The 60,948-nt window shown below is 33.2% G+C and overlaps 6 protein-coding genes across 8 annotated transcripts; 2 read left to right on the top strand and 4 right to left on the bottom strand.

Moving 5' to 3' along the window:
* Nucleotides 1–398: 398 nt before the first annotated feature.
* On the bottom strand, nucleotides 399–3,119 carry LOC110824625 (protein RICE SALT SENSITIVE 3-like). 2 transcript variants are annotated; one of them, XM_088218991.1, is made up of 7 exons: nucleotides 2,846–3,119; nucleotides 2,693–2,743; nucleotides 2,170–2,298; nucleotides 1,868–1,973; nucleotides 1,574–1,615; nucleotides 1,419–1,475; nucleotides 399–1,273 (listed from the first exon to the last, which is right to left on the bottom strand). In XM_088218991.1, the coding sequence occupies exons 1-7, from the start codon at nucleotides 2,974–2,976 to the stop codon at nucleotides 563–565; spliced, it is 1,227 nt and encodes a 408-aa protein (XP_088075117.1). In that variant the 5' UTR covers nucleotides 2,977–3,119; the 3' UTR covers nucleotides 399–562. The 2 variants fall into 2 exon arrangements, with proteins under 2 accessions (XP_088075117.1, XP_088075118.1); XM_088218992.1 differs by having other exon boundaries at nucleotides 2,159–2,298; nucleotides 2,846–3,036.
* Nucleotides 3,120–18,347: 15,228 nt separating this feature from the next.
* LOC110819287 (Protein kinase superfamily protein) lies at nucleotides 18,348–39,847 on the top strand. Of its 2 annotated transcripts, XM_088218987.1 has the most exons (21): nucleotides 18,348–18,555; nucleotides 19,015–19,300; nucleotides 22,201–22,257; nucleotides 24,101–24,128; nucleotides 24,245–24,367; nucleotides 26,021–26,132; nucleotides 26,363–26,400; nucleotides 26,510–26,563; nucleotides 31,737–31,805; nucleotides 31,988–32,104; nucleotides 32,205–32,273; nucleotides 32,434–32,513; nucleotides 32,762–32,890; nucleotides 32,966–33,233; nucleotides 35,541–35,633; nucleotides 35,728–35,895; nucleotides 36,654–36,784; nucleotides 36,889–36,991; nucleotides 39,013–39,137; nucleotides 39,230–39,412; nucleotides 39,537–39,847. In XM_088218987.1, exons 2-21 carry the CDS (start codon nucleotides 19,206–19,208, stop codon nucleotides 39,574–39,576), a joined length of 2,082 nt encoding a protein of 693 aa, XP_088075113.1. In that variant the 5' UTR covers nucleotides 18,348–18,555; nucleotides 19,015–19,205; the 3' UTR covers nucleotides 39,577–39,847. The 2 variants fall into 2 exon arrangements, with proteins under 2 accessions (XP_088075113.1, XP_088075115.1); XM_088218989.1 differs by lacking the exons at nucleotides 18,348–18,555; nucleotides 19,015–19,300; nucleotides 22,201–22,257; nucleotides 24,101–24,128; nucleotides 24,245–24,367 and adding an exon at nucleotides 25,623–25,641.
* Nucleotides 39,848–40,120: 273 nt separating this feature from the next.
* On the bottom strand, nucleotides 40,121–42,970 carry PRA1.H (prenylated RAB acceptor 1.H). The gene is made up of 4 exons (XM_022048398.2): nucleotides 42,460–42,970; nucleotides 41,950–42,086; nucleotides 40,675–40,746; nucleotides 40,121–40,527 (listed from the first exon to the last, which is right to left on the bottom strand). The coding sequence occupies exons 1-4, from the start codon at nucleotides 42,876–42,878 to the stop codon at nucleotides 40,463–40,465; spliced, it is 693 nt and encodes a 230-aa protein (XP_021904090.1). The 5' UTR covers nucleotides 42,879–42,970; the 3' UTR covers nucleotides 40,121–40,462.
* A 6-nt stretch (nucleotides 42,971–42,976) lies between these two features.
* LOC110819258 (ribosomal protein L11 methyltransferase-like protein) lies at nucleotides 42,977–47,210 on the top strand. The gene is made up of 7 exons (XM_022048385.2): nucleotides 42,977–43,405; nucleotides 43,596–43,691; nucleotides 44,000–44,140; nucleotides 44,605–44,670; nucleotides 45,035–45,202; nucleotides 45,947–46,276; nucleotides 46,757–47,210. The coding sequence occupies exons 1-7, from the start codon at nucleotides 43,124–43,126 to the stop codon at nucleotides 46,880–46,882; spliced, it is 1,209 nt and encodes a 402-aa protein (XP_021904077.2). The 5' UTR covers nucleotides 42,977–43,123; the 3' UTR covers nucleotides 46,883–47,210.
* Nucleotides 47,211–48,425: 1,215 nt separating this feature from the next.
* On the bottom strand, nucleotides 48,426–51,356 carry LOC110824508 (transcriptional regulator ATRX-like protein). The gene is made up of 4 exons (XM_088218990.1): nucleotides 51,207–51,356; nucleotides 50,962–51,068; nucleotides 48,935–50,575; nucleotides 48,426–48,800 (listed from the first exon to the last, which is right to left on the bottom strand). Exons 2-4 carry the CDS (start codon nucleotides 51,013–51,015, stop codon nucleotides 48,735–48,737), a joined length of 1,761 nt encoding a protein of 586 aa, XP_088075116.1. The 5' UTR covers nucleotides 51,016–51,068; nucleotides 51,207–51,356; the 3' UTR covers nucleotides 48,426–48,734.
* A 573-nt stretch (nucleotides 51,357–51,929) lies between these two features.
* On the bottom strand, nucleotides 51,930–57,289 carry LOC110824670 (Yippee family putative zinc-binding protein). The gene is made up of 5 exons (XM_088218986.1): nucleotides 57,078–57,289; nucleotides 55,057–55,100; nucleotides 52,595–52,703; nucleotides 52,404–52,459; nucleotides 51,930–52,285 (listed from the first exon to the last, which is right to left on the bottom strand). The coding sequence occupies exons 1-5, from the start codon at nucleotides 57,171–57,173 to the stop codon at nucleotides 52,198–52,200; spliced, it is 393 nt and encodes a 130-aa protein (XP_088075112.1). The 5' UTR covers nucleotides 57,174–57,289; the 3' UTR covers nucleotides 51,930–52,197.
* Nucleotides 57,290–60,948: the final 3,659 nt, after the last annotated feature.

The raw sequence follows: 60,948 nt of genomic DNA, 5'->3' as shown, positions 1-60,948 counted from the left end.
TTCTGTTCAGTCTGAAAAATGAAAACATTCCAATTTCCAACTCAAAACTTCTCAAATTCGTTTACACCACATGGCTCTAGCTGCCGACACTTGACCTTTAATTTTTCTGTTCAATATTTAAACTAAATAATGTTTTACTCTTACCTTTGAAGCAAAGCAGACTTGAAGGGTATCTCTGTTTTCCTTCTTTTTTGCCTTTATGTTCTTATATCTCACATTGTTTTTTAACCCGCAAAAGAATGGTTCGTACTCAACTTACACCGAGCTACCATCTATTCGAGATTTAGCTCAAGATACCAGCATAAATTTGGTATTAGTGCGTGTTCTATAGTTTCAACATAATATGAGTCTTCGAAAGATACACGAGGAGAAATGTGTGTTAGCATAAACTACAGAAATGATTAGAATGAAGTTCCATTAAGAAGAGATAAAAGAAACACTAGATGCACTAACATTGAAGCAAGAACAGGAATTTAAGCGACAAAGAGGCAACCAAAGGCTTCTATAGATACAACTTTTCAACCAGATTGTCCCTCCTACAACAGCCACAAACCTTCTAAATTCACTCCAAGAAAGTTTCCATCACATCATGATACATCCCGGGTTCTGAATTCCGGTACTCCATAGCTTGATGCTGATGATGTTCAACCGAGGTTGAAGATGATGACGATGTCATCCTTGCAGGCAATGTAAAGCTCCTCTTGAACTTGTTTTCCATATTCTTCCTCACATTCTCTGGATGAGTACTGTCAAGGCTCAAGAATTCATTTGGGTTTGCTCCATTGTCTGAATTTTGATTAGGGTCTAAGGGATGGTGACTTTGATCTTGCTTGTTTCCTAAGCTCTCCGGGTTAAACAGCAGCTTCGCATCATCAGTCCTGCTGGTAAGAGCATTGAAGAAAGACAATCCATTTGGCCATTTGATGTCGTTTTCGTGCTCGCCCATCATGTCCTCCATCCGGGTTTCGGATCCGTGAGGGAGAAGAAACATGTGAGTCTCATCTTTCCCTTGTGAGAATCCAAGTCTAGCAGCCGGGTTTTGAAAATTGGGTGAGGATAACATTGAAGTCATGCCTGGAAGTGGCCTTTGACCCCAGTTAAAGAGTGGAGGAGGCGGCCGGATTGGCATACCAGATTGCTTTGAAGGAATCGAGGACGACGACGAAGTGTTCCTGGTTGAAGAAAAGAGCTGGGATAGATAAAACCCAGATTGGTAACCAAGGGACTCAAACGTATGCCTCATTCTTAGCACAAAGTGAAGGTCTTCAGGTATCTGGAAAATGCAAATAGTGCATCTAACTGTTCAATTCACTGATAAAAATTCTAAACCAAACCACACAAAAAAAAAAAAAGAAAAAAGTCCAAACCCAAACACAGGATTCACTAATAACAAGAACAAAATTACAACAGTAACTCACAATCTTGCAGGAACCCAGCTGTAAAAGGCCATGTCCAGCTTGAATGACAGCAATGGTCTGGTAAACGGATAGAACATTGTTTAAGAACAAGAAAGAAGGAATGACTTGAAGATTAACAAGAATGTTCAGTAAGAAGAAAGTAATACGGTGCTAACCTGAATGCCCGATTCAAATTGATCAGTCCATTCAGGAGGAAGCTGCAATTAGTACCAACAAAAAATTATAAGTAAAAGTTACAGCCAATAATTATAAGGTTATACCATCTACCAAATAGTAATGCATATAATACCCAGGTACAAATTTGTTTTTACAAGAGAACTTTTTTTTTTTTCCTTTTGGAATCTGGTAGATTGATTTGTGGGCTCTACTCTGTAAGTCTCTACTTTGTATGAAAAGATAACTTAAGGATTTTTAGAAAAAATATAATAATAATAATAATAATCACATACAGCATCAAAAGAACTCTGCCAGTAATTTGAGATATTTGGTTCACATTCTGTTGGTTCTTTGAACACCCATTTATGACACTTATCAGAAGCAACCTTTCCCATTAACCTGCAAGAAAAAAGAACCCCAAAAAAGAAAGAAGAAGAGAAACCTAATCCAATCAATCAAACCTTTTTTGTCAGTTTAATTTTAAGACGATCTTCTTTTTTCCCTACCAAGTTTTTATACAGAGAGAGAAGAGGGAGACAGGATTGAAAACTGAAGAAAAAAATAAATAAAACAAAAGCACCTACCCAGTACCCACCCTTCTCCATAATTATATAACTGAATGGACATTTTGCTGAAAGCTTTCCTGACAGGATCTTCTCCATCCATCTCTTCCAAACACTCTGCAACTCTCCCACGGCAGAACCCATCTTCCCACATCAACATCCTGCACCCACAACAGTTTTTCACACATTTATTTAAACAAATACATTAAATCCAGTAGTAAGAAGAAAACAAAAACACCCAAATCAAAAATTATGAGATACCCCATATGAAGTAATCGGCAGTGAGTCACTGGAAAAGCTCAACTCTTATTTAATAAAAAAAAAATCCTCTCTGTTTTACTCTTTTTGTTTTCTTTTCTGAAGGGGAAAACAGGCCACTGAGAAAGGGTAGACTGAGTTGAGCTCAATTGTAAAGAAGAAAAAAAAACAAAAGTTACAAGACCCAAGTTGTTTCTCCATTTTCTCATGTTTTCTCAGCAACCAAACAGAGAAGGACAAACAAGAGAGAGAGAGAGAGAGAGAGAAGAGAGAGGGAGAGAAGAAAACCACACTCACAAGCTACCGTTGTCGTCTCCAACCTTGCAACCATTACCACCTCTCACTCTCCTGCAGAAACAGCAAGGAAGAAACAAATTAAGGAAACTAGAGAGAGAAAATCAAAGAGCAGTCACAAATCAGAGAGAGAAACAAAAGGAAACAGAAGTATACGGGCGAGGACGGATGGTCCAGAAGACAGAGTAAGTCCAGTCTGAGTTGAGACAGACGCTTCTGAGGGCCTCATGAAGGGCCATCATCCCAACAGCTTCTTTGCTCCTATCTGCTGCTCCTGAGCCCACCATCTCTCTCTACTTTCCCTCTCTAGAAACCCACAAACTCCCTCTCCTCTCTCTCTCTCTCTCTCTCTCTCTCTCTCTCTATATATATATATATATATAGCAGTCTCAGTGTATATATATATATATACAGACACCCCTCTCTCTCTCTCTCTCTCTCTCTCTCTCTCTCTCTCTCTCTCTCTCTCTCCCTCTATATGTATCTTTTAACTCGAAAATTCACCCAGATAAAGTTTGGTTAAGTTTCATCTCTATCCATCCATCCATCCATCAGTCTTTGCTCTTCTTTCTCAACCTTTGAAAGACTAGGCTTCTAGCTGCTGAGTGTTTTGAGTTTTTGTAACTTTTGTTTCTTCTGCCTTTTTTTGCTTTACCCACATAGACTCATATGTTTATAAACCACAAAGGAGACTCTTTTCTTCTCCCTCCCTCCCTCTCTCTCTCTGCACTTTTTTGCCATTCTCTCTGTTTGTCTCCTAGTAAATATATTATTTCTCATATTTTATTTCTATACATTTGTACCAAAGGCTTTGAGAACTCTAGAAACATATTTCTCCACATTCATCTATGGTGCTAAGAATTTTCTGAAATGCTAATTCCAATAAGTAAACTCAATATAGAAAGTATCTACTCTACTAAAATCCCAAGTTATGAATGAAAAATTTCATTAATTATGTAATTCATAATATAATTTTCTAAACTGAAATTTAATTATTTTAAGTTGGGATTTTCAAAAATTTTTTTTTTCTTTATTAGACATAAATATTTTATCATTGACTAGAGGAAAAAAGAAATTTAATTTTGATACACAAAAACTTATAATTAAATTATGATATTTATCGATTTCATTAATTAAAATTGTCGTACAGACGTTCGTACCCACTAACGTTGAAGTTTCGTAAATATTACTTTAGAGTAACTAAATTACATTTCTCTAAAAAAACACAAAATTTAAATTTTAATTTAAATTTTTTAATGGGTTATAGAATTTTTACTAAATTTATAGTTAAATTATAATATTTATCGATTTTATTAATTCAAATAATCGTACAAATATTCGCACCCACTAACATTGAAGTTTCGGGTTGTTACTCTAAATATTATTTAGAGTAAATAAATTATATTTAAAAAAAATAAATTTTTAATTTTTAATGAGTTATAAGATTTTTATTGAATTTTATAATTAAATTATGATATTTATCGATTTCATTAATTAAAATTGTCGTACAGACGTTCGTACCCACTAACGTTGAAGTTTCGTAAATATTATTTTAGAGTAACTAAATTATATTTCTCTAAAAAAACACAAAATTTAAATTTAAATTTAAATTTTTTAATGGGTTATAGAATTTTTACTAAATTTATAGTTAAATTATAATATTTATCGATTTTATTAATTCAAATAATCGTACAAATATTCGCACCCACTAACATTGAAGTTTCGGGTTGTTACTCTAAATATTATTTAGAGTAAATAAATTATATTTAAAAAAAAATAAATTTTAAATTTTTAATGGGTTATAAGATTTTTATTGAATTTTATAATTAAATTATGATATTTATCGATTTCATTAATTAAAATTGTCGTACAGACGTTCGTACCCACTAACGTTGAAGTTTCGTAAATATTATTTTAGAATAACTAAATTACATTTCTCTAAAAAAACACAAAATTTAAATTTAAATTTAAATTTTTTAATGGGTTATAGAATTTTTACTAAATTTATAGTTAAATTATAATATTTATCGATTTTATTAATTCAAATAATCGTACAAATATTCGCACCCACTAACATTGAAGTTTCGGGTTGTTACGTAAATATTATTTAGAGTAAATAAATTATATTTTTAAAAAAATAAATAAATTTTAAATTTTTGATGGGTTATAGGATTTTTATTAAATTTTATTGTTAAATTATGATATTTATTGATTCTATTAATTAAAATTATCGTACAGACGTTCGTACTCACTAACGTTGAAGTTTCGGGCACTTATATAAATATTATTTTAAAATAAATAAATTATATTTAAAAAAAATAAAATAAAAGTGGGGACAAATTCTATCTTCTCTCTCTTTTTTGCTATGAGCAGAAACAGTGACAGTGAGGGAACAGAGATAAAAATAAAAATTTTTGGGATGTTAAAAGACAATAATGCCCTTCATGTATATTTTTTTTGAGGTAATTATTGTGTGTATGTGTGTGTAGGTACTTTGGGGTTTGGTAAGTTTGACCTGGTTTTGGGTGAAGAGGTCAAACTATTCTCCTACTCTCTAACAAACCCAACTTCTCTCACTCTCTGAGTTTTCAAAGCCTACTTTTTTTATTAAAAAAAAAATTAATCAAAAAATTAAAATAAAAACAAGCATTTTAATTATACAAAATTAATTTAATTTATATTTTATTATAATATTAATTTCATCCGTAGTTTATTAACTATATAAATATTAATATCAGTAATTAAGTAGATGACTCACTAACTTCTAACTGAAATGACGTATGAAATAATATATAATAAAATAAATAATATTAAAATAAATTATAAAATTATTATATTTTATGAGAATTAAAGTATGATAAATAGAAACAGTTATCAGCATGTTCAATTATCACGAATGTATTTTGGTATCTTATCTCGTATATAAAACAAACACAAATTCTTCATTCATAATAATTTTGTATCGACTAAAGTTTCAAAATTTTTGTGCATAATGGTTAAATAGAGAGAAAAAGTAAGTCGAAAAATTAAAAATTTTATCAACGTGTATTTCAATAACATTATTTCTACCGATACTATTATATAAGATTATTATATGTCAGACTTGACTACGTTGCGTACCCACAAATACACAAGACTTATTTATTTATTGACTATAAATTATAATTAAGTCTTTAAAAAAATTAGGACTTGTTACTGAAAATTAGCATATAAAATCCCATGTTTTTATAGTGTGTATATATATATATATATATGTATGTATGTGTCATGCATCCTTGAAAGCTTCCCAAAGATCAATAGGAGAAAATTTTAGGGAATTTATTGAAATAATAAATAATTATAATGGAATTCAATACTTTATTATAAAATATAATATATATATATATATTGATAATTAACACTTATAAAAATTTACTCTACCTATATCATTATGTATACTTTTAATTCCTTCTTAATTTATTTAAAGTACCATATGCTTTTGCAGAAGTCACGTGACCTTAAAAAGATAAATGTTCTACATATATATATATATATAAATATTAACTTTACTAGGATCCAAGTGTTTTTTCATGTTACCATTTATTATTATTTAATTATTGTACTTTACTATATATTAATTAAGTAATTAGTATCATATAATAATTAATTAATCTCCCAAATGTTATGATGGCATCAAATTTTTTTTTTTTTTTTAGAAAAGTGAAAATAATGGTGGGTGATTAATTCCTATAATTAAAGTAACAATTGTAGTGGTGGCATCAATCATTGATTTTGCTCGTTGTTATTATTACTCGTAACCCATTTAGGGTAAAAATAAACCAAGAGATTACTGATCGAGTTAAATGATTTTCTACTTTAATATATGTTCCCTCTCTTTTTTTTCTTAATTTTTAAGTTTAATTTGCTTTATTCAAATATATTAAAAAAAATCATTTGTTTAGTCTGGTACAGGATATAGAGATAACTGGTGAACCTGGTTATTGATTTAACTACTTGAGATTAAAATCGAGTTTAATTTTAACAATTCTCTCGTTTTAAATATATTCTTTACCGTAGCCACTGGAAATGAATTATGGATCCACTTTTAATATGAATGTCTTTATGAGATATGTTACGATTTCTTAAGACGTTCAAGTCATGGAAAAAATGAATGCTACATCCCCTAATTCTCAAAATGCACGGGTTGAGTGAGCTACCTTTTAAGAAACCTTCCTTACTTCCTCCTACACGGTAGCTCATGAGCTCTTTCATGTGATCCTTACCACATATGCTTAACTCAACCCTATTGTCTACCCTTTATATTTTATTTATTCATCTTTTTTTGCCTTTTTTCATGTCATCTCATAATTATTATACACATTTCTTCACATCCCATAACCTTCTTCACTGCCTTTTCACTCTTTTTCCCTTATTGTAACGTATCGACCCCATATTAGAATACCTACACAACCCACTATATTTAGCCTACCATTAACTTCAACCCTTATATTCTTATCTTTCCAATCATCATTTCTCTCTCATCAAATCTTTCACCCTCAACCTATTCGTTTTATGCCACCTCGACCTTTTCCACACTCATCTTACCTCAACTCGACCCAGTAGCAACCTATCCTCTTTCCTTATTAAAAGCCTAAAACGATGTGTCATACTTTTAAATAATATTTTTATAAATAAGCCTGACTTAACACTCAAAAAATCATCCCTTTACATAGTAGCCTATATACACATTTTCTGCACTTATCATCACTATTAGCCCCTATCTCCAATTAAATGACCGCCCCATCCTTCGTTGATAATCCATCAATCCTCTTCTACTCAAGAGCCTGATCTTGCATTCCTTACGCCTCTACCCATTTGTCTATTACCCCTATCTCTAGTTGTATGGCCTCGAAGGTAAGTCAATCACCCCTATCTCTTAAATAAACCTATTGGTTGGTTTAAGTCAAGCATCAAAAGTTTTTCTATTATAGGCCCTTGTATATAACTCATATTATGTTACTTTATTCATTTTAGAAAATAAGCTATCTAATTTTTAAACATAATTTTTGTCTACCGATCTATAACTGCCTCATTGTGTGTGCTCACCTTTTTAAATGGAGCTTGTAGAGGACTTTATATAGCATATGATTATTCCCTAACCTGTAAGGTATTAAATATTTCTTCTTTCTTAATTACTGCCAATATAATATATCATGTGATTTCAAACAACCTACCTTTACTTATCATAAGTGATTTTAATGTTATCATTACACTAATAGAAAAAAGTAATTTCAAATAACTTCTTAGTTCCTCTAATGCATAGCTTCTAGAATTAATAAGAAAAGTAGCACTTATTAACCTTGGTTGTAAAGGCATTATACTTGGTCTAATAAAAGTCTAGGCCTAGCCAATGTTAAAGTTAGACTTGATAGTGCTCTAGTTTACTCATAATGACAACTTCTAAATCCTAATTCTACATTCAAGAACACTACCTTGAAACTTCTCAAATCACAATCCTCTAACAATTCACTTGAATGACTCATCTAGTTTACCCACTAAACGTCCATTTAATTTGAGAACGTCTAATTGTAAGATCCTATTGTATCATATTCCTTCACAAAGCACAATAGATATTCTTGATTGGGTCAAAAGTCACCAGATTTATCAAAAATATAATTTTTCCATTCATCATTTAAACAGTGGTCATGCAACTATCATAAATTAAAAGAATCTTTAACTAAAATCAAATAAAAAATTAAATAAATTCAACAACTTCCACCCACAACTCCTAGTTATGTTAAAGAACTATTACTTTAAATTTAATTACTAAAGTTGCTCAAGCCTCAGGAAACCTGTTGGAGACAACGTCTCAAAGATTGTAGGGTAAATATAGGCAATCAAAATGCCTTGTATTTTCACCTCAAAGCAACAATCCAAAAATATTATTAATGCCATTCAAACCGACCAATGTATTTGGCTAAAAAACCCTTAAGAGATAAAGTCGTATTTGAACGAACAATATCATTAAATTTACATAACTTCTTCACCTCCTCACAACGACATACTCTCTTCTCTATGTTCACCTTCTATCACACGAATTAAAAAAAAAAAAAAATCTTAGTATTATTCCTCAAAAAATTAGAAATCTACAAAAACACTTTAAAGCAAAGTATCTAATAAAGGCATAGGGTCATATGACATGTCTTTTCCTTTCTATAAAACATCTTAAAAATTATTTTACCTAAAATTATTGTGCATGTCATATCATTATTCTACTCAGGACATATATCAAAAGAACTTAATCAGACTAATATCATTCTCATCCCTAAACTCACTTCACATCGGAAAGTCTAACACATATAACCATACCACTTTGCAATATGAGCTATAGAATCATAGCCAAAATTATGGCTTTATCTACTTAACCCTTTAATAGATGACTTTATTTCACTATATCAATCTACATTTATTTTATATATAAAAAAAAAATACAAACACATTCAAAATAAATCTCTAGTTTCACATGAACTACTTCATTCAAAAAAGGTTAATAAAGGAAGAAAAAAAGTATTGGTTTTTTATTAAACATGATATAAATTGAGTCGGCTTCCTTACTCGAGTTCTATATTCTATTGATTTTTCCCTCAAAATAATAAAAATACTCTCTCACCGGATTTCAAGACCTCTGAGTATGTTATGCTGCTGAGTCATCATTGCACTTGTCAAATTTTATTATTCATACGTGTACAATTTTATTGTTTTTTTTTATTTATATACCAAGAAGTAATGATTTATAATTTAATATAATGTTTTAAATTTTAAGATATCATAACGTATTTATATATTTTTATTTTATAAAAAAATGTTCCTATAAAAACCCAAATTTCCAATCTCCCCTCATAAATATGTGAATGAAAATTTTGTCGTATTAATATAAAATAAATAAATAAACCGACTCCAACTCAAATTTTATTCCATTGTTATTTACTTAAATTCTTTTGTTTGGATTGTGTCTAACATTTATCCTTGTTCCGAATAGGATTAACCAAACGCCGTGTATGATATTCTGCCGAGGAGCTATATTTATTTAATCTAATTTTATTTTATTTTTTCCTACTCTTGAGTTTATATAAATTGATTTTTTTTTTTCAAAAATAAATAAACGGCAAGCAGAATCTTTACTGGTCAAAAGTGATCAGAGGGCATTCTGAGGATTAGATTTGGATTAATATTTTAAGATGATTTGATTAAGACATAATTATTATTATATATATATATAAATATATTTATATATATAATATATAATATTTCGTTTTTTATATTTTTTTACCCAAAGCCAATTTTGTGAAAATTTATAAATTATTTAATTTTTTCGGTCCTCTTAAATCTTAAATCTTATATAGTATTTAATTTATTAATTATGTACTTAGTACTGGTATTAAGAGATTAATTAATTTAATAATTACAGAAGATAGTTCAGTTTCAGATTAGGAGTCACGTGCGCACGTGCCGCGGGCAGCGAGTCGGTGCATCGTTTCTGATGAAGAAGGTGAAGCGCACGAATTGCGGGGCGATGCGTCCCTTACTCGCGACATCAACCGCTCTCTTCCCCACGCGTGGCTCCGCGCGTTCCTCGAATTCGATGACGTGGTCCCTCCTAGACTCCAACGTGATTGGACCGTGATACCGTGCGCGTGGGGGTTCGGGAAACTGAAAAATAACAAATGTACGCATCAATCTAAGATGTCCCTCGTGGCTCCGCATTGACCGCTCTAACTCCACGACCGTATCTTTTGTGGGACCCACTTATAAATCTTTTTTCCTCCTTGATAAACAAAACCAAAAAAAAAAACAAATACGTTAAATATTTTATTTTTAAAATTCAAATTAAATTAAATTAATTAAGCTGTAAACCTAACCCAAAAAACACTAATTATGGTCTTAATCCTATAATTATGTGATTAAAGATGGGCCTAAGTTTTATAATCATTATCCAAATTCAAAAGTCATTTACTTTGTAAATGTTGATTAAAATAAAAAATTAATTAATAGAAGATTAGGGGTAAAATAGTATTAGGATAATCTCTAAATTATTAGTTATGCTAATTTTAGTGTAAAATATTTTTTTAATTATAATTTGAATTATAAACTTTTTTTAAAAAAAAATTTAGTAGAAAATGATAATTTTTTTTTTAATTTGCTTAATTGTTTTTTTAATTTTTCTATGGAATGTAAGAAATTTTGATAATTAAAATGTGATAAAAATAATTAATTTATTTTACCTAAATTATATAAATGATTACACATTAAAAAAAAGAAAAATATATGCAATAAATATATTTTAAAATTTTCCAATTTACTAATCACATTGTAGAGGGATTTAATTTATTCTAAAATTAATAAATATTATTTACTTAATTGGAGATAAATACTTGAATTAAGACTCCTAAACATATTATTTCAATCCCTTAACTTGTCATTCAATATTTAATTAATTAACAAAATACTATTCACGCTAATTACTATTAGCAATGTAAAGATTTGTTGATATTAAAATAATAATTTATTATAAAATTAATACCATATGTTTATTTTATGTTAGAATTGAGTCGTACCGTTTTTTTCATCTGTTATGATTTGACTCGTTTACTATATATATATATATCAGTGTATTCTTGATTTACTCATTAGTCAATTTAGTTGGTTCTTTACGTCTAATTTTAAGAATTTATATTTATTCGAAGAGAAAATGAAAGATATTTTTCTTCACGATAAGTTATTTTTAGTTCTCGTACACGTTCAAAAAAAATATATATATTTATACGAAATTATAATTATAAGGCGATACTTATACGAGATTCTTTGATTTCCATAATCACTAAGTTATCAAATTAAAATACAAAACAAGATAGGTGGTACCATTTTCCATATCTTTGAACCAATATTGACCCACAAAATCTCCTAATACCCCACCCCAAATTTCAAAATTCAAAGCCAATAATCAAAAAAAGGGTGGCAATTTTCAAACAAATATTGATCATAGTCATATTTTACTCATGTGTATATATACATATATATATATATGTATATATACACCCACCCTAAAAATCAACCCAAAAAATCAAATTCAAAATAGGGATTTTGTTTCTTCATTCAAAGCATGTGATCATAGAATTACACCATTGTTTTGTATTACCATGCATTAAATTCAAAGTTGTGTACAACCTTCCTCCATCGGGGCAAAAAAAAAAAAAAATTATGAAGAGAAAATTCAATAATAATAATAATTTAATAGAATAATTAAATTAACAAATGTATTTTAAATTTATTAAAACGATTTAAGAAAAATATTTAATATTATTTAACGTATAATAATAGCTACCACTTTTCTATATCATATTTAATAATTAAATCACTATGTTTCAAGTAAATTTTAATAAATATTATATTATTTTCATAGTTTATCTTAATTTTTTTATTATTAAAATTATTATTTTTATCTATATTTTAATATTCGAATAATTGGTTTTAGAGATATATATATATATATATATATACATACATATATCTCACAGACATAAATTAAATCTTCACTCTGCCAAAATTTATACTTCGTTTTTGACTACTTTAACACGTGGGTTGATGAAAAAAAATGCTTTTCACTATTTACGTGAAGTACATTTTCTCATTCAATGCATGAAAAATGTCATGCGAAAATATGAAACTTGCAGAAAGAAAAATAAATTATTGGTGCATTTTTAATTATATAAGAAATTACTAGTTAGATTATATATATATATACATATATATTTATTTAAAAATTATTTATATAATATTAAAATTAATATCAGTATATAATACAGTGATCTAAATGTCTGTATATAATTATATCTTGTCCAGTTCCGATAAATGTACCCATTATCATATAAATTATCTAGGGTTGCAGAGAGAGAGAGAGATATATATATATATGTACATAATGCACTGTATGCTCCATTGAATTTAAGAAACTGAAGCTGACATGTTAAAGATTTTGGGCAACTTTTGGAGCTGACCAATAATTATTTCGAAGCTAGCGTGTATATGTATGTATATATATATATATATATAATGAGGATATACTGTTAATACAGTGACTATATACTGTTGTATACACCTTCTTAGCACAATAAATGATAAAATAGTGAGATAAATAAGTCAAAAATGAAATATCAGTCAAACGCACCCACAGCCAGGACTTGTATTTGATAAGATCAACACACACACACACACACATATATATATGTATACGTATATAATATTATATTGTAGTTTCCAAAAAGGGAAAAGGGAGAAGGTGTGCTGATATATTATAGAAGAAACTAAGAGAAGGATTGAAAAATCAACGTTGTATAGTTTTCTCATGCAATAAAACAGAGAATTGGGTATAAGGTGAGGTGAATGTAGACATTGTTTTAGGTTTCTTCTTAGACAAGAGTTTGGCCTTCGGTTAAGTAGGAATTTCATTGACAAACATTCACAGTATGATTGATTTTGTCAGACTTTTTTATAAATTTATATTACAGTGATATACCGTGAAATACTTCAATATCGTTTTCGATCCTGATCTATAATGATCTGTAAAAAAAATATATATAATAAATATAAAAAATTTAAAAAAAGATTAGAGGGTTCGGTGCCAAAAATTCTAATAGAATTTTCAATATTTTATTATAGATGCTTTAAATAAAAAAATAGAGATATTTATATTTCGGGTAAGTAGGGATTCTATTGACAAACATTTATAGTATGATTGATTTTGTAAATTTCTTTACAAATTTGTATTACAGTGAAATACCGTGAAGTACTTTAATATCGTTTCTGATCCTGATCTGCAATGATCTGTAAAAAATATATATATAATAAATATAAAAAAATCAAAAAAATATTAGAGGGTTCGATGCGAGAAATTATAATAGAATTTTTAATATTTCATTATAGATGTTTCAAATAAAAAAATAGAGTTATTTATATTTCGGATAAGTAGAGATTTTATTGACAAACATTCATAGTATGATTGATTTTGTAAACTTCTTTACAAATTTATATTACAATGATATATCGTGAAGTATTTTAATATCGTTTCTGATACTAATCTATAATGATCTGTAAAAAAAATATATAATAAATATAAGAAATTCAAAAAAAAGATTAGAAGGTTCGGTGGTGCGAGAAATTCTAATATAGAATTTTTAATATTTCATTATAGTTGCTTCAAATAAAAAAAATAGAGATATTTATATTTTGGATAAATGAAGTGGACATTATACTTTTTATACGATATATCAAAATATGTTTTACATATATACTTTTCGTTCGATTTCAGGTTTGGTCAGTCAAATATCTTTAATAGATACGTATTAATAATTTTATACTTTTTGAAGAAACAAAATTATAATTCTAACTCTTTATACTTTTTATAAGTATACATATATTGGGAAATTGAATGCCTTACACATGAATTTTCAGCTATACATATATATATAAATATATATCATTATGTAAAACAATTTAATATCTTAATACATATTGCATTATGGGCCATTATTTTACTCTTTAATTATAACTACCATTGGGTTAATGAATTTTTAATGTTTGAGGGATTATATAATAAAAAAAAATTTGCACCTTTCTTTGTTTTTTTTTTAATTTTATTTTCAACACACATGTATATATATGTATGTGTGTGTGTATATATATATGTATAGTTTAAAATTTAGCACAGAAACTCGTGATCACGTGTGAAGATACTACCATAAAATCATAAGTACTAATTAAAATATATATTTTTTGAAAATTAAAATATATTTATAAATATATAACATTAAATATGTATCATTTAGCACTTAATTAATTTGAGTAGAGTTGAATATAAAAAAATAATATTTTATTAAATTTATAATGGCTGAAGATTTATAACTATCCATCTACACTAATTTTATATTATATTAATTATGAATTTTTATTCGTTTGGAGTAATCCGCTCCTATATCCGATTTTTAGTCCGAACGCAGATTTACACATTCGATGATAAAAATAAAAATATTAATTATTTAACTAAAAAAAATATGTTGAGAAAGTTGGGTTTGAGGATATTATAAGTGAGAATAATATTTCAAGGTTAAAAAAAAAAATTTCTAAACAGGCCCATACAAAAGCCCAATTCTAAATAGGCCCATAGAAAGCCCAATTCTAAATAGGCCCAAACAAAGCCCAATTCTGAATAGGCCCATAGAAAGCCCAAATCTAAACAAGCCCATACAAAGCCCAATTCTAAATATGCCTTCATATTTGCCATATATATATATATATATATATATATATATATGTTCAAAGTAAGTTGATTGTATACATAATTTTTAAGATAAAACATAGTTTCACTAATTCCTCCATGCATGTTATCAAATCATCCTATGAAAGTTTCATCCATTTTGGACATGTTTCGAGAACCTTAGGTGTACAACCTTAAGTGTAAGCTAACAATGGCAAACTACATTTGCCTTTTGATAATGTTTCGAGATGACTTAAAAAAAAGGTGGAAGAAAAGTTATATGATATAATACATCGAGGTACGAAATTTATCACAATTGTCACTAAACGCGAAAATAAGACATTTTAGAGGTTTTGTCTCTGTCTAATACCGACTTCATTAATTGTGTTGTTTATAGAAATTGAAAGAATAACTATAGTAACAAAAAAAGAACTCATGTACTACGATTGTAATCCGCTCCTATATCCCATTTTTAGTCCGAACGCAAATTTACACGTTCGATGATAAAAATAAAAATATTAATTATTTAACTAAAAAATAATATGTTGAGAAAGTTGGGTTTGAGGATATTATAAGTGAGAATAATATTTCAAGGTTCAAAAAAGAAAAAGAAAATTCTAAACAGGCCCATCGAAAGCCCAATTCTAAATAGGCCCATCGAAAGCCCAATTCTAAATAGGCCCATACAAAGCCCAATTCTAAATAGGCCCATACAAAGCCCAAATCTAAACAAGCCCATATAGCCTAATTCTAAATTGGCCTTCATATTTGCCATATATATATATATATATGGCAATTACACACACACACACACATATATATATGTTCAAAGTAAGTTGATTGTATACATAATTTTTAAGATAAAACATAGTTTCACTAATTCCTCCATGCATGTTATCAAATCATCCTATGAAAGTTTCATCCATTTTGGACATGTTTCGAGAACCTTAGGTGTACAACCTTAAGTGTAAGCTAACAATGGCAAACTACATTTGCCTTTTGATAATGTTTCGAGATGACTTAAAAAAAAGGTGGAAGAAAAGTTATATGATATAATACATCGAGGTACGAAATTTATCACAATTGTCACTAAACGCGAAAATAAGACATTTTAGAGGTTTTGTCTCTGTCTAATACCGACTTCATTAATTGTGTTGTTTATAGAAATTGAAAGAATAACTATAGTAACAAAAAAAGAACTCATGTACTACGAATCATTAAAAAAAAAAACCCAATGATGGAAGGTGAATTGTTGGTCAATTACGAAGTGGTCATACGAGAGAAGTGTATGCATACTTTGCTAAGGTTATGGAGGAAGACCTTTATATAGGCAAAGTATCATAATTTTTCTTAAAATATTTTCAAAATATTCTCTAAGATATACATAAATATTTATATAATCAAGTCACATCAATAGATAGATATATTAGGAAAGAAAATATATATAGAAACTTAACATTTCCTCATCAAATTATGTCCAAAATTCAAAAAAGGTATGTAGTAAATAAGATACATGCATATAGTAGACCATACATATATGTACTTACATGTACTTTAAAATTCATGTACTTATTTAAGCATATATGTACCTTAATATAAATGTGTAGTGAGAAAATTTTTCATATATTAACAATTCCAAGAAAAGCTTGAGGAGAGAGAAAGTGGATGAGCACTGAGAGAATCATTATAGAAGTAAATTGGGTTGAAGAGAGAGAGAGACACTTGTCGAGGAGAGAGCTCGATAAAGAGAAAGCTTTAAAAGTTGGTTGATAGACCTTTAATGAGAGAGATGCTTTAGGTGGAGAGATGCACGTTGAAGTTGAAAAAGCTCGATGAGAGAAAGTTGATGAAGTTGGGGGTGCTATTGGCGTGAGAAATAAAGAGAGACACGAGTGAAGAACCATCTGGAGGCACATGACGCACATTTAACCATCTACAGGTAAAAAGTGATTTGAATTTTTTTTTGCAATTTTTTAAGTATGGAGTAAGTTGAAAAAAAATTTATAAGAGTGATGAAAATTTGAACTAACCATGTAATAAGCTAGAAAATAGTTTCAAAGCCATTTGTATCATGATTTCAAATCTTTTATTGTAAGGCTAGTAATAGATTTTGGATTGATAAAGGTGTAAGGCGTGTGTGAGGACAAGATAACCTATAGAATGCAAGGAGCTGAGTTCGACGAAGGTTATGAGTGTCAACTGAGGGGGAAACTATCTCCCAAAACTGGTCAAACTGATAAGGAAGAAATTTTTATTTTCCTGTCATCAACAATCAATTAACAGAAATTAGTTAACTAACAGGTAACTAATACGATAAAACCTCTTTATAGTTTTCAAAAGTTTTAATCAAGTCTATTCAATTTCTTAAAAAATATCATATAAAAAATCTACTTATGATAATAGATTTCTCAATTCAAATTCTTCACTCATATCATATTTTGCGACACACCTAAGACTAACTAAATTTTATTATTGTGAGTTATATCCAGAGATAACTTTTTGCTGAGCTCAACTCACTTAATCTAACCTGTCTAAACTCAACTAATATATATATATATATATATATATATATATACATATTTTGTTAAAGTGTAGATTTGAGTTTGATCGAGTTCGAGTTTATAATAGGAACGAGTTCAAATTTGATCATTTAAAACTCGTCCAAATCTGACCATATATATATATACATGTAAGTTTTGATTTTTTGTTATCATAAATATATTTATATTTACATAAATAAATAAAATATATTATATTAATAAATATAATTCTATTTATATTGATAATATAATTAACATTTATAATAATATCTATTAAAAAATATATTTAATTTTTATTAATAGAAATATAGTTATATTTATATTAATATGATAAAATGATCGATTAGTTCTGAATCAAATAATCCGTAAATTTGTTACGGTCTAAATAAATTATTTTAAAAAAATTCAAATTCTCTTTGAATTTGGAATGTAATCGAGTTTATTTTGTATAGTACATACTATTATCATTTCTAGTTATATTCGACAAAATTTATGTACTAGTAAGAAAATCTTTGCTCTACCAAATATGTTCTAAAGTTGCATAATATACTATATAGTATACATATATGTACATATTTATATATGTACATATATATATATATATACATAGATATATATTATTTTTCCTTGGAGTTATTGCCTTTTTATTTGTTTTGTGAGAGCATGCAAGGGGTTACGGGAAAGGCTTTTTTTTGGGAGAGGAGTGTGGGGCCCTTCAGTCAACTACGAAAGGAAGGCGGGTTGTATTCAAGAGGCGGGTTGATACTGAACCCGGAAGATGAATCGGGTCATGCCCGAAATTCGTTTTCACTGAAAACACTGATCAATGAAGAGACAATGGATTGAAAAACAGACAAAACTCCATTAACAACACTCGTCTCTTTCTCTCTCGATCCCTTGTTGCGCTCGAAGCCCTCTATGCAACACTGTCCCTCTAAGAGAGAGGGAGAGAGAGAGACACGGAGAGAAATTTCTGGAGAGAGAAAATTTAGAGAGAGAAAACAAAAGATCTACGCCTTGCTCCGTCGAATTAAGAGGTAAAGGGGGGGAAAAAAGAGACGAAAAACGATTTAAATCTCTCAAATCTCTGTAAAAATCAAGAAACTTTTAGTTTTGAAACTAAATGGCAAAAAACTCAGGTTCCAGGTCACGTTTTCGTTGTTGTTTCGCTATCATTTAATAGGCGATATCGGGGGTGGGGGGGAGTCCTAAGAATTAAATTTCTGCTGCGCTGTCACTTCAGCAAATCTCACTCCTTCACCTAACAGGAATTCTGTTTTTTTTTTCTTTTTAATTTTCGGAATTTATTTTTAACATTGCGGTTGCTTTGCTTCGAGTGTAACTATGAGCATTGTGATTTATATGTCCTTCATTTTGATTTTCAGATCTTGAATTGTCGTTGGCTTTTTGGGTTGGTGTTGATTGCTTGGTTTATGGTTGTCGTATAGGTGTATTTATATGTTGTGTAATGTAATGTGTTGACAATGGTGTTTCAGGATTGTTATTGAGGCCAATTTTGGAGTGTATAGATACCCATTCTAGTGAAATTGGTTTTGGGTGTCGAAGAATGAGGGAAATTTGTTGATATTTGGCTTGAATTTGCGCATGGCTTTCTTCATATTTCTTGCATTTTGATTTCTGTCAAGCGTGTCTAGAGAGAGAGAGGAAGATCCTCTTGTATTAAGACATGGATGATATTGCGGGTTTAGCTGAAGCAGCAGGGTCAAGATTTAGCCAGTTGGAGTTGATTGGTAGAGGATCATTTGGCGACGTCTACAAAGCGTAAGTCATTTTCCTTAGTTACAATTTCACATTTTTTTAGCACAGGAAGGCTATAAGTGAAGCTGACTTACTGTTTTCTTTAATGCTTTCCTTTGGCTAATTCTACATGAGCATTGCTATGGTGGAATAATTGGAAAGAATTTGTTAATAGCAAATTTGAGCGCCTTTGAGTTCTAGGATGTGTCTCTTACGCACATAATAATCAGGGTCTTTGAGGAAGCATGTTTTGGGACATAATGTATAATCTCACTGTGCACATGGTCTTTCAGAAAAAAATTTAGGATAACTATAAACAGAGGAAGGTATGAAATGGGTGGCTGGTTGGTTCGGTGCTCGCTTTTGGTATAGAAGTGCCTAGGATTGAATTTTCTTCACACTAGTAATCAGGGTTCAAGAGAAACAAGATCATTGTCTTCCCGTTCTTTGGTCTATCAGCTGTTGTTGGCCTTTTATGAATCAAATTAAAATATATATATACTAAAAGAATAAGGTAAAATGTTTTAACTGCTCAATAGTGATTTTCATCAACAAAAGTTTATGATGCAGAAACATGTAATTGCTTACATTTTTAATCTTGGCAAACAATTGATTGTGGGATGTAATACTCAAAATTTTAATTTTATTTGATTAGTGAATCTACTTATGTTATGATTGAGTTAGCTGGACCTTGGACTGTTGGACATATATTGAAAAACTACATAATTGATATGCATTATTATTTTCTTTTTGTAAAAAAGCATTATCACACCTGGATCTTTCTTCTTGGGTTAGTTTGATGTGATTGATTTAGTCATAGTCATCTTTATTATGCAAGCATTATTTAGCTCTTAAATGCATCTTTTAGCACTTATATTTGCTACTTAATGACCATTAAAAAAATTTGCTATCATAATGTGACACAGAATGACTGCTAATACAGAATCATCTCGGTCTAGTGAAGGAAGTAATTTTCTTCGATATATATAAGAAGGATCTAGCTGTTGCACCTAATACTCAGAAATTCCTTCTAGAGAAAAGTATCTGCTACAAACATTTTCCTCATAGAGAATTTGTTATCATTACCATGTTTAAAATGAATTGGGAGTGAACTTATGTAGCTTATTAGGATAGTAATTGGAGGGCCAAATGGTTGTATTTTCTTTGTGAAACATTGTAATCGAGAATGCATTTGACGAATGTTTATGAGCTAGGGAAGGACAGGGAAAAAGTCATTTGAGTTATCCTATGAAATGAAGCCCCCAAAAAAGGAGAAAGAAAAGCCTAGAAAACGATTAGTGAACCAACCTATAGACTTCAAAGCTGCTAGTCTGCTACTGGGCGACAATTCACTTTACAGTTTATGGATGATTAATGCTGGTACTTAATTCAGATGGCAACATATGCCATTTTCTTCACCTGTCTAAAAATATTTTAATTAAGGAAAAAAAAAGTGAAAGGTGCCCTAGCTCTCCAGTTGTGCCACGATAATCGAAGAATGACTTCGATTGATGATGTCTTGAGGAAATTGACTTTTTCTCAGTTGGTTGTAGAAAAAGTGTTAAAGAGAAAAGTTTTGACTCGTAGGTCCTATGAATTAATGGATCTATATCCTGAGCAGCAGTTTCTTTTTGAGAAGAGAAAAGAAGCTCGCATAAATAGGGCACCATGGAGGTGCAACCTGTGTACATCTTACAATGTAGAATCAAAAGACAAAAGGTCAATGTGATCAACAAATTAGCATCATCTTGAGTACGGAAGTCCTTGTATAAAATACTAGCTCGAAACCAAGTGATCTAAAATACACTCAGAAAGGAGGTGGAGTCATCAAAGGCTTTTCTGTTTCTCTCTATATAGGTGACTCAAAAGGTAGCACTGGGAATGAGAGCAAAAAACTTTCCCTTCAATTTGGCAGCCAGCTGACCCCTACCAGCCCATAAGTCACCCTTAACCAGTCAATGTACCACCCAACTGAGGTTCATTAACTTGAGAAAAAAATGTCACTGTCTATTTCAAGGCACCAAAGAAGAAGGTTCACTAATGGTCCAAACAGCATTATTTATCTGCATATTTTGTGTTTATTGCGGAATGGATTGGTCGTTTGTGCTCCTTTTGTCTTATATTGCTGTTTTTGTTGTCCTAGGCAATCATGAACTCTTTTGCCTATGCTTCCTAGGTGTAAGTTTACTGGAGACATTGAAAATATCACATTTATTTGTTTCTTCATAAATGTTTATTGTAGCTTAGCTCTTGACTTATGTCCTGTAAATCCCATAATTGTTTCCATTTTGGATATTATGCAACTGTGTCTTCAGTGACCTTATTGATATTTTGATAGATCTGTGAAGATTTTTGTATATGGTTGCACCTTCTTGGTGCCGTATGCTATTTTTTTTTTTGTTTGGAATAACAAATATAACATGTATCATTAAGTATAGGCACCAAAGGGATGCAAACCCATGTACATAATTATTTTCAAGTCAGTAAGGATATCAATTAGTTTCCTAAATCTTCCATGTAATACAATGGCTGAACCATAACCAAAAAAGCAAGGGTCTGAAACAATTTCTCTTGACTTCTCTCAATACCGTCTTCTATCATATCAATAACTCTTTTGTTTCTTTCTTTCCACAAAACCCAAGTTATTGTAAGTGGAATAAGCCCCAAATATTTTTTCCACTCGACCAATCCCTTCCATACCTATAATTCATCCCTTTCAGTGCCGGCCATTGCCCAATTAAATTCAAGAAACCCATATGGTAGAGACCACAAACTATGAGTTTTTATGAAATTAAGTATGGCTTGCAAAATGATATCTTGAATTTTTATTCCTTGTTCAAGAAAACATTATTATTGAATGTATACATTTATCACATTGAAGACTGTTTTGCACTGATCTGTTTACCCCCATTCCTGATTTTCAGATTTGACAAGGAGCTTAACAAAGAAGTCGCAATTAAAGTCATTGATTTGGAAGAATCGTGAGTATACGGGGTTGTTTATACCTTTCAATTTCTATTATCCGTTATTATAGTCTTTGGAGCCAGAACCTGATGGATTGTTACTGGTGACATATACTTCCATATGATTATTTTCTTTTCTTCTCTTGGGTGGATTTTGTTGAATTCTTCACTTATAACTAAGTTTTTATAGATTGGTTGCACCCCCTCGGTACTCATTAGATTAGTGTTTTTTTTTCCTGACTAGCCAGCATGAGGGGTTGGTTTGGCATAACCGTAACAGTGATTCTACGGTGAACTAATAGCAATTCCATCATCTAGTAAAGAGAAGTATGGTGATAAACTTTTGTCATATCCCATGTTGCATGGCACTTAAAGATGGTTAATTACTTCTATCAAATATGACTGAAGTATTGGAAGAAGATATCTTCATACCCAACTGGGATTTAGTTGTTGTCAAAATGTTTAAAGATTCTACCTAGTCAGAGTTATCAATCCAAGTGGTGTTGGTGAAAATCTATCTTGACGTCTGTGCTCTTCTTGTCTATAATAGGGAAAATGGATAGGCTAAAAGCAAAACTTAGTTCACCATGACACAGAAGAAAAAAGGATTATAATGAACTAAGGTAGTGGCTATTTGCAATGTCATGCCATTTTTGTACGGTAGAAGTTAACATAGGAACATCTAGTAACATGTTTGGTATTTCAAAATATGTTACTAGACAGATTTTTGCACTATTAATTTGGTACAAAATTTTTACTGTGTAAATTCTAGGACAACAACTTTACCTTGCTGCAAGACAAAAAGAAGAGCCAATGATCTCCAGGAACTCAGGATAACTCAGGAGCACTCCCGAGACTTTGGTGCTCTCTCAGGAGTCTGGACCATTCTCGAACCCCAGTGCTGTCCTGAGACCCGGGAGTGTTCCCGGACCCTATTGCTGTTCTAGGACTTAATGTATCTCCAGGCCCCGACATAATGTGGGACCCTGGCACCTCTCTTGGACTCAGCAACTTTATTGGAATTGTAAAACATTCACATGAGTAGGTGCTACCCTAAGGCCCGGGAAACGCCCTTGGGACTCTTGGTGCAGTCCCAGAACTTGGGCACTATGCATTAGTCATCTGAGAAATATAATACATGATTGGATTCATTGCTTGTCTCTTCTGTGGTGCACCAAGAAAAGGACAGCATGCAATTTCTTTTATACTACCTAATGTTATGTTGTTCATTTGTCTAGTATTCTAGTCTAACACTATCAAATGTTATCTAAAGACATGTATTGATGCAATTATACTGGAAAATCTAGGTTTCACTATTTGATCTGCAACTCATCTGTAGGAGGTTACAGACATTGTAGGGATCTTTTCTTTTTCGAGAATTAGAAAACTGTAGAAGAAGAAAGGTTTTCAATAATGCATTTGCTACAACAGTGTTTATATCATGCATCTTGTACAACCCATATCAATATATTTCATTCAATTGATTATCACATGTTTTGGTTGCTTGTATAGATAGTCTTTTTAGGCCTATGTTGCAGCTGCTGGATGAAGTACTATTCCGATGGTTGCTTGTTTTGGATGTATTCCTCTGGTGCAGAAAAAAAAAAGAGCCAAGTTTGTGTAAAATGATGCATTTGTCAGTGTCCAAACACACCACGATGCTCTTATCTTTTGTTGAACTTTGCAGTTAAATGCAATTTTTTTTCTGTTTCCTTTTATGGTTGCACATTAGATTTAATTTACCGTCAGCAGCTTAGACTTTCTTCTTCTAATGCTTTGGAGCATGTAATGTGCTTCAGTTGTTGATCTAGTATTCCTGCTTCGCAAGGTATGTCTAAATTTTCTTTTTCTTCATGTTCAGGGAGGATGAAATTGAGGACATTCAGAAGGTATAAACTCAGCAGATTCTTTTGAAGTTTCATAAATAGTTTACAGCAATTTAATTATTCTTTATTTTTTAGAGAACAGTGTAATGAAAATATTGCTCATGTCATTTTTATGACAGGAAATTTCGGTTTTGTCACAATGTCGTTCTCCATATATCACTGAATATTATGGTTCCTATCTCAACCAAACTAAACTATGGATAATTATGGAATACATGGCTGGTGGCTCTGTTGCTGACTTAGTGAGTTACTTGCTTCTAAACTTCTATGTGTGCATTGCCTAAAATTCAAGTTCCCATTTTCTGAAGAGGATTTCATAATCTAATACAAGCTTTTTGTTGTGGCATTTTTTTTTTGTTTTTTTTTTATTTTTTTTATTTTGTGTAATCAAATGTTTCCTGCAGAGACATGACTGCTCAATTTCAGAACTAAGTTATCATCTTTAGTAAAAAAAGTTGCTCTATATGACATTTTCTGTATGTTCGAGATATATTTTGCTTTCACCTAGTTTTTTTTTTGTTGGGTTCCAGGTCCCTCCTTTTCTGAATGCATGCTATGACTTATCAAATGGATTTTGATGTTACTGTTTCTAGTGTTCCTTAAGTTGAGGGAAATTTATTTAATAGTTTCCTTCTGTTGTTTTGATAGTGATATTTAGTATTATGTGAGTGGAAACTCTTCAATTTAGAGCCTACCCTTGTTATAGGATTTTATTTCATTTTCCAATAATTTTTTTCTAAAACAAATTTTCCAATATGAAATTTGGCTTTGCTTTTTTTTTTTTTTTTTTGTTTTGTGTGTGTGTATGTGTGTGGGAGAGGAGCTGAGCCTTCAATGGTGTTTCTTGCCTGACCACCAAAGGGGAGCTTCCATGCTCTCTTGCAGGCTGCATTGTGATAATGGGTGGTGTGAGAGAAGGATGAGGGCCTAACCTGCCATAACAATGCCACAAAGCAAGTAAATTCAGGAATAAAATAAAACTGGTTTTCATATAGTTGGAGCAAGTATGGGCAAGGATTCCTCAGTCTCCCCAGAATCTGGGGTAAAGGCAGTTTTAATCAGTTCTTCTTGGTGCAATTATTGCTCCTCCAATTCGTGATAACTGATCAGTAGTACCTCTTAGTCCTTTTTTTTAACCAATCTCACTCACAGTTCTACTGATCAGGATGTGGTATTCACCTATTATTTTTTGGAGGTAAACGTCTATGCTTAAGGTTTTTGTCTGAAAAATTGTTTTTGGGTCAAAACAAATCATTGCTTCAAGTGGCGTAGGCGCTACTCTACTCTTTCCCCATTTGTATGTGTTACATCTCACTGTTATTTTGCGTTGTGGTTTGGCCTGGAGTATTTGGACTACTGTTTGATACTTTCAGTAGGGTTTGTCACCATTCTCTTGAGTGCTTTATCTCTTTTCCCCTCTAGGAGTTAAGGAAGGAGATGTTGCTCTGGAGAGGTGTTTTGTTTGCCGGCTTGTGGATGCTGTGGTTGGAGCAATAGGGAGCATTTGAAAAATAAGGTTTATCTTATTTTGTTTGTCTGTGATTGAATGACTTTCTGGGGATCTCTCTGTTAAGGCTCATCACGCGCATTTTAGGGATGTCCCTTTTTTACTTGAAAGACAATAAATGTCTTGTCACTTGCGATCACTTTCTTTTTTTTTTTCTATAAACAAAACGAAAATTGCAATCATGCAGTGTAAACTGCTGGCAGGATCCAAGGCAAGATTATAGTGAGAGTTGTAGATTGAGTTGCTTTTGCTAAATTATGTACTTATATGTGTGCTTTGACCATGTGCTAAACCTGAGAACTTATGTTCTGGGTAATGTTTCTTCCTGTTTCAATCAATATGGTCCATTGTTTCTCTTTAAAGCTAACACAAATGTTTACTTCTGCAGCTCCAATCAGGTCCTCCACTGGATGAGATGTCAATTGCTTGCATTTCACGTGATTTGCTGCATGCAATTGAGTACTTGCATAATGAAGGGAAAATTCACAGAGATATCAAAGGTTTTTTTTTTCTCCTTAACATATTTAAGAATCATTGACATAAAGATTGGGAATTCTTCAGCATTTTTGGCTCTAGAAAATTGTTTTAAAATTATAAGCTGTTCTTGGAAATTTTGTTTCTTATTTCATATACACTGTTCCTCATTTGAGGCTTCAGATTTCGGAAAGTGTAGTTTGCTTTACTGAGTTCAAGTAACTGTGGAATAACAATCTTCTACTAATTTTGGCAGCGGCAAACATTTTGCTAACGGAGAATGGTGATGTTAAGGTATGGTTGGTCAAAGAGGATTCTAAGTGCCTTCATAATTTGTATAAGTGAGTGGAGTTGCTTGCATTTACTTCTGGTGGTGTAATTTCAATTATTGACTTCATAACAGGTTGCAGATTTTGGGGTTTCTGCACAATTAACAAGGACAATATCAAGGAGGAAGGTACTATGTTTTTCATGTTAACCATTTGTTACTAGTCTTAGCTATCTTTTTCTCATTCCACCTTTGCTTATGAGAGTCATTTATTCAATGAGTGTGGTAAAAACTTCTATTGGAAGCCGTGGGCATTCACTTTTTGATGGTGAGAGATGATGACCTTTTCCATTTGAAAGAATGAACTCAGATTTTTACCACTATATATTCCTGCTTCCATATCTTCAAACTATCAGTCAACTTGATATTTGATTATGAAATAGCTTTGTTCTGATATGTTGCAGTGTTTGTTTGTAGTTTATGGTAAATGTTCATATGCTCTTTTTCTTCCCCCATCACCCTTCTCTCTTTTTCATGCAGTGGAAGAATCAAATAATGTGTTTATTATTGAATAACGGGATCTTATTTACACAGCTTTAAGTATAAGAAAGTATACCCTAAATTAATTACATAGGTGTACTTTAGTATTATACCTTTATACATAAAATTACGCATGTACAATTTTCAATAATCTCCCTCAAGCTGGTGAATACACATTATCCACTCCTAGCTTGGTAATGATTACTGGGAACAATGCAAAGTTCAAGCCTTTAGTAAATACATTTGCGACTTGAATATTTGGTAGACATGTAGGATGCACATATCAAACCATTATCTATTTTATCCTTGATAAAATGTCCGTCACCTTCAATATGTTTATTATGTTATACTGTATTGGATTGTGGGCGATGCTGATTGCTTATTTATTGTCAAAACAAAGTCTTATCGGATCATCCCAGTTGATCCTTAGGTGTTCCAGGATCATTTTTAAGCATAACAGTTCACAGACCCCGTGATTCATTGCTCAAATTCATTTTCTATGCTAGACCTACACTAGCTCTTACCACCATATTCTGTTTTTTGCTCCTCCAAGATATGTGCAATAATCTGTAGTAGATCTTCTATCATTATTCATTCAACATAGTCAGTGTTATTATAGGTTTAAAAGAGTAACATGTTATTCTTTCTGAACATGAAATCCTTTTTTGGTGTTTCGTTTAGGTAATATGGCACTCTCGATGCTACCTGTAAATGCATTGATTGTGCATAATTGACTTATAATTCTTATTACATAAGTAATGTCTGGTTTTGTGTGTAACAGATAGATAATTCTTTCAATTAGTTTCTAATAAATTTCCTTGTTGAATTGTTATGTCTTCCTTTGTTAATCCCAGTTTATGGTTGGGATCAATTTGTGTGTTAAAAGGTTTGCATGCTAAATTATTAATATACTTTTGCTGTGAGATGAAAATTATGACTTTTAAATAAGTCCTTCAATTCTAAGGAAGTATTTTAGTCTTCTAGGTCTTTAATTTCAAATTCTTTGACCAATCATGGTTTGAGCATTAATTTCTCTTTTTCATCATCATGTGTCACAATTATGTCATTGACATAGACAAGGAAAGCTGTAATTCCCCCTGAATTTGAGTGCTTGATGAACATAGTGTGGTCTCCTTGACTTGTAATGTATGCCGTTGTCAACATCATCTTTGTAAGTCGTCCAAATTATGTTCTTGGAGACTATTTGAGTCCATAAATAGTATTTTTTTATTTACAAACTTTGTTTGCTCTTACAATTTTTGTGAACTCTGGTGAGATTCATATAAATTTCCTCTTGGAGATCTCCATACAAAAAGATATTATTCACATTAAATTGTTACAATTGCTAATCAAAGTTGGCAATTATGGACAATATGACTTGGACTATGTTCACCTTGACAATAGGTGGAAAATTTTCTTGATAGCCTATCCATGTTTGGGTATATTCATTGGCCATATTCTTGCTTTGTATCTCTCTATAGTACCTTCAACTTTGTAATTTATGATGAACATCCATTTGCATCCCACAAGTTTGTTTCCCTTAGGTAGATCCACCACCTCTCATATTTGATTTTTTTTTTTTCAATATCTGCATTCAATATGAATTATTGCATTTCTCACAAGACAATGCTTTAGACAATGTGTTAGGGATAAATATTGTATTTAAACTCATAAAAAGCTTTTTGTGCAATAGAAATACCTGTCAAATGGCACAAATTTTGAAATTAAATTGAGGGAATGTTTTGTACATTCCATAGTCCTTTTTGGAATTGTAATAGGTCTATTAACATCAAAGGGTAAAGGATTTTTAGAAGTTAGCTCATTCCCAGGACATTCAGATACTTGAACTTGGTTCATTTCATTATTTAGATTCTTCCTTATTGAGTACACCTGAGAGAATCTTAGGTCATGTACTGTAACTGGTGTGGGTTCTCATTTTTTGGGTTTTGGGTAACCGAGGAGAGGTAGTTGTTGTGGTGTAAAAGGCGGAGATTGTGGTGTAAGATGCAATGGAATATAAAAAAAGAACAAATTCTTATATTCTGATACAAGCTCTCCCAAAAGATAAGGTTGATTGCAGCAAGACTAAGGTTTTCAACAAATGGTACATCCACAAATACATGAAAAAAATTTTGATGGGAGAATGGTGACATTTATAGCTCTTTTGTCTGGAAAAGTATTCCACAAACACACACTTTATGGTTCTAGTTTCGCTTTGATATTGATATATGTGAAAAAAAAATATATTTAAATATTCCAGGGATAAGATGATTTGTGACACTGATATCTAGAAAAAAAAGTAGAAAAGACTTCCATGGAACTCTGAAAATCCAACACTCTAGAAGGTAGGCGGCAGTGAAAGAACTTGCTGCAAATACTGTTTAGGCACATTGTTTTAGAACAAGAAGGCTTAAGTAGTGGCAAGTAAGTGCATGTTTATTCTTTCTGTCACTCAATTTTGTTGTGGAGTGTGGACACTAGAAGACTCTTAACAACTCCTTCTAGATGGAAAACTGAGGATGGTGTTTGATTGAAAAAATCTTTAGCGACTTCAACAGATAGCAGCCATTTACCTTAATCGTTTCTCTTCCCATCAATTTGTTAATGGTCAAAATGCACCCTCTAACGGCTTCCTATCCAAAGAAATCAACTTTGAAAGAGATTTTAACCTTCCGTATTTCTCTTAAAAGAAACCTGGTACCAACGTTGTCATGCTTAGCCAGATACTTGTTGAAAGATCTAACCGAAAAGGATCCTGTAGTAGTGAGACTCTACACCGGTACCATCCAATAACACGATGGATAGAGAGCTTAGGAGATTTTCATACTCATTACCCAATCATTAAGGTTTCTCAGTATATTTACATATTCTTCCCTTTCCCCCTTTCCCTAACTCTCTGAATGATTCACTAACCACAATACTCTTCTATTTTACAAGGCAAAAATCTGAGGCTACTGCTATCTAAGGGCTCCATGTTCCAGTCATGGATCTTGCCAAAATCTGATTCTGTCTCCCTTGCCAACCCACCATCTAATGCAAACCTGGAACTTGTTCATGCCCATGCAAATTTTTGTCCATATTTCTTTCCCATGCAATCTTGCCAAGGCCCTAGTATACCATCCTCTCTCATCTGTTCCGAACTTCGCTTCTATCACTTTCTTCATAGTGTACCTTCTTCTTTCATAAATCTCCAAAGCCATTTATCCTGAAAAGTTATGCTAATTTCCACAAAAGATCTTAACTCCAAACCTCTCTGAGGTATTAGCTTCTTAATCTCATCCCAGGCTACCAAATGGTATTTTCTTCTTTCCTCCCAATCGCCTCATAGGAATCTGCATTGAATGGCTCTCAATCTTTTGGCAACACTCACCGAAATAGTCAAGGACATATAATAAATGGGTAGCTTAACCAGTGTGTTTTTTATGAGTGAGTCTCCCCCTTTTGGAGAGAAGAGTTCTCTTCCATCTTTCTAAGGTCTTCTCAAACCTGGCCATCACAGGATTCCACATCCCCACCTCTTTGTAATTGGCTTCGAGTGGTAATCCCAAATATTTAATTGGTAATTTTACTACTTTACAACCCATAACTTTCTCCTGTCTATCAATATCTTTCTCATCACCCAGTCTAACTAGCTCAAACTTGGTTAGATTAATGCTGAGTCCCGATTGAATTCTCATCAAAATACACCTGAGATTGAGCATTGCCCGCTCGTCCAGCTGACAGATAAACATATTATCATCTGCAAAAAATAAATGAGTTACCTCTTCAGCGTGTTTCTCTGCTCCCACTTTAGGATCTCTGAATAATTTTAACTCCCTGGTTCTTATTAACATCTTATTTAAAGCTTCCATTACCATAATAAAAAGTAATGGAGACAATAGATCCCCTGTCTGAGACCTTTGGAAGTCTTGAAAATAGAAGATGGACCTCATTGACCATAACCACAGAAGATGTGGTGGATATGTGGGACTTGGTCTATCCGCACCATTTTTCCTCAAATTCCATTCTCATTAGTAGATAATCTAAAAAGCTCCAATTTATATTATCATACTCTTTCTTCATGTCAAGTTTACATGTGACCCCTTTGTCTTCCTGTATAACAATTCGTCCACCATGTCATTAGCAACAAGTGCAGCATCAAGAATTCACCTGTCTCCCACAAAAAGTATGTTGGCACTCAGGTACCACCTTATCCATTACATTAGACATTCTTTTGGTGATTTGCTATGAGCTTGTAATGCTTCTAACTTAGCTTATTTGGGCTAAAATCCTTAACATTGCGTGGCCCTCCCTCCTTAGTAATGAGTACCAAAAAGGATGAGTTTAGAGATCTAACAAAGGACCCAAATTCGTGTAGTTCTTTAAGGAGTTCTAGAATGTCCTTCATAATGTGCCTACATTCCTAAAGAAAGCCCATGTTAAAGTAATCTGGGTCAGGAATGTTGTCCCTTTTGCACTACACTGTGTTGGACCTTGTCCCTTTTATTGGCCAAATCTTTTTTTTCTCTTTTGAAATAATAAAATCTGGCAAAGGCTTTTTCTAATAATGTATGTATATTTACATTTCCTCATCAAAGCGTCTCATTAACTGCCTTGTGCAGTTATGTAACCGAATTGGACACTACTAGATGTGTACTGTCAATTTGGCCACAGGCATGATGAATAACTTGTGTAAAGGCTGACTGATAAATATTGAATTATTATAATGCCATTTTGAGGACATTAATCATCAATTGTATTCTTAATGACAACCAACAAGTACAATCAAGTTTTGCAATTATGTCTTTCTTCAGTGATGCACTAATGTGGTTAACAATTCCAGACATTTGTAGGAACACCATTCTGGATGGCACCAGAAGTGATTCAAAATTCAGAAGGTTATGATCAAAAGGTATAGCTGCTTGTGACGTCTCATTGAAGCTTCTTTAATTATATGCATATATATTCTTGCTGCTGAACTTCTCATCTTCTTACTGTCCCTCTCTCTCGCATATTTGTCTATCTACCTGGCACATGCATACACACAAATTGATATGTCTTGTTATAAATATTTTCTTAATTTGTCTGGTGCAGGCAGATATTTGGTCTTTAGGAATAACTGTGATTGAGATGGCAAAAGGAGAACCGCCACTAGCAGACCTTCACCCTATGAGGGTGCTCTTTATCATTCCTCGAGAAAATCCACCACAGGTTTCCGCAGCAAAATGCTTGCTAAAAAGTGACACATTGCAGATGGAAATATCAATTTTTTATACTTAAAAGTAATTATGATTCTGGCTTTATTTTCCAGTTGGATGAACATTTTTCTCGCCCTATGAAAGAATTTGTTTCATTGTGTTTGAAGAAAGCACCTGCTGAGGTGAGTATTTCTTCTGTCCATCAAATTTTACTCTTTCTGTTCTGTCATTTTTCTTTTCTAGAAAATCTTCTGTTGAGCTTTTCAGGAAGAAAATATTCTTGATGATTCTTTTTCTTTATTCTCTGTGTCTTCCCACACCCCTCCAATGGTTTTATTTCAGAGACCAAATGCCAAGGAACTTCTGAGGCATCGTTTTATTAGGAACGCCAGGAAGAGTCCAAGGCTTCAAGAGAGAATAAGGTTTGATTCATAGCCATATGGTTCTCACCCTCTTAGTGTCTAACGACTCTTGTTGTTTCTGGTTTCCATGTATCTGTTTGGTTATATATGAGATGTTGACATAAATTTTACATAACGCAGCTTCAGCTTGCTGAACATAAGGCATATGTTCAACAAAAAATGATATGTTTGTTGCAATGTAAACAAACTACTTAATAGGTAATGGTGCTTAACATCTTGTTGATATACTGCCTCCTTTGACTTGATAGAGAACGGCCAAAATACCAACTGAAGGAAGATGCAGGAACTCCTAGAAATGGTCCAAAAGCTCTTGGAGAGGCATCGGGTACTGTGAAGGTCACAAGAGATGTGAGAGGGGAAGAACTTACTGGAACTAGGTTGGTTTATTCTGTTGATTGCTAGTGGATTCTTTTTTTGCAACTGAATTCTGAATGAGTTGTAATCTGCAATAGTCAGGGGAAATCTTTTAAAAATGCTGGCTGGGACTTTAGCCTTGGTGGCTCAGGGAGTACCGGAACTAGTCAAAGTGCTTCAAGACCTCCTCAAATCAGGGAAAAGAAACTGGAAGTTTCTTCTGCTCAGGTTACGCAAAGAAGATCTCAAGAATATGGTAACCAACTGTCACCTTCATCTGGAAATGCAATTAATGAGTTCTCTGAGGTTTCTTCTGCAAAAGGAGATTCCTATCTTGATCAACATCAGGATGGTTTATATGAAGATGTAAGGGGTCTCTCTCTCTCTCTTTCTCTCTCTCTGTGTATAGTGTGCATGTGAATTTTGGATGTTGCATATTGATGGATGAAAAACCAAATAGTTTTTTATATGGACCCAGCATTTAGGCTAATTTGGGTATATTTTGGCTCTTGTTCATGATATGTTTGTGCTTGTTTTCTATGAAAATTTTTTAAAAACTTATCGAACATGATATTGCTTATGTTCTTTTTCAGAAAAAATAAATAAATAAATGTTATTAGCTAGGCCCTGAGGGACTTCTGCTAAATGCAAGGGATTACAAATCATCAGAAGACAAAAGGTTTATAAGGTTCACGGATTCATTTCCATCTTTTTTTATATTACCCAAAATTAGAGATAGGAATAAGGTTGTGGAACTTCTTCTTCCATTTACAAACTCTCAAGCCCTAACATCCCATACTTGTCTGCCATTAAACCTAAATTATTGATGACAAGTTGAAAAGGCTAACCATAGAATCTCACAATCTTTTAGCCTGAACACAAAAGAAGGAGATGATGATTTAGTGAATTGTACTCCCAAGGACACAAAGGCAGCTCATTGACAATAAGTTTAGCCCTATTCCCTGAGTATATATCATAAAACATCCCCCAGTACAACCTAGGGGATGCCTTACTCTTCAGAGTTTGCTTCCACATGAATCTGAAGGTCATTTCATTGTGAGATCAAAGATTATTTTTGTACAAGGATTTCATTGGAAATTCGGAATCTTTAGAAAGGGACCACACAGGAATATCATTGATGGAAGGGATCCCCCTGCACTTGGCTAGAAGGGCCATCAATTCTAGGAGATCAGCGACTCCTAGTCAATAAGGTCCCTTGACAATTGAATAGTCCAAATGTCCCTATTGGTCAAACTGTGTTAAATCACTACCGGCCACCTCATTGGCATTTGGCCAAATCAAAATAGTTGGGAAGACACTGTCTGAGGGATATTTTCCCGCTATCAGGCAGCAGTCCTCCTAAAAACTCATTGCCTTACCATTGTAACCTTAAACAAGATCTGCCTATGCCTATAGATAAGTTAAATCTATCTGTTTTTTCCTTACTGTCTCAATGCATGAACTACTTATTTGGCCCCTAAAATACTTGATGAGGCTTGACCGGTCATTAGTGAATCAACACGAGTTGGTTCACAAGCCAATCTGCCTTTTTTAGTCCTCTAACCTTGCACTTCAGTTCCTTACTTGGCCTGGATCACCTTGCATAGAGATACCCTTGCGTGTCATGAATCTCCACAACTATTTGGCTAGTAGTGATTTATTTAGGTCAGTCAAGGATTTAATGGCAAATTCTTAACTAGGTTCCAAGAGACCAATTCGTTGGGACACTGTTCTTCTAGGTCACCCCGTTAGAAACGAGATTGGAGAGACTCCAACAAAATAGCCACCTTGGAAAGAACAGGGAAGATAAATAACAAGTATTTGCTAAATTGGATAGTTCTTGATGAGAGTAAACCTTCCACCTTTGGAAAGATATCTCCCTTTACTTACCGATCTCTTCTCAATCTTCCTAGTCCGTTCCTAATGCTACAATCTTTTATTTTCCCAATGCAGAACATAGGTAATCCAAAGGGAGCTAACTAATTTTAAATCTGAGAACTGTATGCTACAACCCTCCATGTCAACACTTTCCCCAAAAGATACCACCTCAGGTCATATTGCTAATGTTATGCAAGCCATCATTAAAATTTGAGAGACTGGACTTTCGACCATAAGCTAGGGATTCTTCTGTTATTTAGATAATTTGGGGATTTCTCATCATGATATTGTTTGAGTTTTTTGTTATAACATGATGTTACATTATTACTTGTGTTAGGCACTACTAATACTAATATGCTTAAAGTATAAGGTAAAGGATTCTCTGTAATTCTCCACACTGTTAAGAAGCTAAGCAATTCCGTCCAATTTTCCACTCTTAAAACTGATATTCCGTCTGTTAAATGTGACTGGTAGTGCGGTAATCATCACTTGGATCAGATAGAGCTAATTAAATTTGGATGACCTAAGGCATCTCAAAAATCTCCACTTTCTATAAGAATTGGCAAATATCGGTAATACCTGAGCTGATCAATGTATAATTACTAACATTATGTAATTTTCTGTCTACCATGCAACTCTTAGGTCCAATTTCTGTTGACTAAAAAAAGGAGTTATGGTAGCTCAGTAGCTTGCCCTTGCAATGCAATTAGTGTTGAACTATCTGTATGATTATTTATTCAATATTACATATGATATAAGGGATTTGTGCTTGATCTTTGGAATACTCAATTCCAGGATGAGTTGTCTGTGAGTGGATCAGGAACTGTTGTTGTAAGATCTCCTAGAGGATCTCAGTCATTTGCTCCATTTCGTGATCAAAGCTCTTCGGTATGGTGTCATTTAGTCATTTTAAAATGTGAACTTGTTATTTCCTTTTTGTCTGCCAGTTTTTTATTTGATCAGATTCCAATATTCTCTGTAGTCTGGCTGCCTGTATGCTTCTTTTGAAGATACTTCTACTAGTGGGACTGTTGTTTTCCGTGGTCAACATGATGATTCTGATTCACCTCGGACTCCAAAATCCAGACTAGGAAAACAAGAGAGAACTTCAGATGCTTCACTTGAAGACAGTGCAGCAAACCTTGCAGAGGTGTATATCCTATTTTTAATGGATAATCTGTTTTTGGTTGTTTGCTAATGTTGTGAGTAATTATTTGAGTTAGATAAGCGGACAACAACCTTCCTTTATGTATAGTAAAATCTCTACCAAGTATATACCAACTCAGTTATGAAAATTCAAAATTCTAATTGTAGGGTTGTAAATTTTCGGAGTTAAAATCATAGAATACATTTTTAAAGGCTAATCCCGTATCCTGTATCTTTGTAGTTCTACTTTCCTTGTCTGCTCTCTCTTGCCTCTTTCTATATCTTCCTCTTTTCTTTTGAAATAATTTTATATCTTCCTCTTTGTTTGACTGTCTTCAATCTTTTCTCTCAACTTGGAACAGTTTTCTTTTCTAAGACTTCGCTTTGAATTTTGTCAATATTGTTTTTAATTATGTCATGTCAAAGTGGTCCTAAGTTCACACTTCAGGTGTCTGCTGCAGGTTGGCATCTTATTGAGCCAATCGCATGTCAACAATTGCTAAATGCTATTACGTTCAGCTTTTTACCCTAAAATCAACTCATTAATCATAGAGTTCCGAAGTGACTGTCTTCAATTTTCAAATCTTACTTGAAGTTATATTCATGGTATTTTATTTAAAAGTTGGATTCAGTTTCTTTCCTAACAGCTTCTAGATACTTTTGTGGTCTGAATGTTCTTAGCGTATGATCTAGAGTATCATCTACTTGTTTTATTTTTATGGCCTTCTGTTTGGTTGACTATTTTTTCCTTTTCTTTTTCAGGCAAAGGCTGTAATTCAAGCAGGTTTGAGGAAAGGAAACGCCAGAGAGAGGTCTGGATTTGGTAGGATGAATAATGACGGGAAGGATAACAGAAGAAGAGAACCAATGACTGATAGTTCTGATTCGTCCAGGTAGATCTAATAGCCAATTTGGTACTTCTATTGTGTTTTGCTTGAAAAGCTTCTGGAGTACAGCTCTAATAGTTGAAGAATCTTGCAAATAATTTGATGTGCAGATTGCTTCCAAGATCTCGCCAACCTAGTGATGAAGAAGACAGTGCAAAAGTACTACTGTCATCTGCTCCATTATCAATTTTGCTTATTCCTTCCTTGAAACAGGTGCACAGACAGATAATGTCATAGATAAATTTGGCAACATTTGGCTGATATTTAACTTTTAGGATTATGTGTGTTTTATCAACATTTATCCAAATTTTTTTTCTTGTGCATGTGAAATGCAATGTGGAAAGTCTTGAACCTGCTTTAAAACTTTCTCACCTAAAGAGAGGATGCAGAACGAGTAGCAGTTAAATTATCTTGTTGTTCATAGATAGTTTAGATATAGAGGAAATTTATGTGAGAAACAGAAGAATAAAGATAGGTAGAGGAAATTAGAAATCAAAGTCAAGAAATATAGGAAGAAATGGACTAAAGGCAAGTTAGACAAAGTAATAATCATGAGAACAAATACAAAGAAAGATAATAGCGAATAAAACTCTAAAAGTTTAGTGCTAGCTGCTAATCTTTGTACAGACATCACCTACAACTAATATGGAAAACTATAGAAAAGGTATTTAAATTCAGAAGATTCTAAATGACTTAAAGTTTTACAAAGAGGGATTGAAAGAAAAAAATATACAATCAAGGAGAATAATATCCTCCTCAAAACAATCATAAATAAAGAAATGCAAACAAATGATACTCTTAGCTGCTATATATAAAAGCTTCCCAATTTCGATGGAGGTCATTGATTCTAGTGTTAGAGTCGCATCCATGTGCTTAACACATAATGTAGCCACAAAAGTGGTCCTATCCCACAGCTCTTGGAAAATCTGACAATTACTTGCGAGCTAAATGCTCTATAAATCAGGCAAAAGTGCCCTTCTGCAAAGGGGTTTATCATCAACATCCAGACCCTCCCCCTTTAGATAAAAGTTTGAAGCTCTCCACCATTGGAGGAGTCTCCCAATACATACCAAAAACTTTTGCCAATTTCAGGCAGAACCTCCGAGATTTATGACAGTGTGAGAACAGGTGCGAGTGGAGTTGTTTCTTCCCCTGAAAAGCACATCACACATATCTAGAGAGAGACGCAGTGGGGTTGGCGGACTTTGAGCATCTCGTTCGTGTTAAGCTTCCGATGGATGGTAGTCTAAGTGAAAACCTTAACTTTTGAAGGAGCAAGAATTTTCCAAAACATATGGCCTAGTAAAGTGGGTCATTGTTTGGTTTCGAAATTAGGTGTTCAAAGAAAGATTTACATGTGTATATGGCTGAAGGTTCCAAGGTCAATGTCGTAGTGTCAGATTAGGTATTTAATTTAATGGGTACCAATAGGTTCAAAAAGTCTGTCAAGGTCAAGGGCTTTGTTGGTAGCTACTAGCCCTTTTGTAGATATTAATTACAACTAATATGAAAAAGAGATTCTAATTTCTATAATACTTACCTACTTAAATAGGGACTAAAATATTACAATGGCTGAGTACTAAATAATTTCCACATGCTAAATGATAATAATAATTAATTATTAAGTAATGATTTTTGCAAATAGTAATTATCTTACTCTAAGAAAATAATTTGTTACAAAAAATTTCTTTATTGAAAGTTTGTTCCAAAATAATATCTTATTCTGCATCAAGAGGTCATGCAAAATTAATGGAAAAAGAAAGCATTCAGTTACAAAGGACGTTTTTACGAAATAGCCCAAACGCTTTCTGTTAATCTCCATCAGATTTAAAGTTAATTGGACAGAAATACAAGATTCATTTTCATATCCATGGCTCACCGTTAGTACAAGATTGCTACAGTCAAGGATTTTCTCTGTTCCCTCTTCCTCCTTACAGTTGTTAGTCTTGTTAGAGAGTAGCGATTTAATTTATAGTCAAACAAATGCACTGTTTATTCTTGAGGTTGAGTAGAAATAAGAACAAATAGCATAGCAATGAAGTGTTTGAGAAAAAAGTACAAATGGAACCATTGTGGACAACAGAGGTGCCTAGACATGCGTCTGCATGTGTGTGTTTGTCATGCCAGTGTTATGTACTTCTGCCAGTGCCTTCAGGCATAAATTATGTCCTTAATACCAGGCCATTTTAATTTTTTATTTGTTTTTACTTAAACATAATTACTATTATATATAGGCTGTTGCTGGCGATTCAGAAGGATCAGTTGTGCAAGCTGTTACTGGGTCACTTATAAATATGGAGCGTGTAAAGCCTGGATCATGTGAAGCTTTCATTGTTAAGTTGCTCGAGCAATTGGCGAGGTTCAAACCTTGTTTTAATAAACAGGCTGCTTATATTTTTTTATGTTTCTTTCCTGGATGATTACCTGATGAAAACAAGAAAATCTGTGCAGGTCCAAGGAATCTTCAGTGAGAGACATACAGGAGCTGGCAGCTCGCAACTTTGCTAAGGGCAAGGCTCTGCTTGAGGAAACAAGAAATGCAAACGTAGAAGTTAATACTAGGAAAAAGCAACAGAACAAGGACTTCCTTTCTAACGCCAACTTGAGCCCGCTCGCAAGATTTTTACTCTCAAGGTTTGCCAATGAACATTTCTGAGTGTGCATAATTTTGATGATATAAATCGGAAAATATCATTGTAGCGAAAATGGTCTATGTATCGAGCTTTAATGAGAACATTTCTTCTTTTGTTTGATACAGATGGCAAGGTCAAGTATCGCGGGATCTTAACCCAGCTTAAGAAAAGATTTCAGAATGGCCGCTGTATTGGCAGTATTTATCACTGATATGCATTGATTCTGATTTGGTTGTACATAACATTGTAAGAAATTGTGTATTCATATTCCATTACCCTAGTTTTCCTATCTTGCCATTTTTGTTCTGCAGTGGCAGCATTAGTTGTGTAATTAGGGATTTGCTATTGTTGTTGTTATTATTATGATTATTATTATTACAGTATCGATGTAAACTTACCAACCATCAATTCCATTATCAATAATCATCTTTTGGCATGATTTTTTGTGGTTTATTATTAAAATCCTATGATAATAACCAATTACCTGGAAGTCAGAAATTCTTAATGTCCCTATTTCTTAACTGGTTGTAAAAGGCTATTATTAGTAGGTGAATTCGTGACTGTAAAATCGAGGAATCTTGGGCTATTCGGTAACTCACATTCGATTCAACTGTTCAAAACATCTGTCTTTTCCCCTGCACCTCAGTGGCATTTTACCGGTGTCATTCACAAGCATGTCCTCTCTTGCATCCCCTGTCAAGGTTACAGGTTATGGCATTAACAGGCACAAGTTTTATTAGATTATATAAAATTGAATTCGATGTAAATACACATCGACTTATTCAAACTCAATTCGCCACTAATTTCCTCTGCCAAACACAAGTACCTTCGAGCCTTGACTTAACCAGGGAGAGACATGTTTCAACATGTCGCTTCAGATCTATTGGCCAAAAGTTTAATTAAAACTAACTCTAATTCGACAGCATCTTCTGTACACATATATGCAAGAGGGTAAGAAAGAATTCTGAGGGAAGTCCTTAATCTGAGTATTGTTGTGACAGAAACTACTAACACCTATGGCCATAAAAGCAAATGCTTCGATCTTCTATTTCTATCTCTTTCGAGAAGGTTTCTTTGCAGGAGTCAGCTTCCGGAATGCAGCATGCAGAACCATCACTGAACAGGATACAGAAATTATCAGCTCATTTCACACAAAGAAACACTAGAAATGAAAATAAAAGTAGAATATACGCTGGATACCCCGTAAAAGTGTCACAGAAAGAATCCACAAAAATGAAAGCAAATGAGAATGTGTGCTAGTACCTGTGTAACTGACACCAAGTGTAGCAAAGAGAGCAAGCTGGAAGTTCACACATATGAGAATAATCGCCGTAACTGCAAAATATGAAATGCAGTTATAGGTTGATCAGGAATACATTTTCTATTACCTATCAGTTCAATTCCTATAAGCCTAAAGCGAAGTTCCAGCTTACCTTAAGAAGTTCTTGATCAATTTAAATTGATCTTCGCTACTTCAGAATCTTCAAATCCAATTAAAAGATAACGAGGTCCTTAAAAACCTACCACAGCCTCCAATTTAACGGCTTAGGCTGCATAATATCTTTGGCCATTGAATGCCATATAAAGATAAGTTTCTTGACAAGGAACTTCCTTGCATGTTTAGGTTCTCAATATCTCACTATGGCAACTAACCCCATTTCGTTCACGTGTCAGTGGCTTTAGGGTATCTCTCGGAACTCTATAATGGTCAACAACCTTGTTGGACAGAGCAACAACAAGCCGAATACAGAAATATCCAGTAAAAAGAAACAATATTGGTCCAAAATTTTTTCAAAAACACCTTTTTATAAACACGAAAGCGTCATGCTGAAAAAGGATAGGTCAAGAAAACCAATTTCAATAGTCTGTATCAATTTATAGGAAAGGGTCCCCAGCAAAATTTTGCATTTCTTCTCCAGGACTGATTAAACCAACTAATCTTAAAATAGGTAGTCCTTCTCTTTTCTCCAACTAATTTTATGCTAATTATTCTCTTTTCTCTGCGTCAAGTCCTCTTATTAGCTACGTAAATCCTTACTGCTAAATCTCTCTCTCCAGAAACTAAAATCAATTATGCCGACCTAACTCCCCTTTCTCCCCTTTTTCAGATTTTTGTTTCCAATGATCAGAAATCATTGCCATAAGCTGGTTATCTTTCATTTCTAACGAACCATTACCATAAGCCGATTATCATTCATTTATAACAAAGTTCAAATGAACTGAAATCCTAAAATCCGTAATCGTTTGTTTTCCTTTCAAGTTTTTTCCTTTGCAGTCATCTGTTACTTCTAAAATCTATGACAGTGAGAATCTGAGGATCCAAAACACTTTATGTGCTATATCACAAGCAATTACTTACGTAGCACATATGATTCAGGCTAAAGACGCCTCTTTAACGGATTTAAGAAAGCCCCAAAACAATATATTTGTAGCAATAATAATTTTGGTTTAGTTCTGTAGTAATCATTATTTTCTTTGTATTGCAACTAGACTACAACAAGATCAACAATTAGTACCAAAATTTGATTGAAAACTCACCACATTGAGCAGTGCGAATCAAGACCTGCCGAAGCACTGGGTACTGATCTAATCCCCATTTATCACTCCATAACTTGAAAAGGTCCCAAAGAACCAAACTTCCTATCAATCCAACGAGAGAAAGTGGCATCTGATACCTGTAAATACAGTAACAAAAAGAGAAGATCATGAAACAAACAAAAGAAGAAAACTCTCATTTGACAAATAATTTTTTTTTTCTTAGAAATTGTATAACGAAAGCTATGGATATATGTATTAACAATACCAAATCACAATAAATTTCGGCAACACACCTAAACATAATAACAGAAGGAATTATAAGAAAAGCAAAGAAACAACAAGAAACTTAAAAATCAGATTTTGATGGTCCCAAATTTCAAGACTTCAACTTGCACAGCAACCAGACGAAATCACTGAAAGAAACTAAACAATTTAACAGTAACCTCAAACTCAGTTGAAGATGTATGAGAGAGAGAGAGAGAGAGAGAGAGAGAGAGAGAGAGTTAATACAGAGTGCAGGCAAAGAAGAGAAGAGAGAGAGTGGCGTAGTTCCTCGCAAATCGCTTGACATTCTCGTGGACTCGCATTCTAGCCTGTGAAGCCGAGGATGGAAACGAGTACGAATTGGACGAGCCGAAGAAGCCGAGAGTCCAAGAGGCAGTTTCGCCGGAGAAATCATCGGTGGTGAGCTTAGCAAAGGGATTAATAGTGAAGAGCGAGCAGAAAGTGACCAAATACGAGAAGAGAGAGGCAACGAAGCCGTTTGTAAGTGAAGGAGGAGAATTAGTTTCACCGCCGGCTGTTGTCGCTGCGGCAGCTGCAGCGGTGGTCCTGTCGTCGAGTACCTCGAGGTGGCCGGAGTCCCGGAGCCATGATTCGAACTCTGAGTCCGGCACGCTTAAAGACAATGGGTTCGATGAGAACACCATTGCGCCTTAGCTCCTGCAATTCGGTAACCACTATATATATTTTACAAAAGGAAAGTGTAATAAAAGATTTTTCTTCTCCTCTGTATATATATATATATATATATATATATATAATATTGGCACAAGTCATTTATAAAGACATACATATATATATATATATATATTTATAGCAAATTACTAAATATATTATTAATATTTAGCAATAAAAAGGCAAGAAATTTAATCAACTATATGGGTATAAAGAGATGCTCCATCTTCATCTACAGAGAAAAATGTCAGCTGCTCATTTTCTCAAACACCTTCCCTGCTACAATTTTTCCCGCCGTTTCCTCCTTCGCCACTGGCCTTCTTCAACTCCATTAACTTTGCTCTCTGCCTCTTCTATCACATTCACAACCTGCACAACACCATTACGCCCTTCTTCTTCTTCTTCTTCTTCCTCTTCTTTTTCTTCTTACAGTGCAAGGAGGCAGCCGTTTACATCTCCATATCTCTCAGTTCGCGTCCACTGTCCAAAACATGTGGCGGTAAGACACGCAGACTCTTTCTCTCTATGCAGTTATTTCCATCTGGGTTGTTACCTTGTTAGACAATGATGGGTTGTCGTGTACTAGTAATGGATGGACTAATGTTTCGTAGCTGTCTTTTGCATTAATTGACTCTCTATCCCAAAGCTTGAACTCTCAAAATGGTGATTTTTTGTTTTCATGTTATCAGGATACACTTTCAGAAGCACTGCTATGCTTTGGTGCTTCTTCGGTCAGTATAGAATCTTTGGATGAAGAAGAAGACACTTCTGAGGATCCTGATGAGGTTTCTCTAAATTTTTCCTTGCTTAATGTAAATAATGTATACAGCTGTCAGAAGATAAATCTATGAAGCTAGTGTCATCTTCTTATTCTGAATTGATCATAATAACCTTGCTTACATGGAGATCATCTTGGGCCTGTGATGAAATTTACAATTTTCCCTGTTGTAATGTTGTGATGAATATGTAATTATGATCATATACAGTGCCTCCTCCTACTGTTTCATCTTGTGTTGGCCGAGTTGATAAATATAAGTAGGAGGTGGAGTGAAAGTGGAGAGTTTTGAAATTCTCCTCTTTATCTTTGGCACAGATATGCATTGATTCTATATTTCCCGTCAGCCAAGAGGTGAGCGTCTGCATTTCACAGGCTGCTGATTCCATAGGCTTGAAAGAGATACCCAGATATGAAGTTCAAATGGTTGAGCAATATAACTGGCTACAGAAAACTCAGGTAGATCTTTCTATAACAGGAATGGCTTTCTTCTTTCTTTTTCTTTCACGTTTCTATTTTTTTTTTTTTCTTTTCTGTTACAAGACAGGCATGGGAAATTACTGGCGGGAAGAAGAATAATGAAAGCTTATATTTTCTAAGAGTTTTATCGCAAATATATATATATCCCAGAGAGAAACTCATTATTTCCATTCCTCTTACAGTTTCAGCAGTTCAATGCTTGTTCAGATGTTTATAATCTCTGTTCATAACTTTTATAACCTTTCACCTGAAGGGCTTATCCTCACTTTTATTCCTAAATGCACTATGGGATCCATTTAATTAAGCTGTCTAATGTTTCATGGTTTTAAATATCTGTGCATTTGTAGCTGGTGAATTATGAATCTGTCCTAACAGGATCTAGAATGTTGACTGTATTGATACTCTAATCCTTTACAGATAATTAATCTTTTCGTTTATTTCAGGAATCATTTGAACCAGTTGAAGTTGCAGAAAGGCTTTGGATTGTGCCTGAGTGGAGGAATCCTCCCGTATGGTTATCTCCAAGACTCCCAACTATTTTCTTCTTGAAGATAATTTTTCAGACATTGTTCAGCTTTATGTGTGCAGCAATCTTCTTTGTCACTTCAGTGGAAATTGGAGTCTTATGAGCTTCATCTCGTAGATGAATAAAAATTTACAAGATTAATTGGAGATTGTATTTTTCCTTCCTAAGTAGACCTGTAAAATATGTGCATTACCTTATGCACCAATAAATTAATTTTCTAAAAAAATAATCTGCCTGTTCCTTATGCTGCATGATTTTATCTCAGATTTTCAGCTTATAAAGAAGACTGAATTTTACAGTGTGGTAGGCATAGGAAATAAACTTGATTTTGCCTCTTGCGTGTACAGAATGTTCAAGCAACTAACATCATTCTAAATCCTGGATTGGCATTTGGAACTGGAGAACACCCTACTACAAAGTTGTGTCTGTTACTACTACAAGGCTTGCTAAAAGGAGGAGAATTTGTCTTGGATTATGGCACAGGTTCTGGAGTACTTGCAATTGCAGCACTTAAGGTAATTTTTTTTTATTATATAATATAGCAGTCCTTCAATGGGATATAGAACTCCGCCATTGGAGTTACTGGTATTGTTTTGAAAGAAAAAGAAACAAGTAGAATCATTCACAAGCACCAAGGAGGTCCTGCTCATTTGTAAAAAATAATTTACAAGAGATGGACAAATCTACGAGGTCTCCATGGTCCTCCCATCAGAAGGGTGGCCTTGCAAAAATTTTGAACTCTCAGTATTTTCCAACCACACGAATTCTTAGCTTTCATCACATAGTGTTAGTTATCTTCTGGTATTTAATTTTAATTTTTTCTTCATATTTGATCGGATTTCTCCTCTTATTGTAAAACATTTGGTAGGGTTGGAGGTTTCTCCTACTATCTCTTAAACAATTGGTGGGTGTACTAAAAAGAGTCAACAAAACTCTTTGAGATGCATTACCCTTTAATGAAAGGTGGAAGTGAAACTTAAGACTAATTAGTAAGTTATTTGCTAGTGACAAGCATTTAGAAGTACAAAGCTAGAATATCTTCACAAGATTGGAATGTAAGTATTGAAGACAAAACTGATGAGTGATTAGCTTTGTCTTGGCTCAAGATCTTTTACCAATTGAGTTGTTGGGGAATGATTTAGAACGTGTAAGGTGTTGCTGTATCCGGGAATTTTCTAAATCATGTAGATTTGGCATCTGTTCTGTTATTTCTTTAAGATGCTGCCTTATCCTCAAATCCTGTTGCGGCTGGTTGGCAGTTTGGTGCTGCACTGTCTGTCGGAATTGACATAGATCCTGAAGCAATCATTTCTGCACGTCATAATGCTGTTCTCAACAATATAGAGCCTGAAAAATTGCAGTTACACCTTGTTCCTACCGAAATCAACCATCCTTCCAATGATGAACAATTGAATGAATTTGGGAAAGAGCTGAGCTCTTTTGGAGGAGAAGTCACGTTTGAAAAAGAAAAATATGATGTGGTCATTGCAAATATACTCCTAAATCCTCTTTTGGAACTGGCAGATCATATTGTTTCTTATGCTAAACCTGGCGCGGTTGTTGGCATCTCTGGTATTCTATCTGAGCAGGTATCTTCTTGACTGAGGCAAATTGGTTGATCCATTGATTTCACTTTTGAATTTTCAATGCTGTAGGTTTTCAAGAGCTATTTCTGGTTAGTAATCAAGAAGTAGATAGATTTCTACGAGTTTAAAGAATAAGAAAGAAAATGAACGAGTTTTAATTCAATAACTAAGAAATTTTTTCTTTTTGCTTAACTATCTGAATTAGATTCTTGTTTCGAGATAAAATTTTAAATGTACCAGATCCACGTTAGATAGTGCACCATTAAATTGCCAAGGAAAGTTTTAGTTGCAAAAATAGCTGATTGAAAGAGAAGCTTCCATAGGTTGGAGATATTGCTTTTCTAATTGGCATCTCTTGTTGGGTAGCTCTCAGGCCTTAAAAGGGTGGTTCATTCTCAGTAGTAATAATGGGATAAATTGCATATTTAACTTCAGTAGGTGTTTGTTATCAAGATCTTTAGTATGTTCTTCTCCTTTGTGCAGCTTCCACAGATAATTGATCGATATTCCCAGTTCTTAGATAGAATTTCAGTGACAGAAATCAATAATTGGGCCTGTGTAAATGGCACCAAGAAAGGAAACTCATTCGGAGTTAAGATGGACATGTAGCATCTTTGAAAAGGATTAGCAAAAGCAAAGTGCACATCATAGCAACTTAGTATCTGTGGATGATAACCATTGTCTCCTGCAAACCTAAAATGCAGAAGCAGTTTTTTTTTTCGTGTACAGTCCTGAGTTGTGCCTTCAATGTGGTTTCTCCTCCTGAATTGTTGCTCAGTCCATTGCTCTGGGATTTTTTTAAAAAAAAAAACAAAAACCAATATCTTGTAAATTCTGTATATTGAAATTTTGTAACGGTTAGCTCATTTCTCATTTATTTTCGTAGTAAATTTATAGTTTTTATATAATAAAATATAAATTATTTTGTTCAGAGTTACCTTCAATCCGAATTTGAATTCATTAATTCAACTCTTACTTCTGTAAGTTAGAGATCAAAATCTTACTGTTAAGTTATATTGAATTAATCATTAAAAACAACTAACATATTATAAGAAAGGTCCGATGAAATTTTTGAAGAGTTCGTCCTGAGAATACACAAATATATGATGAATTACGCATTAAAAATAATAAGAGATTGACGAAAACAACAAAATTTCAAAGTGTTTGGCTTAAAAAGAAGAACGTAGGCACAAGTGATATAATCCAACTTCCATAAACACAGTTTGCATTCTCTTCTTTTCTCTCTTCAAAGTTGAACTATTTATTATCATTAATTCATTCTATCATCGATACTCTTAAAAATTTCGATTGAAAAGTGAGATTTTCACTGTTATTCATATAATTAACATATACGATTTAGTAAAAAAATTCATACAAGGAAATTACTCTACTTTAGGAAGGATATTGCATATAAAAAAAAAATTTGAAAAATTGCTTAAAAGTTTGAAATTCTAAAAACTTAATTCAACCCCCTTATCGGGTTATCATAGAATTTGGACCAGCAAGCCTGAATAAGCTGAATCACCATGACCAGATACTACTATACTGCCTCAGAGATACCATGCAATTATTGGCTTTGCATGAATAATCCCTGCCACGGTCAGGAATAAAATATAAATTTGTATCTTATCCAGACACACTGGGATATGATGGAGTTCACTGCAGTAAACTTGTTGGCCATACAAAAATTTCCAGCACTCGAAAGAAGAAGAAGATATTTGAGAACAGTCCCAAGTAAAATTACTCCAAATCCAGAAAGAAATTAGAGACTTAGAGAATTATTACATAAACTGATAAGCATGGCATCGGCTGGTCATCTATAGAGACCTTCAAGCCGATTCCCAACACATAAGAGACTCGACATAAACTTCTGAAACCTGGCAGATACTTAGATTCTAATGGATGGTTTATCAGCACAATGTTTTGTTTTATATTTGGAACTTCCCAAATATTCTTAATCTTTAGTACAAACAGATTGCATAGCATTATAAATATGCTGAAGACCTTGTGATGATTATGAGTATCGTTAATAAAGTGAGAACCTTTGATCCCAATACAGTAGGTGCTACATCCATACACAAGGCATTCAATTTACTTCTATTTATTTGGAAACAGAAAAAAATCAAAGAAACATATACTTAAAAGAAGCAGGTTGTCAAAGTAAGATATTATTGAGTTGAATTGCAGAGCAGGAAACAAAAATGTCCAAGACATACCTCTAGTGATTCACAAAAAGGGTAATTTTTTATGACTGATTGACAACAAAAGAGATAAGAATGTTGCCAAACAATTACCTTTCAGTTTTAGCTCTAGCTGCAATATAAAGATCAATGGCAAATTAATTCAAACGGGGTTTCCCCATCTTTCACATGTCCTCGAAATGAAGAATGTGAAACAACCAGTTTCTGCTTCTTCAAAGGTTTTAAATAGACGCCTCCTTGTACCAATGGAATATCAATCATCACCTCTTGAGTGGCCTTCTAGCTAAGGCAGGGGCTTTCTTAGGGATATAGACCTTGTAGCTCACCTAGGGCAAAAAATTTTACAGTCAATGTCATTTCAAACTTTAACATCTGAACAAACAAATATAAATGTAATTTGACAGCTTATTGGTTTAGACATTTATCATTTGAGAATCCATAACAGATGGAAACCCCTTACCTGTACCATTTCACCACCCCGCATCACAGACATTGTCTTCTGCTCAAATTGGGAGCCATCCTTGGTTTCATCATGTGGTTTATCAGGGCGTACATCCCCCGATCCAGGTTTAGCCACAGAAGACAAAGGCTGTTCAGAAGCAGAATCACCAGTGTTATTGACTTCCTTCTTATCATTGCTACTTTCTGGAGTTGAAGTTTGAGCACTTCCTGCAGCACTCTTTTCCACAATGCTTCCACTCTTCAACTTGGCTTGAGAAGGTTCTTGTGGAGTAATTGCTTGCTTTCTGGTGGTGGGAGCATTTGATAATTCCCGTCTCCAAACTGAGCTAACCAACTTCGGTTTGTTAGTAAAAGAACCAATGTTAATATTAGTTTTGTCTTTGGTGTTACCACTGGTAAGTGTTTCTCGTGGAGAAGCAGACCCAATTTCTTTCTCACCATCTCTTCCAACCAGAATCTTCCTACTTTTTTGTGAATCATTCCTTAATGCAAGCAAATTAATCCGTCCCATGACTGGAGTTGCACCTCCAACTCTTGCACCATCTACCTTAGAGGATTTATCCTGAACAGACTCTGGAGCAAATAGAGGCTTCATATCATTACTACTTCTATCTTTCTGATTCATAGGTGCAATATTTCCTCCTCCTCGGAACCTTTTTAAATTTTCCAAAGCCCTCTGCCTCAAAATCAATTCCAAACTGTCACTATTTAGATTGTTGCTAGCACCAGAAGCTTGATTGGTCTTTTCCATCGCAGGACTATTTGTTGCAAGTGCACCAAAGCGAGAATCAACATCCTCGCCACTTACTGCAAACACGTTGGTTCTGCAATCAGAAACACTGGTTTCCCCTTTCTTGTCCTCCACATGCCTTTTCATCTCAGATGAAACATGAGGTTCATGCGCCAACTCTCTCTTACTCCCTCCGTCATTGCTATCATTGCTTCTGCAAGAAGGATAATCGTCCTGATCATACACAATCTCCTCCTTGCTTCCCTCATAATTATCCTCCCTTGTGACGGTGATAACTGATCTCAGCCGCCTAGAATTGTTCTCACCTGTCAATTTGTCCTCAATCTGATAACCAGCAGTTCGTCTAGGACTACTAGATAAAGAACGGCTTCTCGACCTATTTCTACTCGCTTTATTGTCAATTTTAGTGTGACCAGGTTTCCTTTTGTTTCTATCCTTTCTTTCAGACCTTCCTCTCTTCCTCTCAAATTCACTCTCATTGCTACTGCTACTCCCATCGTGACAAGTCGAGCAATTCTGCGACTCACTGCTTGTAGAACTCACACTCAAATCTCTTCTAAGCTTCTTCTTTTTCCGGTAGGTTCTCTTCCTTCCCTCATAATCATCATTTCTTTTTGACCCTTTCCGTTTCCTCACACGAGGAGAGTCCTCACTACCATCACTGCTATACGAATGCTTCCGGGGCCTCTTCTTGCCTTCTTTTGCAATCTTACGTGCCTGAGACCTCGACCTCCTACGAGTCCTATGATCGTCCTCGGAACTAGAGGAAGAAACTGATAATGAACTTGTTGAGTGACCATCATCAGAATAAGAAACTGCATCCTTGGAATGACGAAGCTTCTTGGATTTACTCCTACTCTTAGTCTTACTTCTCTTCCTTGAACGCAACTAAAGGGTCAATAGACATGTGTAAACAAATTAACTGACTTGAATTCGGATTCTAACAGATGCAAGGAAACCAATTAAAATCCAATCGATTGAGGGATAAGAACAGAAAAAAAATATCCACCAAAAGTACGCACTTTAACCCATCGGCTTAAACATATATACACTGAAACTTTACAGTTCTTTCTCGTTCCCTAATATATACACACGCATACATCTATAGTTTTTTTAACAACTAGACTTATAATAACAATCACACACAAAGAAAGAAAAAAAAAAACAAAAACCCATCAAACAGAAGGGGAAAAAACAGGAAATCCAGATAAAAGGATCGAATTCGGATATCAAGAAAATTAAGATATATATATAGAGAGAGAGAGAGAGAGCACCTGTGAGGAATCCTTGAAACGCTTCTTCTTGACAGACGAAGACGATTTTCCCATTGCGATTTTGATATTCTTTCTCTCTCTCTCTCTGTCTATCTGTATATCCTTACCTGCAAGAAGTAGATTAGAAGAAAAGAAAAGAGAAAAGGAGAAGAGAATGGAATTAAACCAAAATGTTAGACAAAGGCGTCTTCTTGGTGCTTCTTCTCCTGGAATTTTATGGGGGTAAAAATGGTTGCTTTCATTACCTCTGTTTTTCTTCTCTGCGTTGCGTTGTGTTTGGGGATGCGATGATGTGAGTCTAGTCCTTGGACAACGTTGTCCTCTTCTTTCTGGACGAACTACCCAAACATTGAACGATGTCGTTTAGCTGACCGTCCCATTTTCTCAGAATATTTTTTAGGAGAAACAAAATTGGAAAAAAAAAAAAAATAGCAATAAAAACAAATTAATAAATTCTGAGAAAAATACACTCAAAGCCTATAAAAATTTTACATAAATTCATAAAATTAATTTTTTATATTTTTATCTATTTAAAAATAATATTTACTTTTTAAATTAATATATAAATTTTGCCTTTAATTAATATACTAATATTAACATATAAACTAGTCCAATTTTTTTTTTTTTTTTTAAAAAGCATAATCTCATCAAAATTAAATATAAAATTTTTAATAAATTTTATTTATTTTATCGATAAATTTAAGCGTATATCGGTCTTATACCATTAGAATAATAATCTCGTATATTTGATTATACTTTATTTCACTTTAAACATATTATGAATCAAACTCGAGTATAATTTGCATATTTATTGTTTGTAGTTACATTAAGATATATAATTTTTCACTCATACAAAATATATATATATATATATATCTTGATGTAACTACAACTATAAGTTACATATCTTGAACTCTCATCATATTCAAAAAAGAAATTGTGACCAAGAGATCTCAAAGACTCAAACATGAAAAGTTAAAATTATGATTAGATTAAATGATCAATTATCCAAAAAATTAAGGCAGATAATACACCATCTAACTTATTATTCATATTCTAATAGTGGAGTGCAACACTCGATAAAGGGGCGGAAAAGATGCTTATTAACAAATAAAACCGAATAAAACAATTCTTCCGGTATGAAACCATAGTGTCGAGATCTTCCCAACAACTTACAACCTCAGTACATATTTGCAAAACAAGTGCATCTGATCTTATTTTTCACAAAGTTACATCCTAAACGTCCTCGGTATCACTCATCACGTTAGGGCGAGTGTCAATATAAACTTCTGTTGAAAAATCAATTTCGTCGACGATCCTCCCTCTGATTTATGAACATGTTGTGCAGGAAAATCAGTCAAAAAAAAAAAAAAAACTTGATTGCTAGACGTCTAAAGGATTCAAAGACGCTAGATCCGAAGTTAACGATGGAGTTCACATACCTCTCGAGAACAAATTTCCCTTCCTTGTACTTTTGGCTTTTCTCATGAGCTGCCTCCTGCAAGAGAATAATGAAATGTTGTTACCAGAGCAAGAGTTGGAGTGGCATGATCGAAGTAAAACCATCAGATCCGATTTAATTCTTCGACATTTCCACCCACGAGAGAGAGAGAGAGAGAGAGTGTGTGTTTACATATTTCCAGCCAACAATTTGTCCACAACAGCAACAAAATATATCTGCCACGGTATGCATTCCAGAAAGCATCATCCTTTCTTCTAAAGCACCAATACTGATGTTTACCCTGAAACACCAACTCCAACTGATCTTCAAGTAATCTCAATATCCCACCATTCAATCATAACAAATACTATCTAATAAACAATCTTCTTCAGGTAAATACGAACAAAATTTGGGAATGACTTCTTGCATAATTAATGAGCAACATGCTTTGATAATAAAATTAACACATTCACATAATTATCCACAATCAATTTACATGGCCTCCATCATCTCTTATAAATTTGCTGGATTACTATTAATTAATCAATTATTTTTGTGCTTTTCCAAACACTTATACTATCATAACCTCTTATATGGGAAAATACATATATTCCCATTTCTTCCGGTGTCTGATGCTGCATTACAAAGTGAACCCGAGAAAGTATGAAAACAAAAAGTTAAAGTACACAGCTTTGTGATCGCTGTAAGCTCGCCAGATACAAAGATCACGTAATCCCATCCTGGACCGTACCATTTGAGCAGATGAATATAGGGATAAAACGTTTTCACATGAAAACATCTTTTACTTAGAATCATCTTACTGAAGCATATATATAAACAATGTAGTATAAAAACTAGACAAAACTTTTGGGGTAAAGGGTCACTCAACTTTTATTATGTCACACTATAACAAAATTCTTAGCTTGAAGCCTTGGGTACCTTCTTCGCTTCTCACTATGGGGCACTTGAACTGTTCAAAAGCCACAAATTTTTCATAGTTTTTCCGGTAGTTGAGTCAACATACTACTAAACTCAAAACTGTTGCACATAAGTGGACGTGTTAAGAATATGATAAAAGAAAATTAGATTGGCCCCTTCCTCGGAGGATAATATCTATTGACTCTGCGTACTAAACTTAATCTGCTCGTACGTGAGGGCATGCATTACAAATACAACATAAACGATATATTAGGTCATTCCTTAGAGACCAAAAATATTTTTTGTATAGTCTATTAGAGAATAACAAATTTTTCTCATACGGTCCTTTTTTCAATACAATTAGTGTCCAATTAGTTGGGTTCTATTCTTAGTTTTCCTATTATAATAGGCATCACATAAATCTGATGTTATATTCCTTCAACATAACATGAGAGTAACATCTCCTTCCTGGTAGATCAGATGGAATAGATCATAGGATCACCACTGGTTGGAACGCAGGCAGGAGACAAAGGATCATGTGCTCATAGCAGGTCTAGCCTACATATAATATTTCAACTTCTTCTAGCTATATATCTCCCTCACTCTTAAGTCCTAACCAAGAAATAGATCAGAGGGCCTTAAACATGAAAACTTTGTTAATACTGAAACTAGAGCTCTTATTCAATCAGCTTCGACATCGTTAGGATTTCCGGTTTGGGATCTAGTTATGGGTCTGGATAGGATAAAAAGTGATCGAAGGCTAGAGTGTTTATATGTTTTTCTTCCTTTTTGTCCTACGGTTAACGTTAAATGGGCTCCTTTGTAAGAACCCAACAATCTCATTGAGTTTTGGGAAGAAACTTCAGAACTTCTTTTTGTCTGACATAAGCTGCTTTATTTATTCCACTGCACCCTTTCTAAAGCCTAAGAATCAAGATACCTACAATTTTCAGGATATAAACTACTCCTCAAAATTAGTTAACTGCCTTAGAGAAATTCAAACAAATTGATCCTAGAAAACTCACAAATTCAAACAACCAACTTTTAACAACATACAAGACCAACTGTAAAGACACAGACAAATAAATGAAAAAAAAAAAAAATACTACATTGCTTGTTAACTTTTCTTATGCTTCCCATGAGAAAATCTCTTGTATACTCAGCCAAAAAATTGCAGACCAGAACTGTGTGAATTTACAACACAAAAAATTGCTTTCAGTAACAAGCAGAGGAATATGCCCATTGTATCCCAAAAAGGAATTTATCTGTTGGATGTGAAGTTTGGTGTTATAGAAAATTTTGAATACTTATGAGCATTTTGGGAAATTATAAGATTCTCACTTTTTCAAACTTCCAATTCAATAAACAACATTCGAAATAGCTAAAAATTTTAGGAAACGTCAAACAAAACTTTGGGGTGGGGGGAGAGTATGGATGCTAGGTGATTTTGTTTATTGCATAACTAATGAGTTATCCTATTTGTTCAATCTTCATATAGAATCAATAGCTCGGTAGCTGGGGAATTTCACTCCCCGAGTGTCTTTGCTACCTTGTATCTATGATGATTTGCTTTTTGAATAACAAAAGGTACAGGATACGAGTGATTTCCAACATCCCTTCACGAATCTTTACTCAAAAAATACTTTCTACTATACACAAAAAAGACAGTTTAACAAATACGGAAAAATAAACTGTCAGCAAGAGTTTGTTGATACACAAGAACTTGAAGTGCTTACGCATTATTGAAGAGATATGCTTTTCCTCTGCGACAATGGAAAGCCTGACAAAATCAACCCAACAAAGTAAAACAATCTGGTGGGCAAAGCTGCAAACAATAGCATAGGTGGTATAAAAGATTGTGAACCAAAGAAGCAAGTAATGCACATGGCTTAAACAACAACATACAAGCAAGCAAAAAAGTAATAACTCCAAAAATTCATAAGAACTAAAGAATAGAAGATATCGGATTGTGAACCTCAATCAGCTACTGTTACAATTTGAATAACCGAATTTGAACACTGTACCATTTGAAGCACTCAAAGTTGAGAGGGACATGGTTGGAAGCATCTTCAATAAGACAGGAGGATACCGGACGATATTGATCTTGCTATTCATGAAACGCAAACTTCGTCTGTGATATGATGTGTGCTGCCACTATTAAACCACATTACTTACAATGGTGGATTTCATTTACCTCTCAAAGAAGTGACAGAGCTTGTCCGGAGAAAACTTATCAATCAATTCAACACTAGTTGGATGCAAACAGGAACTTAATCATTTAAAAATTTCCAAATAGCTTTTAACAGACATGAATTAGATCGAGATGTTTTTTTTAAATGAATTAGATCGAGATGTTGAATTCATCCAATCATAGTCTAAAGAATATACTTAAAAACAATTGTTTCCTTCTCTAAGACACATATTTAGGGCTCTTTTAAGAGCGGTTCAGTGGATGATGTCTATTGCAAAAACTCAGATAACTCAAAAACCACATAAATAATCCCTTGGGGCCAGTATGGAACTCTCCACCCTTTCAATCATCCAAAAATTGTGACCTTAGAGTAGCTTATGATCTGCATGTTTATTAATGAGCCATTCTACCTTGGCCATTAAGCTGAGCAATCAAAGGTTATAAAAAGTAAAGTGCTTCTATCACCTGAGCCTGATAACTACAAAAGTAATCTTTAATTGATTCTCATAGCCTAGCTCTCACAACATACATAGTGGAATATCAAACTAAGCGTTACAAAGGAGGGAACGGATGGAGGAAACTATCCAAATTAATGACAGAAAGAATGTATCCTGGTCATCACTTTCTAAAATCAGTTTCTTTTTCACCTTAACAATGCAAACCCCCACCCCCCCGCCCAAGCCCTAGAATTTCATATATGATGAAAAAAAAAAAGTACGTGTTTATATTTTATTTTTGTGGTATTGGGATGCAATCACAATGGAGTGAAAACCACCTTCTCTAATAGGTAAAGCGAAAAATTACAATGAGAATCTATTGCAATGCAAGAGCTTCATCTCAGCACCACATTCACCTTCAAAAACAAACACTAAAAATCCACTCCACCCCCTTAGAGGAGAGCCCTAGCCTTTCTCCAAAAAAAAAAGAACAATTGAAAACAAAAGAAAATAAAGGAAAAGAACATTAGACCCATGCCTCCACCACTGGCGCTATTCCATGAAAAATGAAGGCCAAAGCTTTAATCTCCAATCTCACTACAGTCAACTTACATATAAAGCTACTCCCCAATCATAGCAAGTTAAAGATAAATTTGATCAATTCAATCTCTACCATGACGACGTTATAGTCAGAATTCCAAGGATGAGAAGGATCTCTGATTATTCAAAAGCTCAAGATCATAAAAATGTGAAGTTTACTTGGGTTTGAACCAGGAGAAGTTCAGAGAGTTAGGCTTTTTGATAATTAGTTCTACCTACCCTCTTAATTGTTCACATAAAAGCTTCACTCTTGGACAAAATTAAACATCTGTTGCTTTTATTTCAGCCTTTCTTCTCTTTCTCTTTCTTTAAATTAATCTCCATATCTGTCTTTTTCATTCAAATCAAGTTCATCACCTTCTTCATCATAATCATTTGCAAAAACAACAAAAATAAACCCAGACCCAGATTACTATACTTCCTGAACCTACTAACCTACAAAAACCAAGCACGGGAATTGATGAAAAAGAAGACACGCATACGGAATTCAGCAATCGGAACTGAAAATCAAGATTCAGAGAGAGATTACCCGGGAGACAAGATCATCAGGAAGAGCTAAGTGAGTTCTACAGAACTTGCATCTGTAAGACCTTCCCTCGAGCTCCACCACAAATACCCTGCCCATTCTTTTTCGCTCCTTTCCTGTCTCTCACCCGTTTCGGCTCGGCTCCACAGTTTAGCTTATGAAACCCGAAATGGGTAATTACAGGAAACCGATGATGGTAGATAGATACAGAACTGTGCCAGTGACGCACTGACATCTGCCTTCAGTTTGCCACGTCTCACTAAGCTATTATTATTATTATTATTTAAATTTATATATATTAATAACTTTATAAATTTATATTAAAACATTAAAATAAAAACTATATAAAATTTAAAAGAAACGTTTCGATCCGTGTCACTGGAACGTTTCGATCTATGTCCTTGAAACGTTTCTATCTGTGTCATTATATTGTATATACATGAATTATATATAATCAATCAGACTGAACCAAAATAAAAGTAAATAAGAAGAATTTTTCCGACTAAATATTGAACCAAACTAAAATTATACCGAAATTTAAATAAAAATTTTAATTTCTTAAATATATTATCTACCTATTTACTTCACATATAGAGAAGAATCATAGTATACACATACACACCACGCAATGCATGCAGTTATTGATAGACAGAAGAATTATAGTATACACTTTTGTGTACTAATTAAAGCTTTTACGTTTGTCTGGTGAGGATTTTCACTCGTCGTAATACGACGAACGAAAAATCAATCGAAGAATATCTCGATCCCCATAGCAAAAACTTTATTGGGTCTTGGTTTTATTATAATGGTATAAAATATTGCTCTAAGTTAAATAGCATAAACAATTTGTTCCCACATCAAAAGATTAGTACAAGTGTTTACAAAATAACACCTATATATATATATAATAAAGTTATACACACTATTTTTTTACCCTTGTTTTTATACCACCTCTTTTTTTTCATATTGTTCAAATTATCTTAAAGTATTTTTTAACCACCACTTGTGTACTTGTGATTCTTGTTGTTAGCCAAAAGTGTATTTTGACTTAAATTTGAAACACAACAAAGTTAGTTGATGCCACTCATTTTTGCTTTAAATGCAAATCACACATCACAATCTTTTCTCGCAACATTAATTAACTTAACCAACTCGAATTAGCGGTAAACTTTACCCTTTCCTCTCTTCTTCACTGAGAAGATGAAGTTCTAATCATCGTTAATTATAAAAAACGTTAAAACTTTAATCAATATCTAGTTTACTCTGATAATACATGTTATTTTTCACCGTATTTTTTAAATAGTTTTTATATATATATATATAATAAAATAATTATTATGAAAAATATATTGAGTTTTTTCAATAAATGAACTTAAAGCAAGCTTTAGTATGCATAACAGGCTATCGATTTATGGACCCGTTTAAAAGTGATCAAGTACGATTAAACAGAATTGGAACTTAATGCATCTGGTTTAGATATAGACTTCATATGTGCGGATAATATTTTTATAATTTTTCATTTTATGATAGATAAAATAAAAAATGCAAAAGTATATCGGTATAAATAGGCGGTTATGGTCATCGAATCACAAACGCACTATTTTATTTTTCTAAAATTTTGTTACTGGAAAAAAATAGTTTTTGAGATCGTGTACTGATTCGAAAGTATTTATCGCAAGATGCAGTCGAATCTTTCGCGATTGATCCAAGTACGTTTTTTGTTTATCATTTTTTATTTATTAGGTACGAGACTGTATGTTTAAATTTATTTAAAAAAAAAAAAAAAATTCTAACATGATGAATATTACCCAACACATATTTTCATTTTTTTTTTTAATTTACCCATATATATGATAGTTTATCAATAGAGTAATTTAATTTGAATAACATTATACACAATTTTAAATATAAAATTATGAAACTTGAATTATGGGTTTAAGATAATTAAACTAAATAATAAACGTATTAGAAATTTTCAAAAATTGTCAAATTGCTTCTCACTTGTAACATACATTTTTACATACGAAAAATTAAATATAAAAAATAATATAATAGAATATTAACTGTTTGAAAGAATATATTATGAGTTAGAATACTTGTATGTATAATATAATACTATATATATATGTGTGTGTATGTATGTATGTATGTATGTATGTATAGATATGGAGAGATTGGATTGCAAGTATCCAAATCAATGATGCAGTCCAAACAGACCCACATCGCCTAAATTTCTTTGTTAGAAGAAAAAAAAAACACATTTAAAAGGACGGTCGGTCACCTGACAACCCAACAACTGTGGCCACATAACCAGCCGCCCAACACACCACCAAACCACTTTCATTTATTAATCATTTACTCCCCCGAAAATCATTTATTTCACTTTTAATCCTTTTACTTTTTATTTATTCAATCATTAACTACCACAAACTCCACCCACCACGTGGCGCTGCCGGGTCCCACCTCCCCCACCTTCCTCCAACCTCCCCGAGCAGACGCGCCGGCTTAACTGTCTGTCACCTTCGCAAACGTCACCACCACACGCAGAGTGTTCGTACTTGCTGCCCACGTGAAAGCCGCACGTGGAGTGACCTCATTGGTCGGACGTCGCCGTCAGTGTTGCCACTGCATGGAACTCATGCACGACCCCTCGAGAAAAGGAGGGAAGAAATCTTGTTGGTGGATTCCAGACGACACGATGTGGTGGGACCCGCTCCTCCAGCTAAAGCGGCCGCCGCGCCTCCCCTCTCACATGACCCTTTCACACCGGGGGCCCACAATTAATTAATTAATATTTTTATTTATTTATTTATTTATTAAATATATTAACCGACTTTTTGCTAGAAATATTATATTTTTTAGCGGCCGTTAAAAACATATTTGGACTAATTTTTCATATCTCAAAATTAATATTTTTTTTAATAACTTTAGCAAAGCACTATTTTATTATTAATATAATATTACCCAAAATTTTATACATTTAAATTATTTTAAATTTCAAATTTAAAAATATTAATTAATTTGAAACTGATCATATCAAATATTAAAAAAATCGTGATTTAAAAATTTTAAATAAAAATTTTTATCAAATATTATTCGATCTATCTAGTTCGTTCCGAATACACCAATCTATTATAATTTTTTATTTAATATCGGATTGTACTCACTCATAATAAGTCTCAGTTGATAATTTAATAAGGTAATAACGTAATAATTCATAAAATTTTAAAATTACAGTTGATACTTATCCAATTATTTTTTTAAATAAATTTGTATTTTATATGAATATCGTGTAAATTAGATTGAATCTTGATGAGTCGAAATTGTATTTTTTGGCCGAAGTTGTCGAAGTTCCAGTGCCATTTGAGTGAGGAATTTAGTTTGAGCCCCAAAGCATGGTTACCGGAGAATTCTATAGAGAAACAAAAACCCTAGTTAGGTACGAAAGAGCTGACAAAAGAGCTATTAGCTATTAGACCTAGGAGTTGGGGGGGCTTTTTCGGGTATCACCTCGAACGGGCAATCGGATTAGGCCAGGAAGAGAGGGTCTTCTTTACCTTCAACAACATCAGCTTGCAGAAGACTTAAAAAGCCTCCTCCCTGACTTTTCTGTGATCCTTTCTCGCTAGAGTAACGAGTGAGATAACATATGTATCTGTTAGATTTTCTTACCATAAAAATATTTAGATAATTGTATTGATATAATTTATAGTTTTATCATGTAAATTTCAAATCAATCTTTCAAAATATTATTTGTTATGATTATATTTAAATAATAAAATTACAAACCATGTATTATTAGATTAACAATATGATAAATTACAAATGACAAAATGTATGTATATTATCATAGTAGAGGGGGTGTACCCTCAAA

The sequence above is a fragment of the Carica papaya genome, chromosome 4 (assembly GCF_054855325.1).
Source record: "Carica papaya isolate Zhongbai chromosome 4, ASM5485532v1, whole genome shotgun sequence".
Taxonomy (NCBI): domain Eukaryota; kingdom Viridiplantae; phylum Streptophyta; class Magnoliopsida; order Brassicales; family Caricaceae; genus Carica; species Carica papaya.
This window is presented reverse-complemented; position numbering and strand designations above follow the sequence as displayed.

Excerpts from the sequence above, each read along its gene's own strand:
- LOC110819258 (XM_022048385.2), top strand. The coding sequence starts at position 43,124 with ATGCTCCATCTTCATCTACAGAGAAAAATGTCAGCTGCTCATTTTCTC. Across the intron at positions 43,692-43,999 it reads CTTCTGAGGATCCTGATGAG|ATATGCATTGATTCTATATT; the intron begins GTTTCTCTAAAT and ends TCTTTGGCACAG. Across the intron at positions 45,203-45,946 it reads TTGCAATTGCAGCACTTAAG|TTTGGTGCTGCACTGTCTGT; the intron begins GTAATTTTTTTT and ends GCTGGTTGGCAG.
- LOC110824670 (XM_088218986.1), bottom strand. The coding sequence starts at position 57,173 with ATGGGCAGGGTATTTGTGGTGGAGCTCGAGGGAAGGTCTTACAGATGC. Across the intron at positions 52,460-52,594 it reads AAATTGTTGGCTGGAAATAT|GAGGCAGCTCATGAGAAAAG; the intron begins GTAAACACACAC and ends ATTCTCTTGCAG. Across the intron at positions 52,286-52,403 it reads GGGAAATTTGTTCTCGAGAG|AGGGAGGATCGTCGACGAAA; the intron begins GTATGTGAACTC and ends TTCATAAATCAG.
- LOC110824508 (XM_088218990.1), bottom strand. The coding sequence starts at position 51,015 with ATGGGAAAATCGTCTTCGTCTGTCAAGAAGAAGCGTTTCAAGGATTCC. Across the intron at positions 50,576-50,961 it reads GTTTCAAGGATTCCTCACAG|TTGCGTTCAAGGAAGAGAAG; the intron begins GTGCTCTCTCTC and ends TTGACCCTTTAG. Across the intron at positions 48,801-48,934 it reads GGGGTGGTGAAATGGTACAG|GTGAGCTACAAGGTCTATAT; the intron begins GTAAGGGGTTTC and ends TTTTTGCCCTAG.
- LOC110824625 (XM_088218991.1), bottom strand. The coding sequence starts at position 2,976 with ATGGTGGGCTCAGGAGCAGCAGATAGGAGCAAAGAAGCTGTTGGGATG. Across the intron at positions 2,744-2,845 it reads TGGACCATCCGTCCTCGCCC|GAGAGTGAGAGGTGGTAATG; the intron begins GTATACTTCTGT and ends CTGTTTCTGCAG. Across the intron at positions 2,299-2,692 it reads GGAGACGACAACGGTAGCTT|GATGTTGATGTGGGAAGATG; the intron begins GTGAGTGTGGTT and ends TTGTGGGTGCAG.
- LOC110819287 (XM_088218987.1), top strand. The coding sequence starts at position 19,206 with ATGGATGATATTGCGGGTTTAGCTGAAGCAGCAGGGTCAAGATTTAGC. Across the intron at positions 24,368-26,020 it reads GTGGCTCTGTTGCTGACTTA|CTCCAATCAGGTCCTCCACT; the intron begins GTGAGTTACTTG and ends TTACTTCTGCAG. Across the intron at positions 32,891-32,965 it reads GAAGAACTTACTGGAACTAG|TCAGGGGAAATCTTTTAAAA; the intron begins GTTGGTTTATTC and ends AATCTGCAATAG.
- PRA1.H (XM_022048398.2), bottom strand. The coding sequence starts at position 42,878 with ATGGTGTTCTCATCGAACCCATTGTCTTTAAGCGTGCCGGACTCAGAG. Across the intron at positions 42,087-42,459 it reads CTCTTCTTTGCCTGCACTCT|GTATCAGATGCCACTTTCTC; the intron begins GTATTAACTCTC and ends CTGTATTTACAG. Across the intron at positions 40,528-40,674 it reads ACTTGGTGTCAGTTACACAG|TGATGGTTCTGCATGCTGCA; the intron begins GTACTAGCACAC and ends TATCCTGTTCAG.